Genomic DNA, 67,032 nt, shown 5'->3' with positions numbered 1-67,032 from the left:
TTGAAGACTTATCAATGAACTGTCAACTGAGTTTGGTTTCATCTTCCAGGAACTTTTCTTTAATTTTCCAGACGGAAATAATTATGAGTTACAAAATTTACAAAAATACTCAAAAAACACACTTTTAAAATTTTATGCCACAAAAGTACGAGTTAGCTGCATGGTGCAATTTTTGTAGGCATTATTTTCACAGATCTTCCACCTAATGACAATATTTTTGACTAATATTTTTTTTACATTTCTGTAGGGGGGTGTATCAAATTACCTTCCCTTCCCCTACTTCTAGAGGCTTTGAATCACTGACGCAGGCCCGGTCGCGAATTTTTTTCCAACGAACTTTTTGTCACTTCGCAAAGAGTTTGTAATTAAACCGTGTGAATGCAAACGTATTTCATTGGCGTGTTTGGTTTGGAAAAAAAATTGACTTTTGCGGTGCACAAAAGCTTTTCAAAGAAAGTAGGGTTAATGGGGGAGGGTTAGTTTTCTCAACTTTTTTAAACTTGAATAGACTAGGTGTGTCTCCAGGCCACGTTTTTTTTTCAAGTTCAATGTTTAGATTTGGACCTGGAGGGCGAAAATTGGCTGCTAACTTTGAAAACAGCGCAAAAAAAATGAATTGGTAAAAACAGTTATACGCGCGCCGCGCAGTAACCAGTAGCCTAATGGCTACACTTACAAAAATATGCAAATGAGACAAAAAGTTCGTGGGAAAAAAATTTTGCGGCCCGATCCCCGAGATTGACAGAGTAAAGTTTCCGATTGTTGAAGTCTTGTTGGCGGGGAATTATTCCATCCATTAATATAATATACTGCAGTACTTTATATAACTTTGTAAATTTTATTTTGTAGGCCAATGTTATTTGCTCTGAGAATGCGGATTGTCATGGTGCGCAAAACGCCAGTGAAGCAATCAGGGGCTCTATCCACTTTTAGAATTTGGGGGGGTGATTTTTGGACAGTGGGCTAAAATCGTCATAGTCATTTCAACTTCTGGGGGGCGCAGCCCCCCAGACCCCCCATTGCAGCATCAGCTTCTTTCTGATCGAAGCATAGGGTTTCCAAGTCGTTTCACAAAGTATGTTTCGGAAAGGGCATTTTTGGGTAAGCAAACTGGTAGTCACTTAACAAGAAATATTTCTGGCACTGCAAATGAAAACTCGAACCAATCATAAACTACGTTTTTCGTGACGTGAAAAAGGGCGAAAAGAAGATGATACAAAGCAAATCAAGTGCTGGATTTTCTACCAGCTGTTTGTTTGTTTGTTTATTTGTTTTTCATATTTTTACCCTGCATGGCGAGAAAGCGGACTTGAGCGCTATGCATCGGTGTGCGCCTTCTGACGTACACCTGACCCACGCTGCAGCCGACGGCAATGTCTGTTTCCGGTTGTCTACTCTACTTATGACTTAAATTTGGTACTACCCATTACTCGAAATCGATCACTGAGTAGAGGCAATTATACTCATAGTGAAGTTTCTTCCCCAGAGAAACAACAGCAAGTGCGGGGGGGTGGAGTCGAACATGCAGGCTCTCGACTGCGAGCCCAACACGCTAACCACTCGGCCACTGCTGCCGACTAAGTTGGCAGCTGGTTGGCTTTTTAGGGGTTAGGGTTAGAAAGTAGTCATTTCATTGACGTGGGTTCGATTCTCACAACTGCTATTGCTCTTTTTTCTTCTGTAATTACCAAATAAAGTTCAAAGCAAAGATTAACTCTCTGGCTAAGTGCGAGAAAGTCACAATTGGACGGTAGCCTCTTATAACATGTTCTGATTGGTTGGCGGTGTCATTCTAGTCATTTGCAGTGGCAGAATTTTTTCTTGTTAAAGTGGCTACCAAGCAAGTTAAGTTAAAACACAGTGTAAACGCCTGGCTCGTAGTTCAGGGTTGCCAAACCAAAAAATCATATTGAAATGAAATATATATTCATATTGATAAAAAATTCAAAATGTGCCAACAGCGAAAATATATTTTTCAAAATTTGATCAATAAAATATCACAAAACCTTTTCAAAGCCAAATGAGTGGGGGGGTGATTTTGCATTGATCACCCCCCCACTCCAATTAGTGGGGGGTGATCACCCCCCACACCCCCCCTTGGATAGAGCCCATGGAAGCAATAAATCAACCTGTTTATTGTTGCTTTTACTTTCATCAGATGAACGTTGCAACTAGTGCTAGAAACGATTTAAGCTAATTACTTATTCTCCACTTTGATTTGTTGACTTATAAGTCACCTTATAACTTACTTTTGCGAATCCTTCTCTTGTATAATGGGCAGGGCCGTTGAGAGAATTTATAGGCCTGGTACCAATGAGATCTTTGGGGCCCCAAATCAAGGCACTTATAAGAAAAATGCATCATATTTAAAGAATACGCGGTAATTTCTTCAAGTTTCCACCCTCTTAGGGACCGTTCAAATATTACGTAACGCTATCGAGGGGGAGGGGGGTTTATGAAAAGCGTTACGTTAGCGCCACATCGGGGGGGAGGGGTTCAAGCAAAACGTTACGTAACGCTTACGAGTACGGTAGTTTATTTGTGCTGGCTGGTATCGTCGTTTGGATACTAAATTAAGCTGAAATCATATCCATCAGCACCAACAAAATCTCTATCAAGTATCAACTACGGTACTGTAATTCCATACAGGTTCTAAGTCAGTGGTTCTTAAACTTTTTGAGACACGCCTCCCTTTGACAATTCAAACAAAATTCGCGCCCCACCTTGTTTCAAAATCATTAAACATTAAGCAGAACAGCAATTTATTTCCAGGTAAGTTGCATTAATGCGAAGGATGTAACTTTTTTGTGGATACCTTCACTTCAATTTGGTGTTTTCTCAAGGACAGTCAGTGGCGTAGCAACGCAATATGCCGCCCTTGGATTTTTGCACGAAATGCCGCCCCTCCTCGCCCCTCTACACCGCTGTAAAAACTGACTAAAGTTCCACACAACAGAAGAATTAAAGCAGTATTTGTTTAGTTTTATTGAAAGTTCAAAATTCAATACGTCCAGCTTTCCTTGAAGTAAATTCAGAAATTAAATCGTCAAAAGATAATGTCTCGACTAAATATCTTTCTATGGACAGTAGGCTATTGCTAGCGCAGACAGCCTGCTTTTTCCCACAGTCAATCTCAAGTAAGATTTTTTCAACGTAAGTTTTGAAAAACTTCTTGCACAGCTTGCGATAAAAACGGCAACAGTGAGGTAAACTCATAAATAAATAGGGTGTTGATTCACATTTGCTTCCGACCATCCCACTGCGTGAACTTCTGCAAGGATAAGTGAGTGGTTTCCACATGGGATAAACAAGGCCTCAGGACTAATGTTTTTTATTCTGCATTTTACTCTAGTGTGGACTCCTGCCATGGTGAAAGCATTGTCGTATGCTTGGCCTCTACATATCATTATGTCTAAGCCATTTTGCTGGAAGCTCATTGAGAATAGACTTAATAATTTCGTCTGCATTTTTTCCGTGCAGTGGAAAAAAATTCAGAAAGGATTCCTTTATTTGTACCTCGTTATTGCTGTCGCTTTTGAGGTACCGGTATCTAACAGTAACAGCCAATTCATCGATATGAGAGTGGTTAGGGGTACTGTCAAGTAAAATTGAGAAATACTTTGCTGTCTATCTCCTCCAGCATGAGATCTTTTACCTTTTTACCAAAAAGCTCAATTAATTCATTTCGGATAGCTGGTGAAAGGTACGTTGTCATGCTCTTTTTGGAGAGTTTGGTGCTAAAAATGTGCTCGTAAATGACTGTAGCCTACTGTAATTTGCAAGGAGTTTTAAAATTTCAATAAATTTTTTCTGGTTCTTTGAATTAGAATCTTCCCGATGACCACGAAAAGGAAGATTTTGTTTACTGAGAAACTTTATGACTGCGATTACGCTCTGCCAGATTTCTCTCCATTTTTTTTCCCCTTATTTATAAGAATTTGGATTTCTTTGTCAGTTGTTTGATCAACCTGAAGCCTCAGTGCGAGCTCATTCCATTTATCAAAGCACTGCTTGTGAAGTTTTGTGTTTTCATGACTAGAAATGCATGGATTAAGACGCCAAAAATTTACAAAAGGTTTGAAAACAAATGGAGAATTATCATTTCTCGAATCTTCTACTTTTTTTCTCAACCTTTGCTATTATATTGACGTGTATTGTTTTTAATATGATGGTCAGAAATAAAAAACAACTGAACTGAAATAGCCTAATCTGCAACAAAAGCAATAATAATCCGGAGTGGCTATCCGAATATAATAGCCATGATCTGAAAACTTCATCACCATTCTTTAGCGTCTTATAAAACCACTTTTTGCTCAGAAAGCTTTAGGATTCCTTCTCTTTGTCTCCTTCTTTAACTACTCTAATCGCCGGCTTGAATGGCCCTTCCTTGTTTTGAAACCTTTCGGGCCCTAGTTTGATTATCTCAACTCTCATGTTATGAGTTAATATTTCTGGCCAAGTAGCAACATCGTTATGAGAAGAATAGATATCATCTGTTTTATCTTTATCTGAAAATGTTTCATTGATAGGTTGACTTCTTTCAATGATCCCTTCGTTATTGTTTTGCTTGAGGTATGCTACACTTCTTCTTCCGTCTCAACTTGAGGTAGCGGTTTACTGTGGCTGCTAACCTCTTCTGTTTCTTTAGCAGAGGAAATTTTTATGAATTTTAAAATGGCTCCTTTATTCTTTTTTAGTTCCTCTTCTCCAGCTTTCTTTTTCTTTCTAAAAAATGGCTCCACTTTCTTTTACTCTTTACATATGCAAAAATTACCTAAAAAAATGTGCAACCTGTCATCACATTTTGCCGCCCTCCAGCAACGTGCCGCCCCTGGATTTATCCACAAGATCCAACGGGTAGTTACGCCACTGAGGACAGTATCAAGGTTGGAAAATGAAGCTGCGTTTCCTTTTTGAACTTGTCGATGCCACAGCCCCAGTTTTGCTATGAAAGCATAGGTGGCATCATAATTTTTGATGCGATTTGTATTCTTGCCCTGGAAGAGCAGATTTAAATTATCATAATAAGGGCTTCGAAAATGTCCACGAGGTAGGCCAACTCGACGATGCCAAATTCTAAAAGACGCTTTTACAACTTCCGCCGACGACGATTGGCGAAAGCACTCGCTACTTGCAATCTTCATTTTTATAAAAGAGTCTTTCTTGCATTGGAAAATAGCTAAAGGTTTACTTTGGTAGTCAAGGTGTTTTTTTTTTCATGATGACGCTGCGAACGAGTTGGTCTCAAACCGTCGTTGCTCAGATTTTAAAAACATATGACGCATTGTGGTACAACTTGGTCATTTACTACAGCATCTATAAAGCCAAACTTCAGATAATTTTTATCATACCTTTTCTTTTTCCCCGCTCATTTTATGTCAATAGAAGTGATTAATTAAAAATAAACCTAATTAAATCAATGCTAAAATTAAAAAATATAATTTTCGCATGGTAGGCCTACTATCAGAGTTGGGGATACTGTTGTACTTCTAGCCTCTGTCACTTGTTGGTCAGTCGTTGCCATTATTATTACAACAAAGCTCGAGGCTGCTGTGTCAGAAAGCCGTTGTGTTACGAAAGAGGTGTCGCGCAAACATTTAGCAACGTCTAAAACATCACAAAGAATGCGAGATGTGACAACAACACGCTCTACAAACACTGTGCCACTGTAACACAAAGTATCATCTTCAACAATTGACTGTCCACAGTGTCCAGCGTAGTTGTGAAGACATGTTTAGTTATAATTTATGCAGAGTTTTTCAATTTCTTGCGCCCCCCTTGTAAGCCTCACACGCCCCCCAGTTTAAGAACCACTGTTCTAAGTGCTCAAAACCTCGCATTGCGAAATTGCAAGGCAGCATTCTTACATCACAAAGCTTGCTTTGATGTGAGTGAACATTAGGGTTGCCAGATGGCCTTTTTTAGGCCAAATTCCAAAAATCTGGCCTTTTTTAATCGGCAGCCGTGGCCGAGTGGTTAGCGCGTTGGGCTCGCAGTCGAGAGCCTGCATGTTCGACTCCAGCCACCCGCATTTGCTGTTGTTTCTCTGGGCAAGAAACTTAACAATAATTGCCTCTACCTAGTGATCGATTTCGAGTAATGGGTAGTACCAAATTTAAGTCATAAGTATAGTAGACAACCGGAAACAGACATTGCCGTCGGCTGCAGCGTGGGTCAGGTGTACGTCGGAAGGCGTACACCGATGCATAGCGCTCAAGTCCGCTTTCCCGCAATGCAGGATAAAGATAAACAAACAAACAAACAGTTGGCTTAAAAAAAATTGATGCAAATAAGGCCAGAAAATCTGCATACTAAATTGGGGGCAATCCGAGTCGCGAACCCGGCAGCTCCACTTTGTTTTAGCGTAACAATTTCTAAGTTACTACAATTCACTCCATAACCTTACAAGCTAGATCCGCGTCTGTCATTACTTTGATGAAATATTGTTGTAGCAGGCAATGGCAAAAGACAATGTTAGCCTATTGAGTTATTGCTGTTGAATGTTATACAAAAAAGTACACTCTTTTCGGAAACTATATTATTTTGATAAGCAGTCTTGTAACATTTCATTTGGTAACATTTTCATTTGGTAAAAAATAAGACTAGATAAATAATCTAAACTTAGCCACTGTACCATAATGAAATGGTGCTCGATAGTCGACTATAAGAAAATGCGACCTAAACTTTTACTGACAACTGGATAGATCTTTTGATCAGTAAAACAGACCCGCTTACAAGAATGCGTAAATAAATTATAATCTGTTATGTCTCAGAAAAACTTAACAAATTTGCAAAACTTACAAATGGCATCAAATCAACAACATCTTGAATCATTGTAAAAATAAGGACGTCTGCAGAAGTGGAATAAATATTGGCTGTTTTTAACTTGGCGTATTGAACTAAAAAACTTCATGTTAAGATGCAATCGTGCAATACCCGTGCTTATGAATGTGTTTTAGAACATCAGCTACGCCTTTCGCTGGGATTAAAGGCTTCATACGATTCGTATTATTGCAAAGAAACTTTCGTTTTGACGGTAAAATTCGCAAATCATCTTGATTAAAGACTTTGTGATTCCATATTTCGTTGGCAGGATCCTTCTGGCAGTGGAGTGACTGTGATGCGTTGTTCCTGGGCAAAATATCAGACGTAGGAGAAAAACTGAAAACACGCCTTTGCGATGCGTTGGAGTTGAAACATGCTTTTGGAGGAATGTTGACGGGTGGTTTTCCGCTGTTATTATCAGGCGAAATCTAGAACATTCCCATAAATTAAAATAAAGTGTATTAAAATAAAATTCAACACCATACATGTAGGCTAGCCGCTATAGGCCACGTGCTATCGCATGCACTAAAAATCATTTAATGTTATGCTTCCAATAAACAAATCCGGATATTCGAATTTCGGATAGCCGCACAACAATTTTTCCCTATAAGATTGGTAATTCAGGTGTGTTCGCAGTGCTTCTTTAAGAGCCAGAGTTGTTAGTGTGATGTGATTACCAACTGTTTGATATTAAAGATACGTATCGACTTAATTTCCTGGAATTGAATTCGCGAGGCGCTATATTAACCTACATTTCTCAAGCTGATTTGGTAACGTAATTTTCAAATAGAATAACCATAAAAAACTTGCACTCACACTCTTGAGAAAAGCGGAGGTCCCGAACAAAGGTTTTCTTCGCAATATGTGCAATAAATATCGCCAGACAATGCCTGCACCCAAAACCATGACGCCAGAAACGTACCAGAATGCGGTCGTGTTCTGCAATTTAAGCACAAGTTATGGTTACAAACGTTCCGTCCGTTCAACTTCTCTGGCTGTGGAAGTGGTACTGCGCTATTTTCATGATCCATAGGTAGCCGGTTTGAATCTCTAATGCATCACCCTTTTTCTATTTCAAAACCACACAAAAAAAACATTGTTATACACTTTCGATAATCTTTACAGCAAGAGCTCAAGAAGACGTCGATTCAATATCCATCGATGTCTTTGCAAGATACTTAAAGTATACCAGACGGCGAATCAGGTTTGCTTTCTTGCCTTCCCGTCCAATTGAACTCTCAACCACCGGGCATACACCTAAACATAACAAAAATGATCTTGGATATAAATTGACCAGCTCTGACCTCTTCAAATGACGACTCCAGATTCATACCAAACGCCATTCCAATCAAACCGAACAAGGTGCAAGAGAACATTCCTATGGTCAGTTCGAGCTCGAAACGTAGCAACAAGTTACGATGACTGTGCAAATGACAACAAATTGTAATTAACAACTTGAAAAGTATTTTCAGAGATAAATTGTTTGCATGGGATGAAGCTTTAAGCACTTTGACTAGAAAACCGCAAGGTTTGTAGTAGCTTCTTGCCTATGTGTTTGCTCATTATGCATTTGACTTGTAATATTGAAAGGCAAGTAAACAATCTGTCTCTGTCTGTGGGCACATATTTTACTGAACTTACTTTCAACGGTTTTGTTCAAATTAGTACATTTGCGAAATTATTTTATAGCTAGTCTCTTTCACGTTGATGCAGCGTTTGCAAACGTTGAGCAAACGTAAAGAGGATTTTGAGACGTTGTAATACGCAAATCACGTTGACTCAACGTCTGCAGGCGTTGACTGGGCTTGTTTTGAAGCTTGCGTTGCATTCCAGGTAGCTAAAAAACAAACCTGTCCAAGTTGATGAGAATGGCTGTGTTGGAGGTTTCGATTGCTTCTTTCAATTCTCTTGCCTTGTTAGCGATTTCTTCAGCCTTGAAAATACCATAATTTTCCAAGTAGATAACAGTCTCATGATTGTTATAAAACAAAAGTAGTTGTGACAAAATCTAAATGTTGCATGTCTTTATTAAGCAATTAGTGGCATTGGATATAAAAAAAGTGGCAATATGCACAATTCGCGAAATACTTTTAAATGAGTCTATTTCTCACAATGCGTACTAGGCTCCATGCCGGAGTTGTTTATTTCCTTCTCAAGCATACGAAACTCACGTCTTTCAAAAACGAATCCAACACGGTTTCCATCTCATCTTGCAAATTTATTTTGTACTTATGAAAGGTGGTGTGAGGAAAGTTTAACGCAAATTCTCGACTTGCAGATAGCGATTCGTCGCCATGTGGCGATGATGATGATGCGTCGTCCATTGAAGATGGCGGGTTGAAGATGAAAGCATCAAAGTATGATCTACAAAAAGTCCGCTGTGATTTGGTTGTTGTAGGTAGGCAAAGATTTTTTTATAAGTCCACTAACCGGAAAGTTACGACTAGAATGTAAAAATTTCCACTGCAAAGAACCAATTTTTCACATTTTGTGATTGTGAGGTAATCCGATGTTACTTAGCCGTTTTAAAAATGTATTTTGTAACCTACTGTGTTGTCACCTGCTATTGCCATCAACATCAGTGCTGATGCAAAGTCTTCGGATATCCTCCTCACAGTCAAGAGCCTCTTCGAGCACCTCACAAAACTCGTTCACTTCCGTTGAAAACGTTGTTAATCTAACGCAATGGAAAGGTTTAAGATATAATGGACATGAGGCAATGTTCTTGCTGCATTGCCACATGCATTTTGAACAAGTGACGTAGGGCACATGGAGAATCTTATTATGAAACATTTAAGCCAAACAATCGGTGTTTTTTCGCATTGATCCGATGTCTGCTGAAGTTGAACCAATGTATAAAAGAACACTTGTTGAATGAGAAGTGAAACACAACCAGACAAGAAATTGCTTTGAATAAGGGCTACAAATAAAATGATGGCGACCTTCTTTAAAATACAGTAATACACATTACACACCTTGCACTGTTTTTGAGTAAAACATGGATCAGGGATCGATCCACTACAGCGTTGGTCGGGTCTGTGAGCGTTGTCAGCAGGTTGTTTATTTCGGGTTCTAATTTGGCAAGCGTCAATGAAAAGTTGCACAACTGAAAATCACAAGACACATTAAAACTGTTTTGTCATGTGGTGATCTGAACTTCTACAAGTATTTTAACGTAAACAGACAGCAACTGAACAATTCAAAGTAAGCAATAAACCCGACAGCGCGAAATACTGATGGTAACTAGCGTCACTTATTGCTGCTTCTTGACCAGTGGCTTATGCAACATAAACCACACGAATAGACGTAAACAACAAAGCCATTGAATAATTGAATGACACTATTCACCAAGCATTTGATTGTAAAACACAGCATGTTCTTCTGAGGTCACTAAGAAAAACTATCACTGGATGTTGCTGACCTATCTTCCTGAAGAAGAAAGTCATGGCTAAGTGACAAGGCATGGCTATGAAAGTAGATTATATCATTCCTTGTAGCTTTGTTTCATTACTAACTGCCAATGAGCTAAACTATTCTTGAGCTTGAAATTAAGCATGAAAAACTATATTTTAGTATTTCACAAGGCAGTGGAGCAAGATTATTGTTGTTTAGCGACGACAGCAACATAACCAACTATTTAACTGCAACATTTATAACCCTTTTTATTGCGACATGTTAGCCCAAGCATCATATCACTGCAAAACGGTTAAAATAATACACAAATGATATCACTCAACAGTATAGGCATCAAAAGAAAGCAGTTACAACAAGTTTACAAGCTACTTTATTTCATTTTATAAATTTCTTACCAAAACTACTATGGAACGATTTAATACACAGAATTACACCGACAAAGGTTCAACATGCGGATTGCGACCCTTTGCTGTTGCCAGGAAGTATGCAACATTCAACTAAAATAGAAACTGCGCCCAGACAACAAAATCCGTCAGTTAGCATTGATTCAACGTCTGCAGACGTTGAATCAATAAAAAATGGTACATTTTGCTGTCTGGGTGACTGCAGCTGTTGCAGTAAAGTTCAATCTAAGCTAAAGCAAAGAACTCTATTGACAAACGTTACAATTAGTGATACTAACCGCATGGGTGAATACAGCCTCCAAAGCACGATACTCGATGGGTAAATTGCTTGTATAGAGGACAGATCCATCCAGCAATGAAGGCAGTGAGTCACAAAATTCAACAACTTTATTATTATCAGTATTAGCATCATCGGATGGCGGGTCTATAACAAAAACAGCATCTGAAGAGATGACTGCTTTCAGTTGCTGGAAAAGAACAAGTGCTGTATGTGAGTGTGCAATGTGCATACAAGAAAATTGTATACGGTAAAGGCAGGGTTGTGGACCTGTGGTGCCAGAGGGATTTGGCGTGTCCGGAGTCGGCCAGTTCTAAACGGAGGAGTCGGAGTCGTATATTTTTCGCCAGACTCCACAGCCTTGGGTAAAAGTATCACCTACACAGTACACACCCTATGATACAATTATGTAGTGCATATATATATACATAAGATTGGCTGTAACTCTCCAAATAAAACCTTCAACATATAAAACCAAAAACATTATATTATACAAATTGAATTGTCCAAACCTGAAGTCTCAAAATAATTCTTTTATTACGAACAGAGAGCATCATTGGATGTTGAAAGCGAAGGTCTCGAACAGTCAGGCCTAACTCATTACACAGCGTCGACTTTGATATTTCTGTAAAAATACATTGCTATTAATTTGGAATAACATTAGAAACAGAACCTCAAAAGTTAAAATCTTACCATACGTAGATCTATTGCCTTTTACATCTGTGCAGAGCTGAAACAAAGTACTTTCATTATAATGATTAAAATAAACAATAACACATAATCACAAATCTAAAAATTCGATAATTGCATTGCTGTGTCATTATTGAGCAAAGAGCTTTGACACAAATCAATCAAAAATTCAATATTGTTTTACATCAATAATAACACAGTAACACAGCCACAGTGGTGGAATATTCTGATATCTTAAAAGAGGTTGCATAGCCGAGTGGTGAGAACACTGGAACGGCAATCGAAAGTGCGCCGGTTCGACACCACTCAAGAGCATGTGGCTGTGTCTGTGACAGGACACTTGAAGGCATGCCTGAAGGTGGACACGAAGATTGGCTTCCTTGCCTTCCCGTCCACTTAATCTAAATCTTCAACCACCGGGTGTAAGCCTGGATAGGACAAAAAAGAGGTTGATCTTCTAAGATAGTTTAGTTACTTTATCATAACTTAAGATTGGGAAAAAAGTTGATTGCACTGCCAAGTACTAATAGTGACACAAAGATAACATGACAAGCTATAAATAGAGGTGTTGATACTTGGTTGAGCTGGCTTACATCTCACACACTGAACAGCAAGCATGAGCAGGAGTATTAAAAAATAACCCAAATGACATCTTTCTAGATTTTTACATTTGCAAAAGATAAACGTGCTTAACCTATGCTTTCAAATTAGAGAATCATAGGCTTATTGAAGCATCTAACAATGTTTCAACACAGGAAAAAAGCAGTAGGCTTTCTCAGATTATCGTGGTTTAAAACCAGCAAGACCATGAAATTATAACAAGTCATCTTACCACTCTGAACTTGCCAGCTTTGTTTGATCGCAAAAGGGAAGGATTTTCCACATTTATAGTGGAAAAAAAAGCTGTGAATTGTAAAAAAAAATTGTAAAATTCTACAGCTATGTGTTACTATAGGTAAGTACTAAGTAGCCTAACACAATTAAACCTTAAGGTATATATATCACAATCACATATCAATACAAGTTAAGTACAATCTTGTATCTTAAAACGTTGGTCAAAAATACCGACTTTAGGTATGACATATATACTGATATAATTTAAAGCAGTGGTTCCCAACTAACGAGGAATTCCTCACCATGGAGGAATTTCGTGAGTTTAGCGGAGGAATTTTCACTTATAATATACTTAATAGCTAAGTTATTGGTTATAACTAGGCGGTTGCCTTTAAGTTGCTCTTAAATTGACATGGGTTCTTTCAATTTATTATCTCACTGTGGATATGTGGATCCACCTAGATCCACATCTACCACCTTGGTTTTGTGGATCAAAGTTGCAAGATGGTTAGGAAAATCTTTGAATTTATAGCTTTGGTAGAGAGATAATCCTTGAGTACTGGGGGGGGGTTTTTTGGTCATTTATCGGTCATTGACCAATTTTTTAGCAAAATGTTCGAAAAAAATATAGTCAATTTGGTCAAAATGTCCGAAAAAATATATAGTCAATTCGGTCATAAAGGAAATACTTTTGTCAGAAAAAATGACCGAAATAAATAAAAAATGACCGAATTTTTTCAAGTCATTTCGGACAAATGACCAAAAAGTCTCAGCAAAAAAAAAACCAGCTTGAGTAGACAGATGATTAATAACAATTTGGTAAGATAGAATTGCATAATTCAAAAACAAAACATAAAATAAAGTAACAAAATACTTAATTAAAACATTTTCAGTAAGACTTTCTGTCCTCTAATTAACAGCTCAACTTATCAAAACAACAAATATATATTCGTAAAATGACAATAGTATTATTATTAGGTTATTATATTATTATTCTGATTTCGATCAATTTATTATTATCATTTTACAAATATTTGTTCTTTTGTTTTGTTTAGATGAATTACGTTATTTCCTAACATGGCAGAAAGTCTTGCAGAAGATTTTAAAATTGAATAGCCTAGCCTATGTAGTTGGTTTGTTAGTTTTGTTTCAGAATTATGCAATTCAATCATATCAAGTTGTTATCAATCATCTGTTTTTAAATTTATGTTTTAAAATCTAGATTTTTGCATGATAGTCAACGAATTTAGGTTGCATACGGTAGTTGGAAAGACAATTCTGTGTCCTATTTCAAGCAAGGCATCACGTGTTGCGTGTGATAACATGCTCATGCCAAAGCGTGTTTCCAAGTATCAAGCTGACGTCTTTGTAACTCAGCAGTACGGCCAAACTGTAGTAGTAGTAAGCCAGTTTTAATCTGGTGATGTCTCCATTATAGAGGGTGGCCTGGTTCACCACCACATGTTGCAATCGCCTTCACATCCTGCCTCCACATTGATCTGTCTAAAGCGTCCTCTTGCCAAGCCGACCTTGCTGCTTTCCTCCACAACTTGCCTTTTCCACATTTTCTTGGTTCTTCATTGTTTCCTAATTCCTATGTCCCTCCACTCATAACTCTAGCGCTCTTCTCTAAACATCATCTTCATCCCTTCTCAAAACATGCCCAAACCACGTCACTCCACTCGCCTTCACCAACATTCTCATTCAAGTTCAACCCAAGCAAGTTCATAAGTTCCTTGGTATTCCTTTTGTCCATCAGCTTTACACCACACATTGCCCTCACCATCGCTCTCTCAATTCTTCTTAAAATCACCAATTTGTTTTCTCGTAAGTACCATGTCTCACTTTCGTACAGTTTTGCAGATCTCACGAAACTAGCATAAATTCTTCTTCTCAATTTCAGTAAAAAATGATAAAAGAAAGATAATGTTGAATGGTTTTGGGTAGCAAATATAAATGTTGTGACTTAGATGTTCTCAACATTTGCTTCTTCTATTTTTGTACCGAAAACGCCACACAATTTAAAAATAGCTATGCAAGTTACTGTAAACGATGAATATTGCCGTTGGTGGAGGGTGTGGTATCGCCTTCACCTTTTCGAGCATTTTTACTTTATTTTCTCATGTTTTGTTCTGTAAAACTGTTTTTGTGTGATTAGTTGCCTGCATTAATGACGTCTAATACCACTATTATTACCTAGCCCAGTGTTTTTTCAACTTTTTTTGAGCCACGGAACACTTTATACATTAAAACATTCTTGCGGAAAACCAAACTAAATTTTACAATAATGAATACAATAATGAATAATGCAATAAAGTAAACAACACAAAAACTACTTCACTTTCGTTTTGTCAGTGCTATATCTGGGCCTGTTTGGATAAGCACAAAGTTGATATATATATGGGAAAGTTGATATAAAGAAAAACTCGAAGCTCTTGTGATTCACACTAGTTAACAAGTTTATTGTGGAGCATCTGACAATCTTTTACGGAATACCGGTTACAAATCACGGACCTAGCCTGCCAACCAACATCATTGTTTTAAGATCGACTATAACTGTCATACAATGTGACATAATGAGAACGACATATGCAAAAATTAAAAAAATGATTGCTTAAAACAGCTCTTTTTGCTTCATGCTTATACTATTATCCAAAAAGCAGTTAATTTGTAGGAAGTGGCTACTTTTCCATAATCAGGTGTTGCCAGAGTTAGGATTAAAGTTAGGAAGGGTTAAGGTAAGGGTTAGAGTTAGGAATAAGATTAGGGTTTAGATCTTCCCAGGATTAAAAAAATTTCCAAAATACAAGTTTTTGTTTTCAACAGCTTTAAACTTTTCTAAAATTAGGGCAGAATTCCTTATCTGGCAACACTATTGAGGCTATTATTACAATATAGCCACAGCCTAATTTGTAACGTTAGCGACTGAGCGTTGCATATTGAACAACCGTATATTATACATATATAATAAGGTTTAAAATCGACAAGAAATCATTAAATTTGAAAATGCAATTTGAATCAAGGCAAATCATCGTGTTCAAAGTTTTTACTTTGGCAATTACCGACCCCATTTCAGAATTTGTAATTTTACACTGTCACTCAAGGTGATTTGCTATTAAATTCAATTACGTCGTTACTCAATGTTAAATAGACGAGCTAAAATTTCCACAGCACGATCTGTTTACAACTTTTGTTACAAGACATCTGGCAAAGCTAACTTTGGAATTTCAACACAGGTAACTTGTGCATTCGCATAAATAAATCAAAACTGGTAGTTTTCTGACAAAGTTGTTAATGTTGACAAAAATCGACAAAAACAGGTCATTTGTATGGAAATAAACAACAATCATGCTGCAAAAAGCAATCTATTATTCATTTAACTGTGTCGCAACATATATTATATACCCGGTACCGTAGTATGTAAAAACCACAAATACAATATATATACATAACAACAATACTAAATTACCTGATACAGTTTGTGGTAGATTCCATTTTACTTTTATTCCTTGTTTATATACTCTTTTTGAAACTTTTAAAATAGTTGCTGCCACATTCATTTCTTTATTATGTTATACATGATGAAAATAGCCTACAGTATTGGAAGCAATTCTAAACAAAATCACATTTCAGCTCAGTTTTGGTACGCATGGGCTAGATAATTTAGAAAAAAATTGTTATGCTGCAAAACATGGCAAATGTTTTATAAATCTGCTTTTGCACAACATCATATCATCTGATTATTGTGTATGGGCTCCAATCTGCCTTGAGCCAGCATGGAAGCAGTACCGCTCATAAAATCACATGGAACCCTGTCAAGTAAACCATGTTGATGCGCAATCTGCTGCAAGCGGAGATAGCGAATGATTATATATCATCTGATTGTTATTATAACTTCATATTTTTTATTCATTATCAGTTATCACGGTATTTTATATGTTGATTGATGGGTGCTCCTTCACAATTCGACCTGTTGCCAGGGTTGCCAGGTGGCCAACTGAGGAAATAGCCAAACTACTTCAAAAATATAGCCAAATTATAGCCAAGCCTTAATTACAAAATTTAGTCAAATTATAGCCAAACCTTAATCACAAAGTTACAATGATAAATCAATCTAAATGTCAAAAATGTCTACAAATGCATCACTTTCACCACCATCAGCATACATATTGTCTGTTGTAAAGAGTTTCAATATTTCTGAAGTAACCTTAAAATTAACACAACACATATTTTGAAAGAGCAAAGGTGTACGGATTCTTAGTATTGCATTCAATGTCTCATTACCAATCAAATTTCTGCTTTTCTAAAGAAAAGACCTTTTCCCCCACTGCATTGCTGTCTGGAGTAGCAAGGTACGATGGACAGTGTAGGCTACGGTATATCGTGCAATTCATTGAAACTATGTTGGATGGGTAATTGGATATCCTTCCGTATTTCGATAACATTAGGCTATCAATCAGATTAACAGCTGGTTGACACCCATTCAACTGACTTCAATTCAAACTGAAAGCACAATACCTGATCGTGTTTTGGTGTCAACCTCAACGACTTGTTCACCTGATTGATAATCGTGGAAAATGCGAGAGGTTTTTGGCTTCATTAACTTCTGCATATCGCCGGTTACAAGTAAGCGGAAACGCAGATAAACTTTATCATTCACCAGTAGAACTTTTGATATGTCTTATAGAAAAGCATATTTCTGGCCAGCAGGTCAAAAAAGCCAAATATAGCCAAATAGGCTTGGCTATTAAAAAAAAATATTCAATAGCCAAGTCACATAAAAAATAGCCAAATTCGTGAAATTTGGCTATGAAAATAGCCAAGTGGCAACCCTTCCTGTTGCTGTTAGTCAAGGTAGCCACTTTAACAAGTCGAAATTCTGCCACTGAAATTGACTACAATGCAACCGCCAACCAATCAGAACGTGTTATAAGAGGCTACCGTCCAATTGTGACCCTTATAGCACTCATCCAGAGAGTTAATGCTTGTTTTGAACTTTATTTGGAAATTACAGAAGAAAAAGAGCAATAGCAGAGGTGAGAATCGAACACGCGTCAATGAAATGACTACTTTCTAGCCCTAACCCTAACCCCTAAGCCAACCAGCTGACAAAAAATCCATCACTTAATTTGCTTTCTATGATCTTCTTTTCGCCATTTTTTACGTCACTTAAACCGCAGCTTATGATTGGTTGGCGGTTTCATTCTAGTCAATTTCAGTGGCAGAATTTCGACTTGTTAAAGTGGCTACCGTTAGTCAACTGGATGATGATGTCAATACGTCACACATGTTGGGATGGACTATGATAATGGAGGAAGTGCGGGGTGGAAATGCGCTTCATTCATTAATAGCTTGTCACGCCAGTGTCGGAGCCAGGTAAGAGCATTGTTTGTGATGTTTTTGAGGTCGTTGTATGTTGTAGTATTTGCAATAATATGCTGGAAGCACTGCTTGTTGCAATCAGCGCGAGGAATGTCCGATTCTCCAGAAGCTACATTCTTGCGCTGACTGCAACGTGTTTATGTTAAGTTTAATCAGTTCGACTTAAGCACTGGTAGAGAGCACACGTGCATAGGCGTAGCCAGGGGGGGGCAAAAGGGGCCATGGCCCCCCCCAAATTTTCAAAGTTTATATTCCAAAGTTGATCCCTTTGTTGAAAATATAATAAAATTTGTAGAAACTTACAAAGTTTTCCAAAAGATCTGGCTATTAACACCCCCAAGGACTTGTTTTAGACACACAGAAAGACACCAATAAATTTTGCAAATCGTAAATCGCGCAAAATTTACGCGGTTTACGTTTCTTTTAACTAATTTGTGGAAGTAATTTCAGAATGGCTTACTCTGTTGGGTTTTTGTGTAGTTATTGAGTTTTTGTGTAGCTGAGTTTTTGGTGTTCTCAAAGTTTAGCCGTAGTTTTTGCCTGTTCGTGTGTAAGAGCTACCTTCAATAAGTTAATAGCTTTTTATCTGCTAATAAATTTCATACAAATATTACCTTAAACGTGTTTCTAGAATGCGCTATAATCCATTATTTGAGGGTAATTTTTCAAAAATTTTCCGGGGGGGCATGCCCCCGAACCCCCCTAGAAAACGCGTGCCTTTGGCACGCTCTAACCCCCCATCAGCTTTATTGCTTCTCTTGCTCAACCCACCAGGATACGCCACTGCACATCACATGGCAATGGCTCAAATCAAACACTTTGTCGTTCTCTTCAATTCATCAAATATTTGGCCCCCCCCAAACTTTTTTCCTGGTTACGCCACTGCACACGTGTAGTTCTTTTCCTTCAGTTTTCACAAATAAAAGGTATCAAACATGGCGCTGCGAACAGGATAAAGATCCTTTTAAAAAATAAAGTGAAATGGCTTACACGTTTAGAAAAAGCGACGTCCTTAGGCTAGACCTGGAAGTTGACAGAGGCGCTTCTTTCAACGCTTGGGAAGAAGAATGGAACGCTTATATAGCAGTGTCTGGGTTAGCCGCCAAAGATAATCTTACAGTTTACAATGTACTAAGACTTTCGTTCTCAAGAGAAACCGCCAACGTCGTTAGCAACTTGGGGTTGAGAGAAGACGAAGAGAAAAATCCTAGACGTATCATAGAAGCATTGAAAGCCCATGTAAAGGGGTCTATAAACGAAACTGTGGAGCGCAGAAATTAAAAAAAAACGCCTGCAGGGACCGCAAGAGTCTTTCGATGACTATTTAGTATCGTTACGTGACTTAGTGAAAACCTGTAATTACTGCAATGAAGAATGCGCAAACAAAGCCTTGAGGGATCAAATCGTGGAAGGAATTCACGCTAAAGAGACCGTCGAAGAGTTATTGAGAGAAAAGCCTTTAACACTAGACAGATGCGTAGTAATTTGTCGAGCTCGCGAATCTGCCCGTCGGCAAAGAGCAGATCTTACAGTAGATTGAGTAAACCACGCTTCGGCCTACAAGCGGAACAAAAGAAATTTTACTCAGACGGCTAAAGGGACAACGGCGAGTAAAGAAAGCTTAACTTGTAGCATGTGTGGCCCCCCGTGGCATAAAACTTTAAAAGACTGTCTACCTCGCAATAAAACCTGCTTTAAGTGCGGCAAACTTAACCATTTCTCGGCTCAATGTAAGAACTACATGGCAAGATCTGGTAATAAATTGCAGTTACTAAGCACTGATAGGAAGGCAGATAAAGTTCTAAAATTGATGACGTTTCAAGAAACGACGCGTTCACTACGTGGAATCGGTAGCGCACCACGAGTAAATTTGGAAGTTAGGTCACCTAATGGATCGGCGAAAATCACCGTGCTGCCGGACTCAGGAGCGGATATCTCGGCCGCCGATGAAACGACCTTACGTTTGCTCGGAGAAGACGCACGGAACATGGGCCGTACCACGGCACCAAGAACTATATACACAGTCAATGGATCACCACTGAAGGAGATTGGACAGCTCAAGGTACAGCTGAAGCTGGGTGAGGTAACTACTGAAGACACTTTACACATTTTTCCTTCTATTCCAGGCGGCATGTTAATCTCGTGGAGAACAGCTAAAACTTTACGAATTCTCCCATCGTTTTATCTTAAGCAGATTAATAGTGTATCACGGAAAGCAACGACGAGCACTACACTGGATGACTTGGTCGAAGAATTTCCAACCGTCTTCGATGGAAAGATCCGGGTAATGAAAGGGGAAAAATTTCGCATCGACATAATGGATCAAGCGCAACCATTTTGTGTGAGTACCCCTAGGGTGGTGCCTTATGCTTATCGAGATAAATTAAAAGAAGAGTTAGAGCTTTTGGAATCTCAAGGCATTATAAAGGCCGTGACGGAACCTACAGAATGGTGTGCACCTATCGTGGTCGCACCAAAAAAAAATTCGGATAATATTAGATTGTGCGTTGATTTCTCCAAGTTAAATAAATTTGTGCGACGTGTACGTTATAGCCTACATCTTCCTCGCCGGCTGAAGCTGTAGCCGACATTGATGCAGAATAGGGTGGGCCAAAAAAACCGACTTTGGAATTTCGTTCCAATAAATTGGAAAAAGTTGCCATTTTCTATATGATTGGCGGTGGTAAAAAAAATTTTTTAATTAAAAAACTTTTAAGGGTCCCGCAAACGTCCCAAAGTGTCCCATTTTTGTCAAATTTCGCAAAAAAACGACATAAAACGCCAATAAGACTTTCTAAATTACCACCAATCTTCCTCATATTTGATACGCGTATGAAGCAACTGGATGCGCAGCATATTAAAAAAATTTGATGAACATGGCTCAAATACCTTGTGAGATATTCATGTGGAGAAGATGTTTGAATATTGAAAATGTCAACCACTTGGTGGCGCTGTATTTTATATTTACTTTAGTAACTGGCGACACACTGAAGCTAGCGACACATTCAAGGTATCAATGGAAAGGTAATTAGCAAGGCTAAGCGACCATGTATTAAACTTGGCCAAACTAATATTTGATGACGTCACTATGACATCATACTATTTAAAATTGCCTTTCTGCAATTAATCAATAAAAATGTATTAAAAGAAAACTATGGCTAATTAACGAATCACCTTTGCTAAAAACCACAGATGCTATAACTTACATGGTCAAGAAGTTGACAGACCGATATGAAAAATGAATAAATGCAAACAAAGAGAAGGAAAAGAGAAAACAGAAAGACATTTTTAGATGATCTGCAAGATACGCTATGGGTTGTTAAGAAAAACGTGGAAGACGATTTGAGAACGTCTACCAACCCCAAGAAAATGAAGGACTGGAATTATCTTGAAGCAATCCGGGGTAAAAATCGAAAAGCCACTTTGGGTTCTTTGGATATTCAAGAGCAAATAAAAATGAAAAGAAAGAAAACGAGGCAAGATCAAGGTATAAAACGTAAACTTAAAGATGCTTTAGATACACCACTTCCGCAAGATTTGTTGCAATCCAGTACTTCTTCAGAAGAAAGTGGAGAAGATCTGGATCAAACCTTTGTGGGGGATTTGTCGGCAAAAACAAGCAAGACAACGGAAACCAAGAAAAAGCAAGTTCTTACACCCCAAGTTTGCAGCCTGGCAGCCAAATATTCTTTGTCAAACAGGCAAGTGTTTGAAATGGTAGGTGCTGCGACAGCAGAAAATAGTCTTAATAACAAAATTCTCTCTGTAAATACTGTACGCCGAAAGCGGATGAAATTTTCTATTGAAGCAGAAAGAAATCTCTTAGCTAATGAACTTGCTGCAGCTATACTGATTTTTTCACACTTAACTGGGACGGGAAAATATTCAAAGCTCTCCCCTCACTGTGCTGACAAGGAGGAGCGAGTGGCCGTGCTACTAACCACTTCTGAGTGCGACGAGATATTACTCGGAATAATACCTGTGAAAAATGGATCTGCAGCTGAAGAGCACTCCAAAATTTTTAATCTGCTAATAGAAAAGGACATAGAACTAAACAAAATAATCGCATGCGTATTTGACACTACCACAGTTAATACTGGTGTAAAATTTGGCATTGTGAAACGCTTGGAAACTTCCTTATCTCATGCACTGTTGGAATTAGCCTGCCGGCATCATGTTTACGAACTGCTTTGTGGTGCAGCAAGTGAATCCCGTCCTCGAAAAATTGTCTACAACTGGAGATAAGAAGAAGACCACAGCACCTTATGAACCACTTTTTAGGAAGCTGTGTTCTGCTTGGAATGATATTAATACAGATACACAAAATCTCGAACTCTTGGATGAGAAGAAACTTTCACGCACTTTATTCCGCCACATTGAAGAAGCTAAACAATTTTTGAAAAGTTGGTTGGAAAATGACACAGTGTTAAGGCATGATTATTTAGAAATGGCCCAACTTTGCTACGTGCATCTTGGTGGTATTCTTCCACGAAAATATATGCCATGCTGCGGGCACCGTCTGCCTACCATCATGCAAGATGGATGTCTAAAGTTCTCCACGTTATGAAGTTAGCAATGCTTAAGCCATATTTTGCCCATGACATAGACTCTATCACGATTTCTTTCTATCTCTTACCAGGAAAAAGACTTGGAAAGGTTTAATGACGTAGTTTAATGGGTTAAACCGAAAAGCAGTCAATTAAATTCACGGATAGTTCTACTAGTGAAATAATATATATGAAAACGCTTGAAGGACTCCAACGATTGGTTCACCACTTCCAGCAATTAATTAAAGTAACAGTAAACAGCAATAGATTCCAACGCTTGCGGCTTTTGATCGAGTCTAACGTGATCCACTCACAGCTTCTCATACGATTCTAATTTCAATCAGAAATTATATTAGCATCAACTTTGCTTTACTCGTATTCAATACTTCAACTCTCGATCAACAATAATCTTTGCGTCTATTAACAGCTGCTACTACTACAACAATGATCTCTCATCACCAACTCATAATAATAATAATCAACTCATCATAATACAACTCCCATAATAATCATTATACAATATACAAATTGCACCACTATTTATAGAAGATTTGTTCGGTCTAGTAACTTCGAGAAAGTTACGTAATGTTACATCATAGGACTCATGGTTCTGTCAAGTTGCATTAAATCGTAAACAAGCCGAAGCCTGTAGATTGTCACGTAGGGAAAAATGATTCTAGAAAATAATGATTTCGCAATCAGAGATCCATTGGTAAACATCCTTGTGACGTCATGACAAACCATACTTGGTGATTGAGAAAACAACAGAATGTTCGAGGTCGCATCTTACATAATGATCTAGAATTACGTTACAACAATTTTACAATCAAAGTTTACTTCAGGTCATAACCGATAATAACACATCGCACCAGAATTTTACAATCAAAACAACACGCTCGTAGAAGACACAAAGCAGTCCATCGCGAGGCCTTGCACGTTGATTGTGACAGACTCGGTTCGGAGTTTGGCAACATTCTACAGTGTTTACTATGCCAAAGCGTGGCTAACATGCATGTTTGCTTCCAAAGCTCCCTCGAATGACTTGGATTTCATCAAAGCACTAGCACTGCAGGTTTCCTCTAAAGGAATATTGCCCTATGAGTTTTTAAAGATTGTCCAACCTGCTCTAGATAAGATTCAAGATCACACTTGGTACTTGAGTGAACGGCTGGTAGGTCTTGCTCTTTTCGATGCATCAGCGGATAACTCAACCAAAGAAGCAATGCGCTCAGCTTTGGTGAAATACAAAGGAAAACCTCTTCAAAAAAGTCAGGAGATGCCACAATGCTCTTCATTTTCCAATAATCAATTGAAAGATTTTGTTGGGGCCGACACATATAGACTTTTTGATCTTCTACATTTCAATGAAGAGTTGCTAAAACTGTCAGCGTTTAAATGGCTTGAATCACCAGACTATTAATATAGGCTACCGTAGCTTATCTGTTGTCAAGAATCTGTCAGTGGTAAATGATTGTGCCGAAAGAGCACTTGGCATGGCAACATTTCTTCATGGTTCTACAAAGCCAAAAAATGAAAAGCAGCTACAAGCAACATATAAAGTGATTGATGCAGTTAAAAAATTCCAACGATCTGCAGCTACTGCATCTGAACGAGTAACCAAAAATGTCTGATTTCTTGACTTATAGTGTTGTGCATTAGTATCAATTACTGTCTGTATAAGTGTATAATTACAAACCACGTACTTCCGATTACCTGCATCCAAAAGAAAATGTTACTTTAAACTTGGAAGAAAATATCACTAATTAAAAGTTGTAGCCTACTTTAAGAATTCGATATACTGTAAAAGGCAAATGAATCGTTCATCTGCTCAATTTCCAATATATTACATCATAATGACGTCATCAAACATTACCATGACCAAGTTCAATACACAATCGCTTAGCCGTGCTAATTACCTTTCCATAGATATCTTGTATGTGTCGGTGGCTTCAGTGTGTCATCAGTTATTAAAGGAAATATAAAATTATAGCGCCACCATGTGGTTGAAATTTTCAAAATTTTAAATATGAGTATCTCACTAAGTATTTGAGCCATGTTAATCAATTTTTTTTACATGTTGTGTATCAAGTTGCTCCATATATTTGTCAAGTATAAGAACAATTGGCGATAATTTAGATGGTATAATTGGCGTTTTAAGTCGTTTTTTTGCGAAATTTAACAAAATTGGGACATTTTGGGGCGTTTGCGGAACCCTAAAAACTTTTTTATTTAAAAATTTTTTTTTGCCATCGTTAACCATATAGAAAATGGCAACTTTTGCCAATTTATTGAAGCGATTGAAAGATAAATTTGAAAAACGCCCAATTTTGGCCCACCCTAATGCAGAACAAGCACGTTTTTTCACAACATTTGATGCTTTAAAGGGTTACTACCAGTGTCCTTTAGAAAACAATAGCCAACTGCTAACAACCTTCATCACTCCATTTGGCCGGTACAAATTTCTACGTGCCCCATTTGGTATTTGCTCAATCTCTGAACATTACAATCGAAGAATGGGTGAAGCTTTTTCTGGATTAGACAACTGTCGAAAGGTAGTAGATGACGTTATTATATTTGACTCTGACGTAACCATGGGCTCTATCCAAGGGGGGGTGAGGGGGGTGATCACCCCCCCACTAATTGGAGTGGGGGGTGATCAATGCAAAATCACCCCCCCACTCATTTGGCTTTGAAAAGGTTTTGTGATATTTCATTGATCAAATTTTGAAAAATATATTTTCGCTGTTAGCACATGTTGAATTTTTTATCAATATGAATATATATTTCATTTCAATATGATTTTTTGATTTGGCAACCCTGAACTACGAGCCAGGCGTTTACACTGTGTTTTAACTTAGTTTGCTTGGTAGCCACTTTAACAAAAAAAAATTCTACCACTGCAAATGACTAGAATGACACCGCCAACCAATCAGAACATGTTATAAGAGGCTACCGTCTAATGGTGACCCTTCTAGCACTCAGCCAGAGAGTTTATCCTTGTTTTGAACTTTATTTGGTAATTACAGAAAAAAAAGAGCAATAGCAGTTGTGAGAATCGAACCCACGTCAATGAAATAACTAATTTCTAACCCTAACCCCTAAAAAGCCAACCAGCTGCTAACTTAGTCGGCAGCAGTGGCCGAGTGGTTAGCGCGTTGGGCTCGCAGTCGAGAGCCTGCATGTTCGACTCCACCCCCCCCCCCCCCGCACTTGCTGTTGTTTCTCTGGGGAAGAAACTTCACTATAAGTATAATTGCCTCTATCCAGTGATCGATTTTGAGTAATGGGTAGTACCAAATTTAAGTCATAAGTAGAGTAGACAACCGGAAACAGACATTGTCGTCGGCTGCAGCGTGGGTCAGGTGTACGTCAGAAGGCGTAGGCCTACACCGATGCATAGCGCTCAAGTCCGCTTTCTCGCAATGCAGGGTAAAAATATGAAAAACAAATAAACAAACAAACAAACAACTGATAGAAAATCCATCACTTGATTTGCTTTGTATCATCTTCTTTTCGCCCTTTTTCACGTCACGGAAAACGTAGTTTATGATTGGTTTGAGTTTACATTTGCAGTGCCAGAATTATTTCTTGTTAAGTGACTACCAGTTTGCTTACCCAAAAATGCCCTTTCCGAAACATACTTTGTGAAACGACTTAGAACCCCTATGTTTCGATCAGAAAGAAGCTGATGCTGCAATGGGGGGTCTGGGGGGCTGTGCCCCCCAGAAGTTGAAATGACTATGACGATTTTAGCCCACTGTCCAAAAATCACCCCCCCGAATTCTAAAAGTGGATAGAGCCCCTGGACGTAACCGATCACATCAATAGAGTAAGAAAATTTCTTCAAAGATGTGCAGAACGAGGGATCTCTCCTCATAAGGACAAGTTCAAATTTTGTCAACAACGCATTAAGTTTGCTGGATTCGAACTATCCCAGCAAGGCTATAAAATTGATAGCTCCTTGTGTAATGCACTTAGTGACTTCCCAATACCTGCTAACGTCACTGACTTACGTTCGTTTTTTGGTCTTGCTAACCAGTTGTCTAGCAAAAGCAAAACTGTAAGCAAGTACTTATTGCCTTTAAGACCTCTGCTTAGCAGTAAAAACGAATTTATCTGGACTCCGGAATTTACTGAAAGTTTTAAACAAGCGAAAAAAGCGTTGTCTGAAATCCCTCTTCTTGCTTTTTACGACGTTAACAAACCAACGCGATTGCAGACTGACAGCTCGAACAGTGGTCTAGGCTTTTTACTTCAACAATGCAGTGGCAGCAACTGGCGTACGGTTCAAGCCGGATCGCGCTTTCTGACGGATACAGAAACTAGGTATGCCACAGTCGAAAAAGAAATGCTGGGTGTCACCTGGGCGATAAAAAAATGCCACAAATTTCTTGCAGGCCTACCTCATTTTGACGTCATAACTGATCATAAGGCTTTAATTTCGATTTTAAACCACAAGCGTTTAGACGAAATTGAGAATCCACGGTTACAGCACATGAGGATGAAGGTCATGGAATACAACTTCACTGCTCACTGGCAAAAAGGTGCATCGAATCAAGCCGCTGACGCCCTGTCTCGAAGCCCCGTGTCGGACCCTACACCAGATGATGAAATAGCAGAAAACGGTATCCAATCTATGCACAGGTTTGCAGAACTCAACGCTTGCGTAGATTTAAATTTAAGGCTTGTCAATCTCAAAGAAGTCGCATCAAACGACCAATGTTATCGCCAACTAAAGCAGATCATCGTCGATGGATTTCCCAATTATAAATCTCAATTGTCTAATACGTTAAAACCCTTTTGGAAGATACGGCATGAATATCAGTTGACAATGACTTTATTGTGTATGGTGGTCGATTATTCATTCCGAAAAAACTTAGAAGTGAGATACTTGCTAATTTACACGAATCTCACCAAGGCGTTACCCGTACCAGGGAACGCGCTCGTTTGGCCGTTTATTGGCCCGGCATAGACCATGACATTGAAACCGTAATTTTATCGTGTCAAAAGTGTCAAGATGACCTCTCCTCGTTGTGCAAAGAGCCAATGGTGTTGAGAAATCAACCCATTCGCCCTTTTCAGGAACTAGCGATTGACTTAGCTGAATTTAATGGACAACACTATCTAATCATGGTAGATTGTTTTACAGACTGGCCGTCAATTTATTTCATGAGGCACAGCACTACGTCTATTGTGATCATCAAAGCTTTACGTGATTATTTTACTCGCACTGCAATACCAGATGTTATTTGGTCTGACAACGGACCCCAATTCAAGTCTGAGAAATTCACCAAATTTCTTCATGAATGGTGAGTGCGGCATCGTACTTCTACTCTAACCTATCCGCAATCTAAAGGGAAAGTTGAAGCAACCGCAAAGAGCATGAAAAAGTTAATTCGTCGTTTATGGAGGCATCGCTACCTCGACGAAGATCAACTAGCAAAAGCTTTGATGCAGTATCGAAATACGCCATGCAGGAAGGACGGATTGTCACCTGCTCAGAAACTGTACGGACGACCGACTCAAGACACCCTTCCAGTACACCATCGGGCCTTCTCTCATAAATGGAAGAGCGAGATGCAACAAGCTGAAACGCGAAAAGAGATGTCCGTTGAAGACACCAAAGCCTACTACGACAATCGTGCTCATCGTCTTCCTGAATTCCCAATCGGAACTCACGTCGCAGTACAAAATGCGAACACCGGACTGTGGGACATTTATGGGAAGATAGTCGCTGTGGACGACTACCGGAAATACACTGTTAAAACTGCTAGCGGCCGATTGTTAATTAGAAACCGCAGATTCATTCGACGGAGAGTATCTGCGTTTATCCCCTGGCCCATCGAGCCGCCGGACAATGTCAGACCTTCCGCAAGTGTCAACGTGGACTTGCCTGCTCGACCACGCAGACAGGTTAAGAGACCGAATCGACTTATTGAAGATTCGAGTTGGCCTTAACCTACCTGGTGGAATGTATTAATTTTGGTGTTGTATTTTTTAGTGTCATTGAACTTAAGGGGGAGGTGTTGTAGTATTTGCAATAATATGCTGGAAGCACTGCTTGTTGCAATCAGCGCGAGGAATGTCCGATTCTCCAGAAGCTACATTCTTGCGCTGACTGCAACGTGTTTATGTTAAGTTTAATCAGTTCGACTTAAGCACTGGTAGAGAGCACACGTGTAGTTCTTTTCCTTCAGTTTTCACAAATAAAAGGTATCAAACAGTTGTCATCACATGAAGGGCTAAGGGGGCAGTTGGTGAGGTTTGAATTGAATGCACTGAAAAACACCTGAAGAAAATTGTCTTCCATTTATTCATTTGTTGTTCAATTTCAACAAATTTGCTATCGTTGGAAAGCACAAGCATAGATCTAACCAACTAAGTTAATACCAAGTCCCAAAATAGTACTAGCTCCATCTGGTGGCCACCTAAACTTGACCAAATTCAAACCATTATCAAAAGTTTACTTTAAATGATAAAAACATTAAACGACAGCCAATTAAAAGAACATGTGACTGTGTACTGCGTTACTGTGTTACTACCCCTAAACCATGCCTAAACCTTAACCCTAACTCAATGCATTTTCACCCCACACTTCCTCCTTTATAATAGTCCATTCCAACGTGTGTGACGTATGAAGACGTCATCATTCAGTCATCACCTTGCCAAGTCATCTATAATAATTAATTGGACTGACTGCACGCTTCCTTGCCTTCCCGTCCACTTAATCTAAATCTTCAACTACCGGGTGTAAGCCTGGACGCGACAAACAAATAAACGAAAAGTGTGAATCTGTCGTGTGGTGGAATACTGTACTTTTATAATAAAATTTCAAACATAAAATTAATTCGGATACCGTACTGGGATATCTTGAAATTGTTAGATCGGAATCAGATCCGGATCCCAAAAAGAAAAACAGGATCCTAAAAATCATGGATCCATACACCTTCAGGTATGCCTTTAAGTGTCCTGCCACTGCCAGAGATAGTTAATGATATCCATAGTGACGCCATATGTGTCATGACGTCATCAATTACGTCATCAAGTACCAGCATGATGTTTATGTTTGGAAAGTACATCAATTCATTATCAAATAACTTAGAGATGAAGCATGTAAGATGATCAGTTTTATCGCTATTTGCAAATTAAAGACGTCATTGACGACGTCATCATTTTTCAGAGTCAGCACGCCATGAATTGGATTCTCCTAATTATATTGAATCTGTTGACGCATAAATCATCTTTTTACAATAAGAATTAAGTAAGTTATGTCGTTTTCAAATCTCGTGAAAACAACTCCCTATTAAAAATAATGCATTTTCAAGCCTCGAAAAAATCGCTTCAGGTAAGGCTACTTTTATAAATCGCGATTTTTGCAAATGAAGACGATGTCCGGTCAAGCTCAAACTTTCCGGAATGTATTTTTATGACTATTCGCAAGAAAAAAAGTTTGCAGCAATGAAATCGGAGAAAAAGTCCAACTTTCGACCCACCTGACCCTAGTTAGTATGTTTATCGGTTAAAAAATCTCAAAAACGTCCGGTAGGCTACATCTGTCCACAACTACAAAGTTTTTTTCATCATAAGCGACATGACGTAAATACATTTTGAGCCCAGACTGGAGCAGATAATGTTTCCGCGGCCGCACTTTGGACACCCCTGTTATAGTGCATAGAAATAGGCTATAGGCCTATATTTGAAACAAAACATCAAAATTGGACAAATGGTCAATATTAGCCTACATTTTTCATTACACCCATTAACTGTGAAAATTTGCCATTCAGATCGTCAGATGACACATATAAAATCGTTCATGCTTTCAGAAAATTCCTCATATTAAGTTGCGAAGTTAAGATTTCGTCTATCTAGGTAGAAGGATGTTAAATAATAATTTGCTGGTACGTTACAATCTAAAATAAGGCAAAATAGTTAAATGAATAAAAACAGTCATGTTTGGTAATAAAATTTATATAGGCCTGTAACTCTAGATTAGAGCTTTCGCCGCTGTGTAAGAAGCTTCGTCAGTATTTTGGACAAGCGCAAATAGAAAGCATAAGTCAAAATCTTTGGTGTTTGCTCGTCATAAAACGCGGTTGTTGTCTTCAGAAAGAACTACAGCCAATAACATATTTTCAACGTTGTATAACTAGTTTGAATATGAGTGAAAGTAGCCATGTTCCAAAATGGTCTAACTTTTAGCTAGAGTGAAACTATTTTGGAAAACCTGCGCATGTAACGCAAGAATCAACCGTCATTCCGTCAAACAGACAATTATGCTTGCGGGCTCGTTTTTATTGCTCTGGGCATTTTAATTAGTTTTTGTATATTGCTTACTTGTGTATAATGTTGGGTGGTGGGCTAGGAAAAAGATTTGATCACTGGACTATAATTTATTTGACTAAATTTAACCTTTTACGACTATTTTTTATTCAGAGGTAGACAAAATTGCAATTGCTATTTCTAACGAGTAGGCTATTCGAAAACGTTCGATAAAAAATTTGTTTCAATGCAGTTTTTCTGTGAATGTTTTAAAATAAATATGTTAAATCTGGCAATGCTACTCGACTTTGTGTGTTTATTGAACAGTAGAGCTTGCAAACAGATTCATAAGTAATAGTATGCATTTCACCTCATGCAATCGTGTTTTCCTTACAAATGCTTAACGTAGGGTACAGACGAACAAGAACGTTGAGTTGACACAAGCTGGAACACATTCCAAGAAATATGACTTTGGAAGTTTTGTTTGAGGGATTCTAGAATGTAAAGTCAGTGCCAAACATGTTTAATTTGTTCAGTTTTTGTTTTAATAATGATTTTGAATGTGTTTAATAAAGTTTAAGAAAATTCCCTGGTTTGCTGCAAATCTAAAAAAAAGTTAGTTGGATTTAAATATATATTTTTCCCTGTGGTCACCGTACATTTTCTATTGCGTCAGAAAGATTGGTTGCAGAATTGCACAGAGAGTTGCAACTTTTACATTATTGAATCTTATAAGCTATCATTAATACGAACTACCTCATCATTAACGGTCATCTCTCAACGGACTAGCCTGTCCCCTATTCGGACTGAGGAGCGGATGGGTTGCGTCTATGCTTAAAAATTTGATCGATTACAAAAAAACTACTGGGTTAAACTAACTGAAATTTTATGACTTTTCCTAAAAATTATTCATCTTTGTTTTGGTAATAAATTGACGTTTTTGTGTTGCATAATTTTTTAGTTATCAGCAGTTTTTGACACGCTACTCTCCAAATTTTCTGCAAAACTAGTGAAACATCAATCAGCGCGAAATTGAAGAGGGATTAAAAGAAATTGACTCCGCCGTTGGGTTTTGCGTCAGAGATTGTCGAAAGAATGTAGGTCACGATTTGCTTTGCTTGATATCAGATCGGTGGCAGTGGCACTGCATTGTTTAAAAAAGTCAGTGAACAAGAACAAGTAAACTGGCATGGCATTCATAAACAAATGCAGTTGAAATTGTCTCATGGGAATTGAATATACTTTGATTTTAAATGATTTGTGAAAAAAAATTTTTTGTGGCCAACTATAAAACTTTGACACTGGTTCTACTACTCAGAAAGTTACACTCTATTCTTTGTTATTGTTTATTATCCTTTCATAACTGTTTGATGCAATGACCGAAGTTTAATTCTGAATAAACGACATAATTATTAGGCTATGCTGATCAATCCTTTTCATTTACTTGTTTGTACAGTATTTCCATCAAAGATGCAACAGCTTTTCCTCAGAAAGTTTCCGTAATTTATCGGAGTTGGTTCAGCAATGTAAAGCTTTTTGTTTGTTTTTTGTAGCGTCTAGTTTATTAACATGCATGCTCAATTAAAATTTTTTTAGATCAACCATGGACTTCTAAATAGTAGCATCTGGACTGGAAACTCAGTGGGCAACATGAGGCCAAACAGTTGGTACAACAGTTGGCCAACAGTGGGCCAACAGCCAAGTAACTAACCCTGTTGGCCCACTGTTGGCCAACTGTTGTACCAACTGTTTGGCCTCATGTTGCCCACTGAGTTTCCAGTCCAGATGCTACTATTTAGAAGTCCATGGATCAACCCTTTGATTTTGTTTGCTGGCAGGTAGGTGAGCAGTATGTTAGGTAGGCTATGTCCGTAATCAATCGGGAAGTTACCTCAGTTTGCAAGTGGATAAATCAACTTTCAACAACGGGACAGCAAACTCTCCAGACAGTCAGACGTTTTTTACATCGATTCAACGTCTGCAGGCATTGAATTGATGTAAGAAAACGCCTTTAGTGTGGACGAGTTTGACAAAAGTGGTAGTAGCCCACTGTCCTCAAACTCGACAACTGCGGTTGAAATTTTGAGGCATCAAGTTAAAAAGTTTGTTTGCAGTAGCCTATAATTTGGACCCCATGATTTGGACCACACCGAACTCTATCGATTTGTAGACGACTCTTATCGACTTAGGATTTATAGACATTTGTCTGTGGTTCAAGAAAATTACCCCTTTACCAAAATTGTTTTATCGATTTGAACATGAAACAAACAAATGCAATAAAGCACGCCGTGTAAATAAAGCACGCCGTGTAAAGCACGCCGTGTAAATGTATTTATTTTCATTTTTGCCATTCAGCGATACCGGTAATGCAGAAAAAGATTGAAAATTTGGATCCAAAACTAAAAAACTTTGCATTGATAAAACCAATTTCTTTGACAAATATTCTTGCTAAAGAAACATTGTTTTACGTTGAAAGATCGTCGCAAACTGCTGTCGTACTGATTGCTTCAGGCTGTAGAAATTTTTTATAACGCAGAATTAGGTCAGCGAGTTAGGTTAGAAACGCAGAATTAGGTCAGCGCGTCATAGTCACCACTGTTGTATTGTGCTATTGTATGGAATATATCCAGCTGCGATCACGTTAATCCGAAGTGCTAATTTACATCGGCTGGCCATATTGTCGTTTTTATGTCGTTGTTAAAAAGAACTAGGTTAGTTGACATCCGAGGGGAAAACACGCGTCTTCGTAGTTGAGAAGTGTTCCCGCTGTGTGTTAGTGACTTCACACCCTCAATGGGGACATCATAACGGTATAAATGGTCAGGTTTTGTGAAAGGCGGTATGCAGTTGAAAAAATTTACTGAGCAGCGCAGAGACAGTTAGCAACACAAAATGCAAATTTTTATTTTGTATTTTGGCCTCCAAGCACGCAGATTTGGCCGCCGAGAAGGAGCTCCCGGTAGGCCACGATCGCAGCCGGAAAAAAAACGAGTTTTAAGGCTTGAAATTTGATTTTTTGTTGGTTATTTTTCTCGGACATGTTGTTATGTGCAAATGTGTTAATATGTGCAAATTAAACAATATCTGCTACCGTAATATTCGTTTTACTTTAGATATCACCGTTTGCATTTTATGGTAAAGTGTTGTTAAATTAAGAGTTTTTGAAATTCTTATTGCCTTTAAATTTAGGCCAAGGAAGATGTCAATTTAGTTATTTTTAATGACCAGACAAACTTAAAACTTTCTTACAAATATACAACTGCTTTACAAGAACAAAGACCTTGCCAAAAACAACAGTAGGCTATTAATAGGTCGCGCGACATTTTATAGCTAAAAATATATTAATTTGTTTGCTAAGAATTTGCTAAATAAATTTATTGTCAAAAATCTTTTTAGAGCACTTTAGTATCACCATTTGAAAAATGTTACACCCTACTAAAAAGCAATCAAGAGAAGAATGGCGAAAGCAAAAAGAGTTGGATGAAGCAAGAAAACTGGGAACTGCACCAGCAAAAGTTGATGAAGAAGGAAAGTAAGAATTGCTGTAGTGATGTTATAAATAAAAATAAATATGATACAAAAGTCTCCGCCTATTGAACTCACTTCGGGACCGGACTATTTTGGGCTTATAAGCAGGGAGAGGATTCTTTGCCACTCCTATGCATTCAGTCATTCTTGTGGGACCAAACTGGGCTTAAACGGATGGACTCATTAACCATGGGATTAATAAGCGGACACTACTGTATTAAGGTATATTAATAACATCATTAATCTAAAAGATGTTATAAATATTTTCTTCAACAGATTAATTACATTTAATTAGCTGTGGCCTCTCATATGAACTGTTATAATATGTGATTTTAGTTGTCAACTACATAGTCTATTTCTATGGTTGATACCAGTGTTGTACGTTGACGCCGTCAATTTGACGGCGTCATTTGACGGCGTCAAGTTTTTGTTGACGCTGAGGCTAGCGCCGTCAGTTTATTTTTTAGTTGACGGAAGTGATAGCGCCGTCAATTATTTTGTCGATTTTAAGCGTCAAGCGCTATGCGTCATTTTTTGTTTTCATGGAAAATCTCGTTTCACAATGAGAGTTTCACAATGTATTCTGGCCAGCGCGACTCATCGGGATTACCCGCTTTTGCGTTGGTTGGAATAGCTACCTGGAATACAAGCGGAAGAAGTTTGTCAAATGGTGATCACTCATATCGTGAGCAGTATCGAGAACGAGGGATCAGAGAGAGAAAGCGAAAAATCAATGAATGTCATCACGGTCGTTGAAGAAACTTTATTTCAAGAGCTCTATGCCTCTGAAAAGAGCGATGCTGGTGCAGTGAGTGGACCTCGTTAAAAGATTTATAACTTATATGCTAAGCCATCACAGCACGCTTGGAACGATGATAGGCTACCTTTTCAAGTAAACGTTTTCAAGACTGTTTTTGAAATACAACACACCAATACCCAGGGCCGGATTTAGCTGATGGGGGGCCCGGGGCACTTTTAGATGGGGGCCCCCCGTGCAATAAAAATTTTTGCGCCTAAAGCGCGAAAGAACACCTCTACGTCTACAGTAGCATTAATCCAGCACAGCACTGTATTTTGTAGATACTTCAAAGGCTGAAAGAAAAAATAATAATAACACAAAATCACATTTTTTCTACGTAAGGGGGCCCGGGGCACCTGCACCCTCTGCCCCCCTAAATCCGGGCCTGCCAATACCATTCAGCGCTGCTGTGGAACGCATGTTTTTACGTGGAAAGGACATTATGCGTCCCAAACGCAGCAGATTGTCAGACAAACGTTTTGAAATGCTTGTGTTTCTACAAGGAAATAATTAATAAACTAAAGCAGTTAGTTACAATACAGTCTCAAAACATAAAACCCGCTCTTTATTTATAGCTATTGTTAGCCTAAACTTGGTTGAAATACTTCCGTTTTGTGAGACCCTGGCTAAAATAGCGCTACAAATTAGCGCTGACGCTGACGCCGTCAATTTCTTTAAAAGCTTACGCAGTACTTTACGCCGTAAAGTTTTTGGGCAATTTGCGCTGACGCTGACGCCGTCAATTTATTTCATTGACGCGTACAACACTGGTTGATACTGATTTTAGATGCATATTGTAGAATTTTTTTGCAGTTTCAGGCTAATTTAACTGTATCAGGTGTTCACAAAGCACAAGCTAATCATTTTGGGTAATTTTTAAACTTCCATGATGTTGCAAAACACATCAAGTCTTATATTGTTTTTAATTGCAAACTGCAATATTGTAGCTTACAGTGACAAGAAAGCCGGGAATTTAATAGCTACTTGTTATGTTGATTAAAAAACAACAATATATTTTATAATTTGAAATTAGATTTATAATAGTAAAACTAATATATTGTATATACAGACGAAATCGGTTAATCGTATCATTTATTTGCCAGACGTTTTGATACGATTGATACGTTTAACTAATTTGCTAAAAAAAAGGTTTATCGTGAACGGGCGTAATTGTTGAGAAGGTGTCTGCTGACTAGGCTACAACGGGTAGCCACTTTAACAAGTCGAAATTCTGCCACTGCGAATGACTACAATGCAACCGCCAACCAATCAGAACATGTTATGAGAGGCTACCGTCCAATTGTGACCCTTCTAGCACTCATCCAGAAAGTTAATGCTTGTTTTGAACTTTATTTGGTAATTACAGAAGAAAAAGAGCAATAGCAGTGGTGGGAATCGAACCCGCGTCAATGAAATGACTACTTTCTAGCCCTAACCCTAACCCCTAAGCCAACCAGCTGACAAAAAATCCATCACTTAATTTGCTTTCTATCATCTTTTTTTCGCCATTTTTTACGTCACTTAAACCGTAGCTTATGATTGGTTGGCGGTTTCATTGTAGTCAAGTTTAGTGGCAGAATTTCGACTTGTTACAGTGGCTACCGCTACAACGCACATTACAACTGGTACTTCCTACAACTGTTTACGATTCTGATTTAAGTTCACTAGATATGTGTTACATAACACTATGCTGTATTCTCAGCGATGGTCCCAGCCAGCAAAACTGGTTCTTTTTACATTGACTTATCGTCTGTATACGTTGAATTAATGTAAAAATTGACCAGCTTTGCTGACTGGGAGAGCATGTACGATCAAAGCATTTTTCTGCAAACTGCCCCAATCGACTTCTTTCCATCTCACCAATCTCTGTGACGTCACAACGCGAACTTTGACCGTTAGCATTTTTTTTCAAGCTTGTTATTTTAGCTCCATACCTGCTGTGTAGTCTTGAGTATGGAACGTGGCCTACGAAAATAGAGGTATGGTAGAAAAACACCGCTCACACTCACTGTTTGTTTTGAAATCGCAAAAGTTTTTTTTCAAGTCTTTTGCGCTGTTTCGTAAAATAATTAATTTGCAATGTTCTTCAATTGAACGAAACTGCACAAATGAAATTGCGCACTACATTTCACAGCAGTAGGCAACTTTTATTCAGCAATTTTAAAAAAATTCTCGAAACTTTTCTGGTTTAAACTTTTGAACATGCTTTCCAACACTTCCCTCTCAAGCCGAAATAATTTGTCCGCGTCCATTCCTTGGAAGGCCGGTCGCCAACGGGTGACATCAGAAGCATTTAAACTTCTTTATTGGGAAGTGTAATTATTCCTTTTGTCTGCTCTTCTGTTTTAATGAAGCCCAGCTGTGCGAAAATTGGTTGTTTGCAGTGCGATGTCTAGCACAGAAGACTATGACCTGGGATTACAGACACTTGTCTTGGTTTTGATCGCACGCGTCTGTCTCACCTTTGCTTCATTTCGCCTTTGAACATTGCAGACAAATATGCGAAGCAAAAAAGAGACATTCTCTTTACGCTTACGAGTACAATTATACGATTAAATGAATGAAGTATGCAAACTAGAAGCAAATCCTTGTTATCCGACTTAAGGTGGGTTTAGACTACGTGCGTTTTCCGTACGTTTTTGTGGCGTTGCGATTTTCGTGCGTCTTGTCTCAAGCAGCTCGCGTTTACACTACTTGCGGTTTTCTTGCGTACTGTGTTACGTCATTTTGAAAATATAGGGTATTCCCCTACATTGCTGTCAATCAGCTGATCCAGTTGACATCTTCTGTCAATGCGATCATTGCAATACATTTTGAGTTTTACTTCCTCTGCACAAATGACTTTTACAGAAAGAAACAAGCTTATAACACAAGTAGGCCTACAGTAATGAAACTCTAGCCTACACTAGCTATCAACACACTATGATATCAAAGTAGAACACTTTTGAGGGTCATATATTGCAAATGGAGAAACCAAAAAAAAAAATTTTTGCACCGAGTGGGTTCTTATGTTAAAATAAACTTTGTTGCCTGTGGACCAACACCAAGACTGTAATTTTTGGACAGGCTATGCTTTTAGATCTTTTTTTTAATAACTTTGGATTCTAAACTCATGTTTAGAAAACATTTCGAACACCAAACTGTCTATTTCTTGGCTATATATTTTTTGATTAGATTAACCTCGCATTCCAGCCATTTTGCTCCTGGCCTTGGTATCTTTGTTCAACAACCTTCCTTGTTTCATGACCTTTGTAAAATAACTTTGAATTCTTTGTTCGCTTTTTAATAGATTGGTTTCTTTATTTAAACGTTAAAACTATACCACAAGCCCGCTACTTTAAATGTGGCCTTGTTCATATACTGTAGTGCCTACATTTAAGTCAGTGAAAATGGCAAATAGCCTACCTCTTGGGGTCATCAAAAACCTTAGAAAAAGTGCTTTCCTACTTTGCACTCAGCATAAAGAGCACTGAAAATGCCTGCATTCCAAACCACTGAGCAATGCATATTTGTGATGTACATATAGCCTACAGTACATGAGTACAGGGCGTATGAGGCTCACAGATCACTATCACTTGTGATGGACTAAATTCTCTGATTGGTAGGCTATAGTTCAATAGCTGTTTATTTTCTGCTTTTATAAAATATTATTAGGCTAATGCAAAAAAAAAACTGAATGCAATTCAATTTATTTGTTACCAGCGAATCAAAAAGATAGAATTTTTGCATGTTGGCAGTTTCTGTATAATTGTTTATAGGCTATGCACAAATAATGAAAAAAGCAGATGCTACAAATTTGGTAGAAGCAAATAAAATAGCACTAACAGAATTAAAAAGGTTGCAAATTCATAGCAATGAAAAACATGGACAATTAATTTTTCGTAATGACAATGTTGACAATGATAAACCACCATTATAGTTGTCAATCTATGGCTGTTTATCAACAAATGTATAGGCCTGCAAGTGCAATGGCAGTTATTCACAACAACAAATCATTTTCAGCAAACAAATGCTCTTCCATTAATCTGTCTAATGATGGAAATTACAATTTTCTATATTAACATGTTTGTGTGACACACGTATGGAATAATGTCAGTTAATATTACACTTTTGTCAAAACAATTCTTGATGCCTAAGAACACATGATATGTTATATGTGTGTTCTTACCATTAAATTCCTTTTAAGAATGATTGTAATGAAATACACAGCCAAAGTAATCATAAAAACTCCTGACTTCAGAATAATTCATTTTAAGAGTGATTATAATAAAATGCATAGTCAAAGTAACCATAAAAACTTATAACTTCAGAACAATTGAAGGGTATTATACAATTTCATTTAATATATCAATGAAATAGGCTATAAGCAAAAGTTTACATGTATACTTTTGGAATTTTGTTTGTTTATCTTTATCCTGCATTGCGGGAAAGCGGACGTGAGCGCTATGCATCGGTGTACGCCTTCCGACATACACCTGACCCACGCTGCAGCCGACGGCAATCTCTGTTTCCGGTTGTCTACTCTACTAATGACTTAAATTTGGTACTACCCATTACTCGAAATCGATCACTAGGTAGAGGCAATTATCGTAAAGTTTCTTGCCCAGAGAAACAACAGCAAGAGCGGGTGGCTGGAGTCGAACATGCAGGCTCTCGACTGCGAGCCCAACGCGCTAACCACTCGGCCACGGCTGCCACATATTGCACCATACTAGAGTAGGTGTAATGTATTAATTCTGATATAGTAGCCTATATGCCCATGACAGTACAATGATTATGTAGTTCAAATCCTTTATCAATATCATGGACTTTGCATTGATGAAGTAGAAGGTGTAAGATTTCAAATTTCAACAGCAGAAGAATCATCATGAGTCCGATGAGACCACAAACATATCTGCAAAACAAATCAAATTGCGATCAACGAAGATACACATAAATGCAGTTTTTATGCTCATAGCAAAATGTGACTGAGAGACATAGCCTGTAAACCCCCTGTATAAACCTCTGAAAAGGAATATTACTTTATTTTGTCTACAAAGTAGGCCTACAATGGACAAGCCAAAACAGTGTTCGGTGATGGCAATTGTATCATGCACACTTTGTTTTTATGCAGTATATATGATCAAGATATGCATTAAAGGAATAAGATCATCGTCGTATGAGGTTCTGGGGTCGAGGGTCCATCCTAAAACAAACTAATGTAAACTAGGTTGTATAATAGGAACGGTATAGTAGCAATCTACAAACACATTGCTCACTCAACTAGTTGACAATTAATTTGGCCTATTTCAATGTATGAGGTGAAATGTGCCATGTAGGCCTACACTAAGGGAAGTTTGGACCACATTAGCAAATTTTTAAAATTATATTGAAAGCCAACACAGTATAGCCTACTATACAAACCTTTAACAAATCAATCATTAAAATCTCTTTGTGGCCATGATAAAAATAAAATGTTTAAAACAAAGCTTTAATTTGAAATCAAGATTTGTGACGCAAACTTCTATAGAAGTCCAGTTTGGTTAAAATATAAAGTGTGTGTCTTGATACAAAATTTACATTATAAAGTGTGTGTCTTGATACAAAATTTACATTATTAGGCCTTCAAGTGTACGAAACGTCACCAAAGCAAGGTAAAGTTTTATGGGGGGCAAGCATCCTAGACCCCCTCCCACTCTGTTTGTTTCTTAACAACTTTTGCATTGTCTATGTTGTATTACATATTTCCTTTGTTTTAAACTTTGGTGCACCCCCAAATGTTTTCATAGATCCACCACTGGACATGCCTAGCATGTTTGTGTGTTTGCGATGACTTTTGAATGTTAAATATGCCTTCAATTGAATTCATTTTTCTTTGTTGAAATGCAAATCAAGCGATATTGCGTCAAAAGCCTCTACAAGTATGCGAAACTACCAGGATTAACCTATCAAGGATTTTTCAGTCAGAGGATAAAGATACAAAAACCAAACTAATTGTAGAAACAAAATACAGTAATAAAGCCAACAAAAGAAAAGGTGGCAAAACCATAATGGTTTTAAGTGAAATAATCAGCACTTCCAAATATAAAATAGGAAGTGGCTACGTTTACGGCGCCGTAAATACAGCCGTTCCATGCCTTTTTTTTAATCTTTACGTCGCTTTTACTGCGCATGCGCGCTGGTGCGTATCTTTTCTTTTTTCACCTTCTCTTTGAAAGAAAAAGTGAATATATAACTTCTAAATTCAAGAGCCTTTGCCAAGGGAGTCAGTGGCGCGTGCGATTGCCGATTTTTGTCTGACTCTTACTCCCAAGGATATGAGTTCGATACCACCAGGAGGTGATTCCTTTTTTAAACTAAATTCTAACCCGAAGTGACTCAATCGTTAGGCTACGCATTTTTGTGGCCGTTCAGTTTAGTTTGTTTTTAGTTCTGACCATCACAACGAAAAAACAGTACATGATAAACACAGCAGAGGTCTAGAAAAAGGTAGAAGCGACAAAAAACGGACGTTATAGGCTAGCGTGCATGATACCGAAACAGGACAATCCAGTAGCGTAGCCAGGAATTTTGAAAGGGGGGGGAGGGTTGACCACCCGGCGGCGGGGGGTCTGGGGGGCCTCCCCCAGAAAATTTTGAAAAATTACTTTAAATTTGGTGCATTCTGAGAACATTTTCAACAAAAATGTGGGTATGAATATTCCTGTAAAATGTTGCTGTCCGGTAGCATAGCAAAAGGATAAGATCATGTTTTCTTCGGCATTTTTCGGAAATAAAGCTATAAAGTCTCTATGTTTTCTTGTTGCTAATTCCTGGCTGAGATGTTTGAATGTTTGGTATTGGCAAAACTCGCTCTTTTAATGCAGTTTTGTATAAAATTAGGCAATTTTTTTTTAGACTGAAAGCATCATTCTCACTATCGTGACGTCACACGCGTGCCAAAGGGGGGGTTGTAACCCCCAACCCCCCCCTCTTGGCTATGCCACTGGGACAATCAGTTTAAATATGGCACGGCCGTAACACCTTAATAAAATTTTTATAAATTTAGAACGAAGAGGAAAAAAAGCTAGTGATTTTTTCTAAATTCATAAAATTTTTGGGTGTTACGACCGTGCCATATTTTAAACTGATTGTCCTGCTTTGCTATCATGCACGCAAAAACCAGTGGCGTAGCCAGAAAAAAAATTTGGAGGGGGCCAAATATTTAATGAATTGAAGAGAACGACAACGAATTACTGCGGGACCATCTAACGACACTCGCACGAGAGTCTCCAATGTGGCTGATTTTAAAGAAGTTCGTCACTCCCTAGAATTCTTTTTAGCAACGAAAAACAACGCTCCACATGAGTGTGTTGACGATGACGGCGAGGTAATAAAATAAGTATTTCAATAATGTGAAGGACATTACTAAAAGAAGCATAATTTTTGCAAAATATGATTAAAAAATGTTTTCTCCTTGGATGTCAACTAACCTAGTTCTCCTTTTTAACAACGATTCAACGTCCGACAACATCGAATCGACATAAAAACGGGGCCATGCCCCCCCCCCCAATTTTTCAAAGTTTGGATTCCGAAGTTGAACCCTTTGTTGAAAATATAAAGATATAATGTTTGTATCAAAAGAGAGCGCTCAACTAGCTCCTAATATAATTTGTATAAATTCATATTGTTTTCTAAGACATCTGATTATTAACAACTCCCAGGACTTGTTTTAGACACACAGAAAGACACCAATAAATTTTGCAAATCGTAAATCGCGCAAAGTTTACCCGGTTTACGCTTCTTTTAACTAATTTGTGGAAGCAATTTCAGAATCGCTTACTCTGTTGGGTTTTTGTGCAGTTTTTGTGTAGCTGAGTTTTTTGTGTTCTCTAATTTTAGCCGCAGTTTTTGCCCGTTTGTGACTGTGTAACATCTACCTTTAATAAGTTAATAGCTGTTTATCTGCTAATAAATTTCACACAAATATTACCCTGAAAGTGTTTCCAGAAAGCGCTATAATCCATTATTTGAGTGTAATTTTGCAAAATTTTTCCGGCACGCTCTAACCCCCCAACAGCTTTATTGCTTCCCTTGCTTAAGCCAGCAGGATACGCCATTGCACAGGTGGCGATGTCTTAAATCAAACACTTTGTCGTTCTCTTCAATTCATTAAATATTTGGCCCCCCAAATTTTTTTTCTGGCTATACCGTAGGCCTACGCCACTGGTTATAGCATGCATGATAGCAAAGCAGGATAATCAGTTTAAAATATGGCACGGTCGTAACACCTAAAATTTTTATGAATTTAGAAAAAGTTGCTAGCCTTTTTTTCCTCTTCGTTCTAAATTTATAAAAATTTTATTAAAGTGTTATGGCCGTGCCATATTTTAAACTGATTGTCCTGTTTCGGTATCATGCACGCTAGCCTATAACGTCCGCTTTTTGTCGCTTCTACCTTTTTCTAGACCTCTGCTGTGTTAATCATATACTGTTTTTTCGTTGTGATGGTCAGAACTAAAAACAAACTAAACTGAACGGCCACAAAAATGCGTAGCCTCACGATTGAGTCACTTCGGGTTAGAATTTAGTTTAAAAAAAGAATCACCTCCTGGTGGTATCGAACTCATATCCTTGGGAGTAAGAGTCAGACAAAAATCGGGTACCCGGTCATTTGGTCGACAGGACGTTTGGTCGACAGACATTTGGTCGACAGGACGTTAGGTCGACAGAACGATTTATTTTAGGGTTAGGGTTAGTTAACTAACCATAACCCTAATCTAACTCTAACCCTAACCCTAACCCTAAAATAAATCGTTCTGTCGACCTAACGTCCTGTCGACCAAACGTCCTGTCGACCAAACGTCCTGTCGACCAAATGTCTGTCGACCAAACGACCGTGCACCAAAAATCGCACGCGCCACTGACTCACTTGGCAAAGGCTCTTGAATTTAGAAGTTATATATTCACTTTTTCTTTCAAAGAGAAGGTGAAAAAAGAAAAAATACGCACCAGCGCGCATGCGCAGTAAAAGCGACGTAAAGATTAAAAAAAAGGCATGGAACGGCTGTATTTACGGCGCCGTAAACGTAGCCACTTCCTATAAAATAGGTATTTGGTATGATCATTAGCTTCATACTTTAAAATAACATTTGGGTAGTAGGAACTTGATAGTCAACTAGTCATTTTACTCACCTTCTGGTAGCCTCTCATAAGCAATAAGCATGGTGATCACTGGTTGGTTGGTTTTACTTCATAACTTTCATCATTCATAAGTTTTACTTCATACTTCACTGTTACTTCATAATCATAGATTTTTTTAAGTGTACCAATCTATCGAACATAAAGTTCAAAACGGTGGCCTAAACCATGAAGAATGAAAAATAAATTAAGTGTGACCAAGAAAAACACTACTGAGAGGCATCTATCTTGCTTAAAAACACAATAAAACCCTCTCAAAAAGTCTAAACTTCAGCAGAATCTGCCCAACAAGTCACTTTTGATGTGAAAAGTAATTTTTCTATCAATACTTCACAAAAAACTAACCTACCTCGGCGTTTTTTCGCAAAACTACCTTAGACTGACTTAGCAAATACGCGACCTAGGATCGGTTGCGTCAGCTTCAGCTTGCATTCAGATGGATCGCTTGCAACGGCTTGCGATTGTCTGAGTGCAAACGCACGAAATACGCGAGCAATGTAAACACTCTCATTCACTTGTGTGTATTGGATCGAGCGATACGTTTTGTCGGAGTGCTTACGCAAGAAAAACGCATGTAGTCTAAACGCTGCTTTATTCTTTTAAGCGGTATACGCTTAACCGATGGTTTTACTTTGACATTAGATTACATTTGGTTTGGGATTTCAGGTTTTGATTCAAATAAACGATTGATACGTTTAAGCGGTATACTAATAACCGATTTTGTCTGTATTTATCTTTGCACGATGCAGCATCAGATTTTTTTTGTTTATTTTCGTTATAGTTTGATTTATCTGTTTAAAAGGCACATTTCAGTTAGCCATTTGTTTTCTAAAGTGTTTTTTTCATGTACGATACTGTAGGTTTCATAAATGATTATTTCTTGATCATCTTTCGGAAAGTATGACCGCATTCTGCGATGGATACAGCGCTATATAAAAACTAACATTATTATTATTAGCCTATTATTACTCCTATAAGATAGTGACGATACAAATGTAATTGGTTGATGAAAAGGAATCTTGAGTGTTCTGATATATTTATAGATGAAAATTGTTACGAATTGCACTGTAAATTAATCTATTTTTGCAGGGACATCAATCCTCATATTCCGCAGTATATTTCAATAGTACCATGGTACGTTGACCCCACACAACGTGCATCGCTCAAACATCAGAAAGCGCAACCTGAAAAAGTTATTCGCTTAGATGAATGGTACAAGCGGGGAGTGTCAAATAAGAAAATTGCAACTAAATATAGAAAAGGTGCTTGCACTAATTGTGGTGCAATGACCCACAAAAAGAAAAACTGTATGGTGGTGAGTTGGATTACTTACCTGCAGTTTTACTTGGCCTGCACTTTTAAGTACTAATTTTTAATATTTGCAATCTACTGTGCAACAGATTTATTGCAGAAAGTCATAATGAAGAAAACCGTGAACAAGTTGCCTCATGAGGTCTTGCTATAGATTGCAGAATCTTTATTTGTGTTGTTTTAATTTCTAATGTTGTTTTTTACTTTGAAAGATATCAAATCAATGTCACATTTTTCAATGCCAAACAAAGCATTCACTGTGCAGTAATTTAAAAGAGAAAACGTTCATTAGGACTTTTCTATTTTAGTGATTTGCAAACCTTTATTAAGCCTTGTTAGCAGTGATGTCATGTGCGACTGTTTTAATTCTATTTGCAAATCCGATAGGCTACATGGATTTTGGATTAGTTTTAGTTACCTTTGCTTACACGCTTTCATTATAAAATAGTTTTAGCAGTGACGATCGGTGAGGGAAAGCAAGGAAAGCAGTGCTTACCTGAGCGAAAACTATGCAAAATATAATGACTGAATTCTAGGTTTAACTTCTTATTATTTTTATCAAGTCTATTTTAACTTGAAAATTACTGTGTTCGTGACTAGAATTACTCGTAACTCTTGTGAGTATCTAAGTCCTCACCAAACCGCATTTCTTGCCTATAAATGCCAATTAACGCAAACGCTTTTGTCAGAAACCATCACTGAAGCTCCAGGGAAATCAACTTTCAAAAGTGCTTACCTTACATTGAAAAACGCCTTCGTTTTATCCAATCCTCAATCGTTTTGCAAAACGACACCAGCTGCTTAGCCAATCAGATGTGTTATCTGGTGTTATGGTTAAACTTGCTTTCCCAGTGACGTCAATGCGTATCTCATAGCGGCTGTTTTTGGTTTCAGGCGAAAGTAATACAGCCTCTACGCATGAGTGATTTTCGGGCTTGTAACTATAGGCTACTGAGTACGCTGAAAATAAAGCTGGTTCTCTTACCAAAAAAAACATAGATTCTACAATAAGACATGCAATTCCAAAGGGTACATTAACCAACCAGTACTGAAACAGCACAAGTGTTTTTTAAATTCTTTGGGTCAATAGACTGACATCACAAGTTCAGAGCAAACATACTTGTGTTCTTCAAGAATGGACTAGCTTAATTTATAGGCTAAATGTGGCTAATTATTTGCTCTTTACTAGTGCACCAGTCCAATGCATGTTGTAAATGCTTACAGATGACATTGACAATAAGTTTTTGTGCTCAGTCTAAAAAAGCAGCCAACATTCTAGACTAGTCCCAGTTTGATTGATTGATTGAATCTTTATCCTCGGGCTGGGAAAGTCCGAAGATTTTGTTTTGGAAATGCTCTCAGAGCGCACCAAATTGGAAGTGTTTTTCAAAATTTTCTGGGGGAGGCCCCCCAGACCCCCCGCTGGAAGTGTTGCCTTCGGCAACACGCCTTCGGGCTTCGCCCGACGGTTACGCCCCTCGTGCCTACTACCTTGCTGCAACATATTTCCAAGTTGCTTTCCCAATGGTTTAAGCCACCGAACGTCACTGAGTTTTAGTTACGCTACAAATCATTGTGGTTACTGTGTAAGTTTTTGAGCTCATTCAAATTTAACTTTCGCAGAGGCCACGAAAAATTGGAGCTAAGTACACGGGTGAAGATATAGCCCCCGATGAACATGTCCAGCCTGACATAAAATTAGATTTTGTTGGGAAACGAGACAGATGGAATGGGTAATTTTTGAATCATTTGCATTGTCCGCTGCGTTGACATTTTTTGCTAAACAGTGCTAGGTCTAATGAAGCAGCTGCTTTGATTCATTTAGCCTCATAAAAATAGTTGCCATTGCATCTATTATGCAAACCTCGGTGCAAACTTAATCAGGTAAAAAATTCAAATCTTAGTCTCAAGCTCAGTGTTCTTCAATTCTTTGTAAAAAAAACACCATCATTAAGCCTGCTTCTTTCAGGTTACTTTTGCCTAAGTTACTTTTTGCTGTGTGTAGATGGTTATACATTAAGATCAAAGGTCCCAGTCTCCCAGATATCTGATATCTATCCCTGATGTGCCCGGGCTTGCTTAAGGACCAATTTTGCCAGATGGGAAGTTAAACATTCTCGGCAGCCGAGTGTAGCAAAAATTGACAGCAATAATGTTTCGCCCATGAGGCTGGGCTCATCACTATCATTGTGGTATTAATACTGCACATTATGTTTTGTCTGAACCGTTAAGTTTTCCACCAAAAGCCACTTGCTGTATTATCAGTTTGAAGTTTTGCATAATTGTTGCAGATATGACCCTGAACAACATTAGGAGGTGATTGAAGATTACGCCAAAATCGAGATAGCAAAACAAGCTGTGAAAGCACAAAAGTTGCAGGAAGAGTTGCTGACAGGAAAAATGGCTGATTCAGAAGTACGATAGAATGATTTTATATTTATTTTTATAAAAGTTCTTAATTTTTATTAAATCTCTACATGTTTTGGTTTCAAAATGTATATATTTCTTCACTCCGAAAAATTTTGTTTCACATTTGGTAACATTTATAATCATGAAAGCCAACCAAGAACACTTTGGGATATTGCACCACCTAGGAAGCGCTGGAAAAAATTACAAACGAAGTATCTAGTTCATCAAAGGCCGCATCCACTTTGATGCTGTAGTAGTATAGTAGTAATATATTCATGAAAAGTTTAAACTGATCATATTTTGCAGGATAAACTTGAGTTTTCTGGCATCACAGTGCAAAACTTGCGCATTCGAGAAGACACTGCCAAGTATTTGAGAAATCTCAACCCCAACTCTGCTTATTATGATCCTAAAAGTCGAGCCATGAGAGGAAATCCTTATGCCGAGGCTGAAAAGAACGTGTCAGAGTAAGTTTATGTTTTTATTTGAACATGCAGTTAACTTTCATCACATAATATAAATTAGTTTTCTACTGTAGGCTATCCTGTTTTATAACGTCGCACATCAATCCTACCGATGGGCCATATTATATCGAAGTCAACGCCTTTGGGTTGCTGCGTGTTCACCAAATGTGTCAGTGTGTACCAGGGCCGTAGCAACAAAGAACGTGGCCTCCTCCGAACATAAGTCCGGGGCCCCTTCCAACGCAGAAACTGGAATGTGGTATACACAACATGCAGTGTTCATATTATGTATATACAGTAGAGGGCACATTTCCGCTAATTAGCGAAGCTAACGCTTTGGTTAGCGGATTAGCATTTTCGCTAATATTTAGAAATTTTAGCGGACTCGTAAGCGAAAGTAAAATTATTGGAAATCCGCTGATTTCTTTGTTGAAAACTAACTTTTACATTAGCTGCGCCCACCACTGTGTATAGCCTACATAGGTCTACAGTGACAGTGTGGACATATATTCCATAATTACACAATGCGCTTCTTTCGAGCCTTGTTCTGCGCAAATTGTAATGGGTCATAGTCCACTAGGGATTTGGTAATCTTGTTTTCGTTGGTAATTGCAAGAGCAGAAAGCCTGTCATCTGTCACGGTTAAGCGCAGAACATTTTGATCACTTTCATTCTACTGAAGGTCCTTTCAGCACTGGCGACAGTAACTGGTGTGGTCGGTCAGAAGAATTCTGGTGCAAATGCCAAGATTCGGATATATCTCCTGAAGGCTGTTCTTGTACGTTAAAAAATGCTTGCGTGACAAGTCTTCTCTCTTTCTCGATGACATAAATAAAACGATTCAATTCCATTATTAGTTCGTTGGCATCAATGTCTCCCATTTTTCTTTCAAATTTTTTTTGCAGTAATTGTCCAGTTTGATTGTCCGCCCCATTAGCTCAGGGGTTACGTGCCCGCTCAAGACCACGCGGCGCAAGTTCGACTCTCGGGGTGTGCGCTTGAGCAACGCATTTCAGGACTGTTCTCCATTCAGCGGCACCCAGTAGGTTAATGAAATAATTTCCTGGCAACAACACTTCAATAATCGGAAAATTTCACTCTGCCAATCTCGGTAACCGGCCCAGCGTCAACTCAAGAGCCTCTATACAAGTATGCGAAACAGGGATATCTATAACTACAACTGGGCGAAACTACTAGGAATAACTAATCAAGACTTTGTCAGTCCGAGTATAGGCCTACAGATTCAAAACCAACTAACCCAACCATTTTCTCTGAGACACTTCTTCAGGCTGCTAGCGTTGTACAGAAAATCAAACAACTTGTACCACTCCACGAGTTGGTCAAAGCGCGAAGAAACAGAAGACATGGCCTGATTAGTGAGAACAAGAAAAAATTGCGATTTGAATTTTTCTTTGCGATTTGAATTTTGAATTGCGATTTGAATTTTGAATTTTTCAGAAAGACGACTCGAATCATCAGCACATTCGTAACCAAACATTCTCTTCCTACGTCGCACCGTGTTTTTTTAAAACACCTGCTCAATACCAATACGCTCTGCTATTTCTCGTGCATTTGTGACCACGTGGTTATATATCCTGTGTTTCGATAGTCTTCGAAAAACTTCGGCGGAGGAGCCCTCATTCCTTGCAGGGGCCCCCTCTGATCGGAGGGCGGTTGCTACGCCTCTGGTGTGTAGCCTACTACTTTTACTTTTGTCATTTGTCTTGATAATATTCGCACTTGCGGTCTGTTCTGCCAATACAAAGAAGGCAAGGTTTTATGTTTTTCAACCATTGGGTACTGTGGTGTTTTAGACCAGCCACTGAGAAACTGTTGTGTCATCCTTTGACTTTTCTTTCGGCGTGACATTTTTGTTGATCTTGAACTACGGTAACAATTCACAGTTTGGAACGTTATTCTTTTCAGAGTGAGCTACGCCGGTGATAATTTCGTGCGGAACACCGGAGATACGCACGACATGGCGAAGATACAAAGCAAGTTTGAAGTAGCGCAAAGAGCGCAAACATTGCTTCATGTTAGAAGATGGTTATTTTTTTTTTTTGTGAGGAAATTTTCAACTCATTTTGGCAAGACAATTTTTTTTCTATTGGTTTTAAAGCTTGCTGTTTACACATTACAACAACTGAATAAAACATTATTGTATGGTGAATATCTGTTGTTATGAAATTTCTTAACGATCACAGGTAATAAGTAAGGTTAATGGCAATGCGTATATCTTAAGCTGTTGTTATTGGAACTTGTTTTTTAGATAACAAGGTCATTTTCAACCTTTTTTATTATGTTATTTGAACTGACAGTTTTGTACTTCTTTAGTGACAGAAAAAGTTTCTCAACAAAATAGTGTTTAGAAATGCTATTGTTGAGCCCAGATATTTTGATTTAACTCCGGTCCTATCACACAAGCTGCTTATTAGATCTACCTGTTATGTGTGATTGTTACCTGTTTGTTAATAAGATGTACCATTTGGTCGCAACCACCATGCACCAAATAAAATGCACAATTCTCGAAATAGCACCTAAATTATTTAGCACCACAGTGGAGGCGCCAACCAGTCATCTCATGCACCCTCTTAAAGGGGACCTGAAATGAAAAATTAAAATTTTTTTGGTGATTCTTTAGTGTTTAAGTATTATATTTTTCAAAAAAATTTTTTGATATGCTTTTTCGTTTGGGAGATATAACCAAATGAAAATCGGCCACCTGATGGCGCTATATGTCTTGTGACGTCATCGGCTGGCAACCAAGTAAACAGCTTCATGCATTTGCCTTAGAAACGTCGCATAGGTCATTGTATATTGAGCATAAACAAGATGTCTGAAACAAGACAAGGATTTCTCTTTGAACCAAAAAGACGGCGACTTGACAGCGAAGAACATCATTCTGATTCGTGCTCTGACAACACCAGTTCAGACAGCAGTTGGATGGAAAATTTACATTGAAAAAAATGCAGGAAAATAATTTGCTTGAACCAAGTGGTTTATATCAACTAAAAGTAGCCTATGTATTCAGAGTTGCCTAATATGCCTTTGCCTACCCTGCCAATGTTTTACTGTCCTACTGACCTGTTTCAAAGTCTTGTTGTTTTCTCGCTTTGCTATTCGATCCAAACGCCCGATCGTACTCACAGACCTGTACCTAGGTCGATCGAGTTTTGTGGGTACTGTACTGTATTGACAGTGGCTTTCACATATCTTGAAAAATCAAAGACAGAAGAAACAGCTTCAGGGATGAGCAGGTGTTTGGACTTGGTGCCTTGTAGCTCTGCCTGTAGATCGCGTTGGTAATCGTTGGCCAGAAAATGATTGGTGCACACACGGCAGTGCTTGTTTACAGGTTGGTTTTTGAGTTTTATCGCTGAGATCCATTTCTTCAGCTTGTCATCATTATTCAGAGGTAAACGATGAAAGATTTGACGATTTCCCGGTTAGTACAACCGGGAGCCATACAAGTAGCCACCATTTTAAGGCTGTAAAAACTCCCTTAGCACAAAATTGTTCGCTGTTTCGGTAGCCTACGCGATTTGTTCCTTGTGTTTGTACGCAAAGCAATAGACCATGGACTTCTATATAGTAGTATCTGGACTGGAAACAGGAAAACGCGGGTGACCAAATTGAGGCCAGCTTCAATTCTGCATTCTTTCCATTGATTGTTGATTTTTAATATATTTCTCACTGTTTGAACTCAGTGGGCCCAAAAAACTTCTTAAAGTGAAGGAAGTTTCAGTTCAAAAAATAAAACTACGAATTTCTTCAAAATACTATTTGGAAAAAAATTTTTGAACTAACTTGGTGGCAGTTCTTACGTTACATTTTTACATGAAAAAGTAAATATTTAATATCTGTATGATACACTTGTAGCCTTTTCATTAACTCATAAAGTCAGCAAATTCATTACCATATACTACAATACAATTTATTAGGTTTAAACACCCAATTATTTCACGCAATATTCAGCGGTCTTTACAAAAATTCGAAATTAACAGATACACATACAGTACAACAGTCACTACCAGAAAGAACTAATTCATCTACGAGAATCACTCAGTAGACCTATCAACTACAAATTTAAGTGAAACTTCAAAATAAAAATACCAAACGTTTTAGCATACTGCTAGTGATATAGCACGATATGATACGCAAAAATATGAGTGCAGATATTGTTAAAAGTTAACAACTTCCTTGACACCAATCAAAGTAGTTGACTGCAACAAGGCAACACCAAAATTACACCAACAAAATACATTCTACACATACATCCTAAAACTGTACAGTGTACAGGTGTGAAAAATTACAGTCATCAGTATACACACACACAACCAGGCAGCCATAGCTGTTGTCCGAATAATGCAGCACTGACAAAATTAAACATCATGTAAGCCTATAAACAATATACACAGGAGTGAAAATTGCAATGAAATGTTGGCACACACATAATGTGGATGTCCACAATAATGCAGAACTAAACGTATACATTATACAATACACATGATAAACAAACAATACATATTGGAATACTCTCACACACCAGTTACATACCAAGTACGATGAGAGAGTGAGTTGTTTGAATGGTTACATGTAATCCATTTTTATATTTAATTTATCCACATAGAAGTATAATATGCACTTCAATTTCTTTTCCCAGAAAGTTTTTTTTGTTTCCGCTTTGCTCTGGCGGTCTCATTTTCTGTTAGATTTTTAACCAAATTTTTGCACATGCAATTGAAAAAGCGAATTGCTATTCCATACAAGATGTTATGGCCTTTATGGCATGCTATGCAAACAGACCAGGGAGAAATTACTCGTCCTTCATAAAATGAAATGGTTACTATTTCTGTGAAAATAGCTCTTTGCTCAAAACCACCACTTAAACCACTCAGAAATTCGTTTCTCAATTCGCTGGCACTGCAAACTTCAGCAAATACCCTCCAGCAGAGGGAACCGATGCCAAACAATTCTGGAGTGGGTCTCCACAGTCCACCTCGATTAACTTCATCAAAGAAGCTGGCAGCACTCGCAGGTAAGGTTAAAGTGGGATCTTCAAAATCCTGATCAACAGATGCAGTTGTCACGTCTTTGCAAGCATCACATTTAGTGCGCCTGACCAGCGATCGGCAGCAGTACCCAGTTACATAATAAATAATTGCAGCATCATTCTCCGTAGGAATGATGTTCAACATTAATTCAGCCTGGAGAGATTCAGCTTTACAACTTATCTCCTGTGCAGTGCTGCTTCTTTCATTTGCTGCTTCATTGATCGCTTCAAGTGAAATGCCTGAATACTTCAGCAAGGAAATTGCACGAATCTTTCGGTCACTCTCCAGGAGCTGCCTCATGGAAATGAAGTAATTTGCTCCACTGAGTTGCCTTATTCTTCCAAAGCGTCCCTCAATGTTGTCGGACTGAATTTTTCCCAGTAACACATATTTAAACCCACATACATTGAACAAGTGCTTGGCAAGGCCAGTAATGGCAACACAACTCTGCCGCAGAGCCAAAAATGTTTCTTTAGTTAATCCGGGCAACTGCAACAAGAATTTCAAAATGTTCAATTTCAGGTAGGCTAATAAATATAATATATGTGTTTCATGCAACTGGGCGCTATTGAGAAATATTCGCTATCGATGGATCGTAAGCCTAAGCATAGGGTTAGATTGGGGTTCGAGTAATTACCCTCATGATTTATAACTTATCCATCTATGGTGCGGCGTGACTGATAGCACAAATCACTTGATCTCACCCAATATAATTATATATTACTGGTGTACAATGTTCCCTCAGTGTATAATATATGTTATAATGCCTGTCTTATGATGTCATAGCGTAAGAGGCCAAGTTGTAGTTTTATTGTTATTTTTGTCATAATCATTGCTTAGTCTATATTATGACAGCAGACAAAATCTCAAATTCAAAGCATTGAACAACCTTAAACTGCCATAGCTTTTATAAAACCTGAATGTAGGTTGGAATCATAATGATGTCACAATAAAAAAAAAATTTTTTTGGGAACTCTGTAATTTGTTGTGGTGACATCATAAGCAAGCATCATTCAAATATTGCATTAATAGATCACATAACTTCTCATGCAAGTCTTTGATAAAAGGTTGCATTGTGCAAAAAGGACAAAAGTCTTGTAAAAAAGATTATATTATCATGAAGTATATGCAAGAAACTTTCAAGAAGAATTTTTTTTTTCGGGATATCTCGTTACCCACATAAAATATTTAACATTTAAATGCCCCATAACTCCTTAGCTAATGCTTGTAGACTAAAATTGAAACCATTTTTGAATTCTGCATCATGAAAAATGGTGGAATAGACACTTCAACCCACTTTCTACCTCCAATATAACCCTAAAATCAAAAAACATCGGGCGCATCAACAGCGCCACCTAGTGGCATCTCAAAAATTTAAAAACGCAATATCTCGAAAATCGCTTTTCCGATTTAAAAAAAAAAAAAATTTTGCTTAAGTTCAAATTTTGTGAACAACAAACTATATCTCAAAACCAACACCTTTTGAAACCTAGTGGTTACATTTCTTAAGTAAAGTTTGTTGAAATATGATGGAATGCCTCTTAAAGGTAACACTGCTGGCGAACTTTCACTTTCGCATAGGAAAAATCATTTAACTCATCATTTCAGTAACGGCAACAATTCAGTAGCATAACTCAATGGGGAATTTACATCTCAGTCAAATGTCGAAGCAGGACATTAAGGCGCAAACAAAACGGCGCGAGACAAAAAGGCGCAGAAAAAACGGCGCAGAGGCAAAACGGCGCCAAAGTCAATGTATAGAACGATAATACTCTGCAACCATAACGAAAGTTTATGTGTGAATAAGGATTCTTGGAGCTGGTATACAAGTCCCCCCCACCACCCTTGGCAACTCATGACAAAGAGGAATTGACCAAAACATGTGAAAAAAATAAGGAAAAGGTTCTGAGCTTGTTACGTTGACTTTGGCGCCGTTTTGTCTGTGCCGTTTTGCATCTGCGCCGTTTTTTCTGCGCCTTTTTGTCTCACGCCGTTTTGTTCGCGCCTTAATGTCGTGGACCGGTCAAATATAAACATCAGGATAAACAACTTTACATATCAATAAGATACTTATAATAGTAGCTTATCACTAATTACAAGTTGGACTAACCTTAGAATTTTCCCACATTGTCGTATAATTTGCAATATTGATCAAAAATTCCAGTTTCCAGTCCTCTGGCGACCTCACAGGGTCACGGAATAGATCTCGCTTATGTTTTCCGATGGTACTGGTAGATACATTTAATATTGACCACAGTTGTATGAATAGTTCAATTGTTCTGGCTGTTTCTTCAAAACCATACTGCTTCAGAGCATTAACAGTTGACTCATGAAACAATGAGAGGGCTAAGTTTACATTAACTTTTTCAATTGTTTTAGGATTAAGCACAGTCTCACTCAAGCGATGGGCAATTTTCAACGGTTTCCCACACTCAATGTCGTACACTGACTGAATGTCAGAAAATTTTGCTGTAATGGGATGAGGTACCAGAGGCAGCAAGCTTGGTAGTTGAAACACTTTTCTTGTTAAAAAGTTGTTGTAAATGTTCTTGATGACATGTGTCGGATCAAATATTAGGAACATTTTACCACCAGAGAGATTGTTATCGACAGAGGCTTTCCAACCCTCATCACCAAGAAATTCTTTAAAAAATTTTCTGTTTGCAGGAGCATTGTCAACAGATATCCCAACAACATTAAACCCCACCTCATTCAGCAAAACCATTACTTTTTCAAAGCAACTTTTTTGTGTTTCCGCTCTCAAATTTCTTACTGGGTAGATTCCCACCATATCTCTTTACCCACTGGAAAGAGATTTGATCATGAAGCACAATGCCGTAGCAGCAACTTCACAATTGTCTGTCAGGCCATATACCTGGCCCCCACTTGATTCGACACGCTTGGCAAGATAGATCTCATCGATCATCAATAAGACATTTCTGTCAAATGCATTCAACTTTGAATATCGCATGTCCAAATACTTAGCATCATCCAGTCCAGTCCTTCTGTCAAGGTTAATAGTAATTTTTCTTAACGTTTTCACTGATGGTAGCATCAGTACCTGTTCCTCCAGCAATCTTGCATAAGTTGCTGCACTTGTGGCATTAAGAATATATGTTATCAACAACAGTTCAACAGAATATCTCCGCTGGTACTTGCTCTTAAATGCCAACTCCACTTGTTCAAGCATAAAGTTCAAAAAGCGAGTTTCTTGATCATCTTCTGTCAACTCTAACAAGTTTCTCAACAAGTCCATTAATTTTAACACACAGATGGGCAATGACATAGAGCTGTCATGTTCCAAGTTTTTTATGAAAACCAGCAAGTTGCTCACTTGTGATAATAGGGATATTTTATTGTCAGAAGACATAATGTGACTGTAGTAAGATGGCGGAAGGAGTTTTTCTTCATGGTATACACTGAGTTCCATATCCTTGCTTATAAATACAGTTGCTAAAGCAGTTGGCGGTTGTGCATTTGACAGATAAATCAAATTGGCACCTGTTGTAACATAATGGACAACAAATCTTTCAGGTAAAACCTCTGTTGTTAGAGCATTAATTAATGCATCAAAGTTTTCCAACTTATCTTTTGACAAAAACTCTTGTGATTGCATTTCAAGTTGTGCTGCTTCATTTGCATTCCGTGAGGACACCAACGACCGTCCACTTCTTAACAGCACTTCCTTAGGTGTATAATAGGTGGGAAGGCCTTTAAAAATGGTTGGTATGGCACCTGGTTTAAGCCGCCTATTAGATAAGACAAATGATTCTCTTTTCTTTTTACGCCTGAGCTGTTGATCAGAGGAGTGTTCAACAAAATCTTTTTGCTTGAAATGCAGGGAGCACAACCTTGAATATTTAGTAAGTGTGAAATTTTTTCGAGCGACCACCTTCGACCAAGCCCGTAAAAGGTCATCGTTGTTTAATGGGAATGAATGAAATGTGACATTTGGATCTGCCTTTTCTCTACAATAACCAGATTTACAGTTGAAAGCAGAACATTTGTTAACCATTATGATAAAATAGTGAGCTGCAAAAATACACATATACCGGTATTATGAATTAGGGGGATTTAGGCATCGTATCCCAATGTGGCATGGAAAAGTAAAACAGTGCCCAGGTTTTTCATACCGGTGTAGCGGTCCAGAAGTTATTGCGGTCCGGTATGCAAAAAAGTTCGGAAAGGACGCTTGAAGTGGTTAGGGATACCTGAGTAAGTACGAGATACACATCTAAGTTAGACTACGGTACTTTTAAGTATTGATAGTCTTTCATTGAGTCTTTCTCTGATTCTATCTGAATAAGATTTCCTTGTCAGGTTTTTTATTCACAATACACAAGGTGTTTAGTTCAAGTTCATTCAAAAGTAAGTATTGATACATAAGAATTACCAAAAATATACATGCAGCATAATGTACCAATAGCGATTAGGTCTGCCAACAATTGGTTTCATCATCTAACTTACCAGAAAGCGGTAACTTCAGCCACCATTCATAAAGATAGGCCTACTTTACCAACAGTATCCCTTGCCTAATCTGCATTATTCCATAATAGGTAGGCTACACCTTATAATACATTAACCTTTAACCAAAAAGCTGTTTCTAGCAGTGTCTGGTTATTGCCCAAAGACTGCTGATGACTCAAAACCTCCAGAGCTTAGAAATACTGGCCTCATGTCGGTCAGTGACCCGGATTTTCACCAGCAGTGTTTCCAGTCCAGATACTACTATATAGAAGTCCATGAATAGACCTTGGATGCCGCTTTGCCAGCCAATGACGTCATCAAAAATTTTGACCAATCAGAATCATTCAATTCAAAAAAGGCTTTTTTAGGTTTTTTAATTAATGGTAACACAAAAAATAAAAAAATTGTTAAAAAACGTAAAAAACGTTTGTTTTGCAGTGTTTGCGTGTGAGGCTGGAGACAAAGGCGTCGATGTTCTCTTACAAGCCGACCCCACTCGCTTGGAGATGCTACAGAAATCGTTAGATGTCAAAAAGGACAACTTCAAGAAGTCCCAACGTGATTCCGTGTTGGAGAAGTACGGAGGCCTGGAACATCTTGACGCCCCTCAGGAGGAACTACTTCGTGCTCAAACTATAAGGAAGTTTCAAAACAGATCCTCAAACGTTTTGTTTTAAAATTTATTGCCTACGTTTTGTTGTGTTATTGTCGAAGTTATGTGCGCAGGTCCGGTCGCTTAGGTTGACAGAGTTAAGTTTCTGTTAATTAAAAAAGTTGTTTTCTTATGAATTATTCCATCCAGTAGATATCGTACCTCAAAATGGAGAGCGGTCTTTACAATGTCCGCCCCGGTAGCTCAGTGGTAACGCGCCCGGCTCAAGATCACGCGGCGCTGGTTCGACTCTCGGGGTGTGCGCTTGAGCAACGCACGTTAAGGACTGCTCTCCATTCAGCGGCATCTAATGGATGGGATAATTCCCCGGCAACAAGACTTCAACAATCGGAAACTTCACTCTGTCAATCTCGGTGACCGGGCCTGCGTCAGTGATTCAAAGCCTGTACAAGTATGCGAAACTGCCAGGATTAAGCTCTGCAAGAAGCTTTCCCAGTCTGAGGATAAAGATTCAATCAATCAATGTGTTAAATGCACACCCAGCACTCACATTGAAGTGAAAGTTTAAAAATACAATATCTTGCCAATCTAAATGCTCATAACATATTTGCTGTTTTGTGTTGAATCTGTAATCATCAGAGGTGGGCATCTGCTATTTTCAAAGTCATCATCATGTTGTTCCTTCCTCGTGTGGAGGTTTGGATACAATGCGCCATTGTTCTCGACCATGAGCTGTGCGTACTGCACTTTCATAAGTTAATTTTGTCCATTTTGTGATGTTTGTTGTCCAAATCATTCTTGGTCTACCTTTACTTTTACCGTTTATCTTCCCTTCTATTAATGATCTTTGTAACGAGTTTTGCCTTATTGTGTGTCCGAAATACTTCAATTTTCTTCATTTGACTATTTGTAAAAGTATTTTGCTTGAATTGAATTTGGAGAGTACTTCATCGTTAGTGATCTTTTGTTTCCGTGAAATTTTTAACATTTGCTTGTATGTCCAGAGCTCGAAGGCATCAATCCGTTTCTCCATTTTTGGTGACCTTGTCCAAGTTTCAGAATTGTATAATAGGGTTGACCAGATATAGCATTTTAAGATCCTGAGACGAATTGATAAATTTAAACGTTGATTGGTTAAAATATTTTTCATTTTTCCAAATGTAGTTCTAGCAATTTCTAATCCGTCTTAGAATTTCATGGTCACACCTCCCATCTTCAGTTATAAAATGTCCAAGATAGGAAAAAGATTTTACTTTTTGTATAATTTCATTGTCAATTATAATTTGGAGTACTGGAGTGTCTGGTGATTTTGAGATTATCATTGATTTGATCTTTTTGGCGTTAATTTTCATATTAAATTCTTTACCAATTGAGTTAACATTATCCAATATTTCTTGAATATCTTGTTGTGATTCAGCCAACAGAACAGTATCATCAGCATAGAGTAAATTTGTTATGTTCAAGCCGCCAACTTTTACCCCTTTCATATCATCAATGGGTCCAAAAATCATTTCTGTATATAAATTGAAAAAACATGGAGAGAGTACACATCCTTGGCATACTCCACGCTTGATATCCATTCCTTTAGACCAGGGATGTCCAACTTTTTATTATAGTGGGCCGCATTGTCATTTGAAATAATTCAATGGGCCGCAGAACCTATTAAATTTCAAGAAAAATGGATACATAAAGTATCAATTAAAAACCATTAATTTCATCTTAGAAAATAGGAACACATAGAAAGAAACAAAACTTTATTTCTGCAATATTTTTGACGTTGTTTTTCAGCTAAAATGTTATCAACATTTGCATTAAAGGACGTTGTCTTGATTCTTAGGATGTTTGCTACCACAAACTAACTACTTTATTAAACTCATTTCATGAATGTAATTCTTTATAAAATAAAGGAAAAGTGTCAAGTGTGTTCTATGTGGAAAGTTTTCAAACTTTCTCGACTTTGCAGTTCAATCAGATCAAATTGGAATTCGAGTGGCGCTTTATCACACTGAAATGAAATTGGGTCACTGAATAATTTTAAGTCAATTTCAATCTTTTTGAAGTCAGAAAATCTGACTGTAAATTCTCCAAGCAAATCTTCAATTCTACAAGCAAACCAGTAATTCACATAACTTAGCATACTTTTCATAATTTAAAGAACAGTCTTGAGCTTTTTCAGATAGACTACGAAAATATACAATTGCGCCAGCTTTCAGTTGTGCTATGAAAAATTTAAATTTTCTGGTAAAGCTACTTATTCGCTCGAACATTGAACTACACAACTGACCTTTTCCTTGTAAACGCAAATTGAGCTCAGCTAGCATTTCTGTGATGTAACTAAGAAAGACAAATAATTCAACCATTCTTCATTTTCTTTCAAGTTCACATTTTATTTCTTTTTCTCCATGAACTGTTTTATTTCGGGTAACAATAATTGAAATCCTTTTAAGGTGGCTGCTCTACTGAATCATCGGATTTTAGATATAATCGGACTTATGTATAATCCTGTTGCTACTATACTATTACTACGCCCATAAAAACTGATTGGTACGTTTTTATTAGGCTAAGATTCAAAGTTCAAAATACTACTTGGAGTGAAAATGATTAGCGGGCCGCACTGCGGCCCGCGGGTTGGACATCCCTGCTTTAGACAAATCTTTTTCCATGCGAATAAATGCTTTTTGATTCCAGTACAAATTGATAATAAAACGTAAGTCTTTGCCATTCATACCAATATTGGATGGACCAACAGCATAGCCGTACGAGCCAGGGGGGCAGGGGGGGCAGCCGCTCCCCCCCTGTTGTTTCAAAACGTCGCGAATTCGGGCAAAATCTTGCAATTATTAGGGCAAAAATTGCTATATAAAAGGCTACAAAATTGCATGAATTAAGAAAAACTATAAATTAATATCTTTTACCTATCAAACTAAGTACAGCCTCTTATTTGCACAAGAAATGTGCCGCAAAATCTTCATTTGGCCACACAATATTGATGTATTGTATTGCATGGTGATCAAACTGTAGTACGAAATGCATTTAACCAACAGCATCATGCCAATTTGGGCAGCCACCAAAATATGTCTCTAATACTTTTGTGAAACCGCCCAAATCAAAACGCAAAATTTGCTATATATATAGCTAATTTTATTAATTTTCACAAATGCATCGTGTTGATTTGGGCAGCTCAAAACATAAAATTATTTGATAAAACTGATTAGTCTGTTGATGCAACTGCCCAAATTAGCGTGAGGCAGTTTCCCCAAAATGAACAAATTCATTAATTTAAGGCATTGGCTTTTTCGTGAACAACCACAGTAATGTACGGTAGGTTATATATGATATCGGTCATATAGTGTTTCAGATTGAAAGACTGGAGCCGGTTAAATAGTGTTTCAGATTAAAAGACCAGAGCTGGTTAAATAGTGTTTCAGATTAAAGACCGGAGCCGGTTAAATAGGGTTTCAGATTAAAAGGCCGGCGCCGGTCAAAAAGCCACTGCCTTAATTTTTCCCATTTACATAACTGTATCGTTTAGATTTGGGCAACAAAAAAAATATGAAATTATCTGATCATAGTCTATTTATAAAACTGCCCAATTGGCATGATACAGTTGCCTCGCATCAAAATTTACAAAGTCTTTAATTTTTTTCATAATATCCATAAATGCATCATCTTGATTTGGGCGACTACAAAATATGAATTTATATAAATCTGGTGAACACTTTTATAAAACAATTCGGGTGGAGAGGTTACAGTAGCCTACTTTTTCAACCATAAACAGACATAGCTATTAGCTAAGCAACATCACAACATTTAACAAAAAAATGTTATAGCCTACCTGTTAAAAGTAATGTTAAGGTGTAGCTTAGCTTTGTTTGGTTACTTTTATAAAAGGGTCTGCTACTATTCGGCGATTTTTTGAAAATCCAACGACGCCAGGGGCGGCGCCAGCCAAAAATGAGTGGGGTGGACAAAAATATTTCGAGGTAAAATGCTACCGTAAAATATGGTCACTTAGATTACCAATTGCGAAGTGATTCACTGCAGCTCGGTTGTGAAATTTATTGAAAAATAAACAAAGGAAATTGAAAGGGGGTAAAAGCTTGTCTTCCATTGAGCGCACTCTAAATTATGAACAAAAGAATAGAATGGGGCCAAACGCTACTATACATTTCCTATGCGGTCCATGGAATTTCCGACTACGATCTTGATTTTAGCAAGCTTGTCGTTATTTTATGTCATGGAGCTGCTGCAATGATAGGCGGCCTCATAAAAATTTATTGGGTGGCCCCTTAAACAGAATTTTAAAAAACTTAGCTATTACCTACCCAATAATACCCATAGCCATAGGTTAAGAATCACTGCACTAAAGTTTTATTTTGCGCTCCCAGGTCAGTTTAAAAGCTTTCACCAATTTTTGAAGATCAGTGTTATCGGCAATGTCTCGCTCACTGCTGATCTGCACCAGATGTTCAAGTCTTTGTGATGACATGGCAGCTCGTAGATAATTGTTTATTATCTTAACTTTGCTGTAGATACGTTCACAAGATGCCGAGTCATGGGCAAAGTAGCAATAATTTGAAACAAATCGCTGTACAAATGATTTAAGATCGTTTTGTCAAAACAATTATTTTAAAAGTGAAGGCAAACACAACCACGCGGTCTTGGTCAATCCATTTTGGTGCTTTTTAAATTCTAGTTTCCACTTGTGACAATTATAACTTAGCTGACCTCAAAAAAAGAAGATCCTATTGCTGCCCAACCTGATTTTAATCGAAATTATAGAATTTGACTAAATATTCAACTTTAGGCAAATTTGATAGAGACGTGTGCGTGAAATAAAATGCAGCTGCATTTGACATTAATTCACATGCTTGATCCGAGTAACGCTTTTTAAGTTCATTTAGCATTCTGTCAAAGGATAAAGAAAAATCTCTTCTTAACTTTTCTGTAATGGATTCAGATTCACTCCACGGCAGACTGTTGCAACCTATCAATAATATCGGACCATCTCGGAAATGGCTTGGTGGGTAGCGGCATCGCTTAGCCGGTGTGGTGGTTTCATTGGTAATTTGATTTCGATCCGCACACAGCGATGAGTTGAAAACCAATTTGTTAAAATCTTCCTCTGAACGCAGTGAGTCAAATGCTCTTGTCAAGTCGTTGATAGCAGCAACCCCAGTGGTGAGATCCATTTCTTCACTTTTTAAATAATCTGAAGCCTGTTTATTTAACGAAAATCATTTATGAGGAATAAGACTAGCAGTAACAAATTCAGTTTGCTTGATGCGGAACAACAAACCATTAGCTACACTATTAGTTACCTTTGTTTGACATTTGTTGGAACATTGACAGCAGTGCTGGATATAGGCTACATTAATAACAACATCCAGATCATCTAAACCTGCAGACCATCTAGTAGCCTATCAGATAACGAGTGCAATGCAATTTTTCCAGACATGATTCCCTCTTTTTTCAAATGCTCTTTATAGCCTACTGTACAAAAAATGTCTCTTGGGAGAACAGTCCATAAAGTGGTAGATGTTACCAATTGTTTCAAAAATTGTTTTGACTGTTGCTACGTTTTCAACACTGTGCTCAAGCACAAGATTTAATCGTTGTGCAAAACAATGAAAATATACCGACAGTTTGGCACCCGCTGCAACTAGGTGTTGCTGTGCGCTTTCAATCCTTGCCTGACATGTTGGTGGCCCCAGCAAAACCTTTGTCTATTAGGTCTTGCAAAGCTTGTGTCTCAGCTGTGATAAAAGCCATCACCTCAAATTGGTAAAATTAGACTACAATCAATCAATACAACAGAGCGATAACAATGAAGATTCTTCATTTCTTCTTATGTCAATGCTGCAAAAGTAATTCATATGTAAGAAGTTGAAATTAATTTATGACGAAGTCACTAGGCCCCCCTAACCCCCTGCATACACCCCCCAAGTTTTCTCATCGGATCTCGACGAATTACAAAATTGACCCTAAATAGGAGTGGGGTGGACATGTCCACCCCAGTCCACCCCGTGGCGCCGCTACTGAACGACGCCTTCTGCAAATCCGACGATTGAATATTATTCAATATTCAGACATTGAAAATGTAAATACGAACTGTTTGACTAATTGGGTTCTTTGAATCCTACGTCACCGTCTGTATGCAACCTTAGAATATATTAGTTAATTTTTGTCATCAAATTACCTAGCCTAACTATCTTTTTAGAAGTAGTGCTGCCAGACCTTTTTATTTTTTGTACTAAAATTCGTATCATCAAAACTACTTTAATTGATTTCAGAACAAAGTTTATTTGAACAGAAGTAGTATGTCTGTGTTTTATTACATTTAATTAAATTTCTCTATTGTTATGTACTTTTTTCTGAATCCGTATGGTCACACTGAGCAGGTTTCCTGCAATGTTTATTTTTCTGAGTCTTTTATGACATCGCAACTGAATATTTAAGTGGGGTTGTTTTTTATTTGTGGTGTGTAAAACAATATTTGTTACTCCTATCTACCATGCCAAAGTGCAGAAGCATCGAGCAATGCACATGCACAGGCAAGGTATCTTCAAAGAGGAATTCAGTTCTTCTATCTTGATTCCTTTGGTAAGAAATTCTAGGTAGCTGGTGGCGTAGCCAAGGGGGGGGGGAGGGGGGTTGGGGGTCACACACGTGCCAAAGGGGGGTTGCACCCCCCTTTGGCACGTGTGTGACGTCACGATATTGAGAATGATGCTTTCAGTCTACGCCTCTGAAACAAAGTTTGCCTAATTTTAAATGAAACATGCAAAGAGCGAGTTTTGCCATTACCAAACATTCAAATATCTCAGCCAGGAATTAGCAACAAGAAAACATAGAGACTTGTAGCTTTATTTCCGAAAAGTGCCGAAGAAAACATGATCTTATCCTTTTGCTATGCCACAGGACAGCACCATTTTACAGGAATATTTATACCCATATTTTTGTTGAAAATGCTCTCAGAATGCACCAGATTCAAAGTAATTTTTCAAAATTTTCTGGGGGAGGCCCCCCAGACCCCCCGCCGATGGGTGTCGCTACAAGCGAAACACGTCATCAACCCCCCCCCCTTTCAAAATTCCTGGCTATGCCACTGCTGGTGATCTTGTTATGTCAGTTTTTCACTGTTATCATGCATCGCATACATTATAGCCTATTTGGGCAATTTCTATAAAAGCGTGCACATTTGGGCAAATTTACGTTTTGCCCCCCTAAAATGGTTTGGTTTCGTACGGCTATGACCAACAGTGAATTTTCAAAGTACTGCGACAATATATCAAAAGCGCAGCGCTACTCGCCACCTGTTGTGTATTTTGGTTTGTTTTCGTTAAAATCAACGCACCTTGCTTTCGTTCCCCTTAGGTTTTCTCTTTTGCGTTTTGTTAATCAGCGCTTCTAGTTTTATTTCACAATATATTTTGGTTGCACGCCTATGGATCATTCATAATTCTTTATTCCTTTGCGATTTTGAATACGAGTAAGAAAACCTTTATATTTGAAATATTGCAGGTTTAGCTAATTAAAAGCATTCCATTAAAAGTCTACAACAATTGTTAAATGTTTCTGTTTTTTTTTACAACAACACCAATCAAAGAATGTTTTCACGTAGCCTATTGAAATAAGCGGGGTCTTGATAAGTCATACTACTTCGGCTTACAAGATTAGCATCGGTGAGTGTTTCAATTAAAAAATAAACTGTTTACCGCAACTTGGAAATAATGGAGGCTAATTTTTATTATAATTACCGGTATCATCTTTTCCAGTTTCATTATGATTTGTTTTGACGAGCTAACAGCAAGGACTGAGCCAGCCTAGGTTACTCATGTAGTCAAAGATCATATGATTATTCATCTTGTTTTTATTCGTCCACGTGTCGATAAAGCATAGGATGACACGAACTCATCAGAGGCGGCTTTGGTTGTTATTTTGGAGGAGGTTGTCATTGTAAACACTATCTCATCCCTCCACTTCAAATCATCTATTTTACTTAAAAGGCTGTAGCCCTACGTTAGATGTATGGAGGTCTTCATTTAAACAAAAGTAACACACCTGCTGCAACCTCCCTTAAGTAAGTCTAGTGACCGAAAATTATTGACGAAATTATTGGTATTCTTGTTTTACTCCGACTCCATGATATGGTTGTTCTGTATGCTTATCCGTAGTGGCTAAGTTAGGTTTATAAGAACTACAGGTGGTTTCTAAAGGGAGCCATGGGTTCAAGAATAGAAACTTGCTTGCCATGAGACTGTGGTAACTCGCGAATTCCACTTGTGGCAGTCAAACTCCAATCAAAGAAATACATCAACGCTGTTCAAAGCTTTTATATAGGTCTATCCTATTTTCATCGCCTAAAAAGAAGACACGTTTCGCCAGTAAGTAGAATTTTACGCTTGAAGAATCTTTTACATGTTTTTAGATCATTTCAATATAGGCCTACGCAGCAAAAGTTATAAAAAAAAAAGAAAACAGATTGACTGAACGTTTAACTTAGTTTTTCTCATCTCTAGTGCTTCCTTAAGACAACAAATGATTTTATATTTTTAAGAGTCAGCAAAAAGTGAATAAAATACCTAGTTTTTAG

General features: G+C 38.0%; 2 protein-coding genes across 2 annotated transcripts; one reads left to right on the top strand and one right to left on the bottom strand.

Moving 5' to 3' along the window:
* Positions 1 to 6,731: 6,731 nt before the first annotated feature.
* LOC145785527 (magnesium transporter MRS2 homolog, mitochondrial-like) lies at positions 6,732 to 16,052 on the bottom strand. Its single transcript, XM_082597185.1, has 12 exons — positions 15,914 to 16,052; positions 12,443 to 12,513; positions 11,614 to 11,650; positions 11,433 to 11,545; positions 10,922 to 11,110; positions 9,801 to 9,931; positions 9,386 to 9,502; positions 8,997 to 9,189; positions 8,676 to 8,758; positions 8,130 to 8,247; positions 7,642 to 7,764; positions 6,732 to 7,253 (listed from the first exon to the last, which is right to left on the bottom strand). Exons 1-12 carry the CDS (start codon positions 16,002 to 16,004, stop codon positions 6,915 to 6,917), a joined length of 1,605 nt encoding a protein of 534 aa, XP_082453311.1. The 5' UTR covers positions 16,005 to 16,052; the 3' UTR covers positions 6,732 to 6,914.
* Positions 16,053 to 34,054: 18,002 nt separating this feature from the next.
* On the top strand, positions 34,055 to 59,658 carry LOC145785178 (pre-mRNA-splicing factor SLU7-like). Its single transcript, XM_082596872.1, is given in 7 exon segments — positions 34,055 to 34,164; positions 45,208 to 45,433; positions 47,053 to 47,162; positions 47,721 to 47,844; positions 48,145 to 48,305; positions 50,229 to 50,296; positions 58,262 to 59,658. Coding segments are annotated over 7 exon segments (1,038 nt in total). The 3' UTR covers positions 58,501 to 59,658.
* The last annotated feature ends 7,374 nt before the right edge of the window (positions 59,659 to 67,032 follow it).

This window comes from Aplidium turbinatum, chromosome 16, assembly GCF_918807975.1.
Source record: "Aplidium turbinatum chromosome 16, kaAplTurb1.1, whole genome shotgun sequence".
Lineage (NCBI taxonomy): Eukaryota > Metazoa > Chordata > Ascidiacea > Aplousobranchia > Polyclinidae > Aplidium > Aplidium turbinatum.
This window is presented reverse-complemented; position numbering and strand designations above follow the sequence as displayed.

Coding starts and splice junctions, on each gene's coding strand:
- LOC145785527 (XM_082597185.1), bottom strand. CDS start 16,004: ATGAATGTGGCAGCAACTATTTTAAAAGTTTCAAAAAGAGTATATAAA. Junction 9,503..9,800: donor TTACTCAAAAACAGTGCAAG/GTGTGTAATGTG, acceptor CCATTGCGTTAG/ATTAACAACGTTTTCAACGG. Junction 8,759..8,996: donor TGGATTCGTTTTTGAAAGAC/GTGAGTTTCGTA, acceptor GGTATTTTCAAG/GCTGAAGAAATCGCTAACAA.